Source organism: Mesoplodon densirostris, chromosome 2, assembly GCF_025265405.1.
Source record: "Mesoplodon densirostris isolate mMesDen1 chromosome 2, mMesDen1 primary haplotype, whole genome shotgun sequence".
Lineage (NCBI taxonomy): Eukaryota > Metazoa > Chordata > Mammalia > Artiodactyla > Ziphiidae > Mesoplodon > Mesoplodon densirostris.
This window is the reverse complement of record NC_082662.1, coordinates 20,501,585-20,572,882: the sequence shown is the minus strand read 5'-3', so window position 1 is coordinate 20,572,882 and position 71,298 is coordinate 20,501,585.

Genomic DNA, 71,298 nt, shown 5'->3' with positions numbered 1-71,298 from the left:
CCACATCGTGAGAACACTCAAGCAGCTCTGTGGCGAGGCCCACCTAGTGAGGACCTGACCCCTCCTGCCAACAGCTAGAGTGAGCCATCTGGAAAGTGAGCCCTTCAGGCCCGGTCAAGCCTTCAGATGACTGCAGCCTCCTCAGAGAGCCTGAGCTAGAACCAGCCACTCCTGAATTCTTGACCCAGAGGAACTGTGTGATAATAAATGTTTGTCATTTTAAGCCACCAAATCTGTGGGTAATTTGTTATGCAGCAATAAATAACAAATACAGAAGAGGAGGGGCCAACCCCATGGATACCTGGTGGGGAGTGTGATCCAAGCAGAGGGGCAGCAGGTGCAAAGGCCCTGAGCCTCCATGAGAGGAAGGCAGAGACTCCACCAGTGGCTCAGCCCTTGCCTGTTTGGTTTTACGTTTCTTCATTTGTCAAAGGCAGGAAACGGTACCAATTTTGCCTATCTCAAAGGACATTATTCAATGAGAAATTCGACTGCACACCTAGGAAGGCTCAGAGAGGGCTGGGTCTCACTCAGCCACACAGCCAGATAGGGCCAGCCTGAGATGCAGGCCGTGCCTGCTGACCATGATTTCTGACCCCTTCCTAGACCTCCTGGATGAGACTCCCCAGAGAGGATCCTGGGAGCCTTTTTTTTTTTTTTTTCAGCACGCAGGCCTCTCACTGTTGTGGCCTCTCCCGTTGCGGAGCACAGGCTCCAGAAGCGCAGGCTCAGCGGCCATGGCTCACGGGCCCAGCCACTCCACGGCATGTGGGATCTTCCCGGACCAGGGCACGAACCCGTGTCCCCTGCATCGGCAGGCGGACTCTCAACCACTGCGCCACCAGGGAAGCCCCGAGGGAGCCATATTTTTATTTATCTCCTGGGTGATTTGGATCCATACACATGTTTGCGAGCCCCTGCCCTGCAGTCCTCAGTTTCCTCAAGCTCTCTGCACTTCCTGATCTCCCTCAGTCCAACTGGCCAAGACCTTCTCATCCTCAAAACCTACCCCAGGCTTCACCTCCTCTGGGGAGCCCTCCCCTTACTCTCCTCCAACCCCTAGATTCGGACATTTCTGCCACTGGCTCACCTCTGAGCCTTGCTTTGGCTTCTCTGGCACAGACATGTTCTTGATTGCTCATGCTGTGGCTCTTGAACATTGTGTTGTAATTATTTGTTTAGATTCTGAGTCTCTGAAGTTGACGAACATGTATGATATACATCGATATAAGACCAGAAGTCAGTAAAGGTCAGTACATTCTCTTCTGCAGCCTATTGTCTAGTAAGCCCTCAGCAAAATGTTCTGGCTGATAGAAGGGTGAAAAGATGGAAAGAAAATTGGAAGAAAGGTTAGGAAGGAGGATGGGAAGAAGATGGCGGAGAGGGATGGGAAGACGACTTGGAAGAAGGATGAGAGGAAGGATGGGAGAAGGGGTGGGAGGAGGGATGAAAGGAGGAACCAGGAGGAGGGATGGGAGGAAAATGAAAGGAAGGCTTGCAGGAGGTGTGAAGAGGGATTACAGGACAGTGAGGGGACGTGTGGGAGGAGGGGTGGGGGAGGGGTGGGAGAAAGAGTGATGAGAGGAGGAGGGAGGAAGACTGGGAGGATGGATGGGAGGATGGATGAGTGGATGAATGAATGGATGAGTGGATGAATGAACGAATGAATGAATACAAGAGTGGGTGAACACAGCCTCTCCAACCACTGTACCTCCATCCACCCAGACCAGAGCTGCAGCTCATGATAACTCCAGTGGGCTCACTCAGTTAACCAGGCCCCTGTTTTACTAACGGTCTCTTCTGCAGCAGAGGCAATTAGAGTCAACGGCTGGAAGCTTCTCCCCAGGCAGCCCCACCTGCCTTGTCCTGTCCCATTAACTTCCAATTCAACAGCCATCCCCGACCTGCAATGTATAATGAAAGACATTCAAAATATATCCAAATGGCATGAGTATTGATTTATTAATGCTGGGGAATGTTGCTCTAATTGAATTGAGATCCAGGAAGTAAGTTAATGTAGCTGACGGTGCTACAGGAATTGAATTACCCCAGGGCCCAGAATTATTACCTTTTCACTCTCTTTGTTGTCAGTGGGATAAATAACAAATCAATTGACGATTCACCCTGGTGGCCAAAAGAAAAAAAAAAAAGAAAAAAAGAAAAGAAAAGAGAAGAAAGAGTCCACAGAGCCCTGAATAGAGACTGAGGAATGGGTGTGGGTGAGGGGTGGGGAGTTTCCCGGAGGAGGTGGAGTGAGAAGGTGAGCAGAGGAGGGTCTGTCTCCAAGCCCAGGGCCCTTCCTTCTCTAGTCTAGCAGCCAGAGTTCCCTAAAACACTAGCTGCACAGACAGAAAGGGCCGTCATTGCTGGCTGTGAGCTGAGGGCCAGAGATGGGGAAGGACTCAGGTCAAGTCACACAGCGAGTCTCCCCATAATTCTCACCACCTCCCTGGCCTCAGCTGTTTGCACGTCCCTGGTTGAAAGCTTTTCTCCTAAAGCCTCTTCAGATGTCTGCTCTGGTCTTTCCTGCTCCCTCCTTCTCCAGGTTTCTCTTCCCCTGAGGGTCCTCTGTGGTACCAGGTGTCCACTGGACAGAGGCCTTTGAGGACTGAATGCTGAGGGCTGAATGTTCCCTCACCTGGCCACTGAGAGATTCATGCTAGGATTCTGGAAACTTCTCAGAGGATGAAAGACTCTGGTCTGCTCCATCGTGGGGAAGAACCTCAGGAGTGAAGCCAGGAGACTCTGATTTCAACTAGCATCTCCCTCCCTTCGTCCTGTTCCTCTTTATCATCCCTATGTGTCTTCCAGCCTTTTCCTTCCTCTCCTTCAGTGGGGGACCTTTTGCAGGAATAAACTGTCTCTCTGAAATAGAGGACCATGGAAATAGACAAAGTTCTCTTACAAGCCCAGCTTGGCTTTGTGGCCCCAGGTAATCGGGTTCACATCTCTGAGCCTTAGTTTCCCCACCTGTCAAATGGGAACGAAACCCCTTGGAGCCTCGTGAGATAGTGGCTCAGAAGTGCTTCAGAAAACATGGAGCGGATGACGGCCAGGGCTGGCGAGTGTCTGCCAGGGACCACACACTCTCCCGCCAGACGCCTCTGGCCGTTGGCTGTCCAGATGGGTGTCTGCAAAGCAGCCCGGCTGGCCTTGTTCTGGTCAAGGAAGAGAAAGGCTGAGTTAATTAAATCAGCAGCTAACAGTGCAGGTTACCCACAAAAGTGAACTTTAGTGCCCCTAAAACCACTGACCAAAGGAGAGCTGGGAAAAAAATGAAACCACAGTTGGAGTAAAATGGAAAAAGAAATCATCAGCTCTGCATCACTTCAGCCGGCCACAGGTATCAGAACATTAATTGGTCTTTGACTTGATTTGGCTGTGGGAGTCAGGGCTTCAGGGAGTCCAACCCAGCACCATGGGGCTGGCCGCAGGGGATGCTGGGAGGCGGCTGGCCGCAGGGACGGGAGGAGGGGAGGAGGGGGGAGGGGGAGGGGAGGAGGGGGTGCAGGGCGGGCTGGGAGGGAGGGAGGGAGGGGCGGGTGTGCGGGAGTGTGGAAATGGGTGTAAGCGTGGGGGGCACCGGAGCGTGGTGGGTGGACCCTGTCATGCCCAGTGTCTCATGAGAAAAGCTCAAACAGCTTGGTACCTCCAATGCTCTCGACACCAATTTGTTGTTACTATTTTTCACAGTCACTCTAGCAAGAGGGGGGTGATTCCACGAAGGAGGGGGAGGCTCACAGATGTGCTCCTAGCAGGTCGCTAGGGAAGGCACCAACCACAGTGGCAGCAGTAACTGCGAAGACGATGGTGATGTTTGTTCCTATTTAGAAAGTGGCCGCTTGGACGTAGAGCGCAGTGCCAGGCACAGAGGAGGCGTGCGAAGAATTTGGGTTGAGATGAATTTTCCTAGACTCAGAATTGACTCCCTGGACAGCCAGCCACCTCTTGTGCCTGGCCCAGACCCTGCCCTCCCCCCTGCCCCACCTCACCCCCCGCCAATGGCTTCTCAGGGGCTGACTTGAAGGAGGCTGGGTTGGGGGCAACCCAGCCCCTCCATAGCTTCCCGCATGTTCAAGCCAGCTTCGGGTATTAAAGTTTACTCTGGCGAGTGGCTTTTCTTCTGCTGTAGCTGCTGCTCTGACACTGATAGCCCGTGGCAGCAGAGACCACGGCCAACTCCTCCACCTGCCACCGGCCTGCTGGACATGCTCGTGGAACCCCGGGCACGGAGAGCCATGGATCTGAGGGCGGGTCCTCCCCTGCTGGGGGAATGTTCAGTGGAGCCCACGGCCTGAGCACCTGGAAGCAGCTTTGGAGTGTCAGGAGTGAGTGAGCTCCTCGCAGCCGTGTCCTACGTCTCACCCAGTGCTCTGAGCCAAGGAAGGCCTGCTTGGCTCCCCAGGCCTCTTTATCAAGCCCGGGACACTGTGGGCAAGAAGGGCTCTTAGATCATCTGTCTGCCCCTCAGTTCATATAGGAAGCAACTGAGGCACAGAGAAGGGGAGGGATTTGCTTGAGGTCACACAGCAAGTCAAAACCCAGCTCTCCAGGGCTCCAGTTGAAGGTATTTTCCTCTGAAACTTCCAGGCTTCCAGGGGTCATGTATGTGGCATTAAAACCACAGCTCGGGCTTCCCTGGTGGCGCAGTGGTTGAGAGCCCGCCTGCCGATGCAAGGGACATGGGTTCGTGCCCCGGTCCGGGAAGATCCCACACGCCGCGGAGCGGCTGGGCCCGTGAGCCATGGCTGCTGAGCCTGCGCGTCCGGAGCCTGCGCTCCGCAACGGGAGAGGCCACAACAGTGAGAGGCCCGCGTACTGCAAAACAAACAAACAAACAAACAAACAAAAACAGCTCAAGCTGCAAAGTAGGAAGCTGACATTGGCTTCAGTGTCAGGGAAGCAGAGGGAGTGCTGGAGACTGTGACAACCTGGAGAGCCCATGCCTGGTCCCCAGAGGCAGCCGGCACTCAGCCCGTACCGTGCAGGAAGGTGCGCCTCATTTTGTCAGAACGTCTGCTTTCTCAAGTGAAGCTAAAAATTTGAGCTTTTATGTGAAGTTCTACAATTGTGAAATGTTGGCAAAACTCAAAAAATTTAACAGCATGGTGACATGCAAAGCAAAATGACACGTTTGCTGCCTGTGGGCCGCAGGTGGTGACTTTGGGGCTTTCTCGGGACTTGGTGGCTGGGATTGCAGGAAGAGGTGAAAGGCTGGGTCCTGTAAGAGGATGTGAGCTTTGAGACTCTGTCGTTGGCTTACTGCAGTCATTCATTCACTCCTTGTGGTCTGGGCATTACTGTCTATCTGCTTTGTCCCAGGGCAGAATGAACCTGTCTGAGCTTCCCAACATCCCAGCGGCAAGGATGGGGGCAAGGAAGGATTTCGGAGAACGTAGGAGCCTCCTGCTGCCTCTCCCCCCATCTTCCTGGGCAAGGGGCAAGGCTTCCTTGGTGTGGCAGAAGGTTGAACTGAGCTGCAGACCCTCCATCAGACACCCAGCCCTTAGTCCTGGTCCCACTCCTACGCTGGGGATTAAAATCCTGGATCAGACAGACCTGGGTTCAAATTCTGACTCTGCCACTGACAAGCTGTGTGACCTTGAGCAAGTGGTTACCCTCTCTGAGCCTCTGTAAAGAAGACATTGCAGATGCCTGGCTGTGTCCCCCTGGCACTCATTTCTTCACACTCAGGGCTGCTTACTGCAAACTCCACGACTCTTTCTGAGGGCCTTCCCTGGCTGTTGAGCAAGATAGGTGCTCACGGGCCAGGCTGTGAGTCCTGGAGCAAGAATGCCCGTGAAGCCCCCCTCAGGCAATGAAACACAGGGCATCCGAGGACAAATATCCAAGCTCCTTCACCCTTCGGTTGGGATAATTCTGAGGCATATTTTGCACCATCTCCCAAGTTCCCCAAGGGGATCACCTCCAGTTGCTGCAGCGGTAATTTGCTGGATGACTCACCCTTCAGGGCTTTCTGCCCTCCCCTGCCTTATCTCCCCTCTTCCTTACCAGTGTTCCCTGGTGTCACCTCCTAAATACACTACTCACGGTAAGCTCTTGTCTCGAGGTCTGCTTGTAGAGGAAACTAAACAAAGAACCTCAGTTTACTCAGCTGTCAAATGGGTGCGGTTAATATCTCTGGAAGTGCCATGAGGGCAAACAATTTCCCCCACACATAATATGCCCAGGAGCCATCAGCCTGAAAACCTTCCCTCGATAGGAGGTGGCTTTTGTTATTACTGATGATATCATTGTGATATTGGGGCTGACCCCCAGTCCCAAGGCCACGACCTTTAGGGCAGCTTGGAGGTGGAAGCCCGGCTGCCCCAGGAGGGCCTCCGGGATGGACGGAGGGCTCAGGGTGGAAGGGCAGGGAAGACTGTGGCCTCCACGGTGGGGAGGGTGGAGTCTGTGTAGCAAAGAGGGTTGGGCCCCGGGGGAGCCCATCTGCCCGCCCCCCCCCCCCGCCACCCCAGGCCTCGGAGTGGTTAGTGAAAATGGTGCTAATGGGGCCAGGCCCAGCTGTGACCATCACCATCAAGGGGGAGGGGGCGGGGTGAGGCTCAAGGGAGGGGCAGGTGTAGGGTGGGTGAGGGAGGTCCTGCAGCCTGGCCTGCCCAGCACCCACTCACCCAGTGCTCCGGAGAGGCCGGGTCTGCTTCCCTCAGCTCAGGAGGCTTCCGGGGGGGTGGCGGAGGAGGCTGGGATGCCCTAAGCTGTCTCCTTGGAAGATCAAATACAAGTCTTCAACCTGCCCAGATTCTGGTAGGTTCTTGAGCCAGGACCTTGGGCAAGACGCTTCCCAGCTCTGAACCTGTTTCCTCGTCTTTAAAAATGGAGCTAATGATAATATGACTTCCTAGGGTTGTTTTGAAGGGTCAGTAAAAGTAAAGTTGGGCCGGAGAAGGAGAAGAGTGAGCAAGCTTCCTGCCTAAGAAAGGGCATATGGCCTCCTCCCACTGCCGGGACCTCTGCTTGCCCCTCTCTCGCTGCCCCTGCTGTGGTCTGGAGCTGGGGGTGGAGCCCCAGCACCATCTCTGACTTCCCTGCCTTTCGCCTCAAACCTCACACAAAGCCCCAGGGGCTATGGTGGCTGCAGGGTCTTTATGAGCAAAGGGATGCTGCTCCCCTAAAGATAAAGGGGTTAGGGTGCTCCCCAAAGTCTTAAGGAGTGAGGTTCCAAGTGAATCTCTTTTGCCCTCACTCAGGGGCACACATCCTGTATCCCACGCACACATCCCCGGGGCATCCTCTCTGAATCACGCACCTACCTCCAGGGATAGTTTTCCTGAATTGGGGTTTCCGAGTTACCACAGCCAGAATCACACTCTCCTGCTTCACACCCAGCTTGCTCGATAATCCTAAACCCAGCACTTGAGAGTTTGCAAAGCCCTTTGTACTCTCAACTCTCTCTCACTGGCTGATCTGAGTCAGCCCCTGAGGTTCTAGGCTGCAGTTAGGACTCCCATTTTGCAGATAAGAAAACTGAGCAGGGCCAGGACTAGGGTGAGGTTGGCAAGGTGCCCCAGATGTAGGAGGCCGTCACTGTTTGGCATCAACCTGACACTTACAGAAAGTGGAGAGTCAGCATCCCTGTGGCCCTGGCTTGGCCCACCCTGGTGCCGGCCCTAAAACCAGGCTGGAGGGGCTACCGGCCCTGCCCTCATCTCTCAGCGGGGAGGGCAGAGTTTGTCACCGAGGTCAGTCTCCCGTGACCTCTGGGCCAGGGGTTTTTTCCTTTACATCGCGGCAAGAGAGCCTTTTGTTTTTTTTCTTGTGGTACGCGGGCCTCTCACTGTTGTGGCCTCTCCCGTTGCGGAGCACAGGCTCAGGACGCGCAGGCTCAGCGGCCATGGCTCACAGGCCCAGCCGCTCCACAGCATGTGGGATCCTCCCGGACCGGGGCACAAACCCACGTCCCCTGCATCGGCAGGCGGACGCTCAACCACTGCGCCACCAGGGAAGCCCCAAGAGAGCCTTTTTAAATGGAGGGCTTGTTAGTAGGAAAATGGTCCTAGAAGATGGAAGACGGGGGTCTGTGGTTAAAGGTTAAATGCAGGGCCTAGAAGTACACGGGAGTCTGCAGCTCTGCCCAGAGAATGGGGAGCTTAAACTGCAGCATGAGGCCCAGTGAAGGGGGGTGCAATTCTAATGATTAACCTTCCAGAAAGCAGGGACTGCCCTACGTGGGGGTTACTGGTGTCTGGGGGGAACTAGTATCCTTGCGGCTGTGAGAGCAGGAGGCCCCCAGGGGCAGTCCTCTTTGGCAAAACCTGGTAAAACTGCAAAATGCACAAACCCTGAGACCCAGCCATCCCACTCCTAGAAATAATAAGAATAGCCAGTGGCGTTCTCTCTGTGCCAGGCAGTTTTAAGTGCTTTATGTGTATGAACTCACTGAATTCTGACAAGGACCTCTGAGGTAGGTGCACTGTTCTTATCCCCATTTTCCAGATGAGGAAACTGAGCCTCAGAGAGACTACCCTGTCCAAGGTTACCCAGCTGCTAAGTGACAGAGCCAGCAACTGTGTCTGCGCTCATAACCACTATGACATTCTGCCTCTACCTTTGGGAACATTATCCTGAGGGTGATGAGACGTATTGGAAAATTCACAGAAGCTTTGCTTGTAAGAGCAGCACAACCAGAAGGGGTCATGTCACTGCCCATCGATGGAGCAGCCGCCACTCCAGAACAATCCAACAAGACCTCCGGCAGCTGAACAGAATGAGGTCAGACTGTATGCTGTAACTGCATGCTTCGTATTGAAATTATATAGTAACTGAAAAAAGTAATTTGCCACTGTGTGCCTGAGCCCATTTTTATAATAGAGAAAAAACCAAATTCCACTCCTCATGAAGTATTGAAAGGGCTGGAGGATTCCAGATCAAACCGCTGCCTGCAGCTAAGGTTGCTTCTCAGAGGAAGGATGGGAGGTGGGATGGAGAACCAGCTTGGCCAAGAGTAGGAAACTGTTACAACGAGCATGTGTTATTTTTGTAATTAAACAGGAAACACGTTTTTTAAAAGAAAAGATATTAAGGAACCTTCAAAAGGTGTCCTGAGGGCCTCTCCCCAGGTTTTGGCTCCCAGACTCTTATAAGGGACATCTCTGCCTTGACAGACTGGCTGACTCAGGTCTGTCCCTACCGAGAGGGCAAGGCAAAAGTGTCGCAAGGAAAAATCTCTGCTTTTGGTCCTGCTCTGAGCACCCTTCAGGCTGCTGCAGCCGAGGGGTTGGGGTCATGGTGCCCCATCTTTTGCTTCTGGCCTGTGGAGGCAAGGGGCAGTGGGTCAGGCCCCTCTTGTACAACCCTGACCACGTGTGTGAGTTTTGGGCTACTGCTTTTCTCCGGCCTCAGTTTTCTCACCAGCAAAATGGGGAAAATATCCTTCTCCAGCTTGGTCTAGGTTTGAAATAAAATGTACTTGAGAACTGTCAAGAGGGGAAAGATTTGAGGGATAGTTATTTTTCTTTACTAGTAACCTTTTGGATTGAAGAGATCTGGATTTGAATTCTAGTTCCCCCACTGACCAGCTGTGGACAAGTGGGTGAACTCCTCTGACCTCAGTTTCTTCATCTGCAAAATAGAAAGGAAAGTATACTCTTCACAGGGTTGCATAGAAATTCAAGGAGCTAATTCAGGAAAGCATTCAACCTGGTCCCTGGCCCACAGCGAGGGCACCTTAAAGGGTTGTCGTGATGAGGAAGAAGGGCCAAGGAGCTTCCTGTGGTGCTGGGCTCATAGGGTGTTTGGGGAACAAAGGCCCAGGAGGAGGGCGAACGCTCAGGAAGTTGGGCCTTCTTTCTGCCGTGACTTCCAGAAGGGGAACCAGGCTTGGGGTTTGGCATGGGGAGTGTGGCCCCTATGGTGAGTCCCACAGCCCAGCCTGGTAGCCGCTCTCCCACCGGCCGTGAATAGAGAAGTAAGAGGCGTCTCCCGGGACGGGCCAGACAGGCTCAGCCCAAGGTGGAAAATCCCTCTGGTCAGCAAGGCCCTGGGGGTGGGAAGTGAAGACCCCAGGCCTGGCCACCCGAGCCCCGACAGCCCTGGGCCTCTGGCTTTTCCGGCCCGGATCCGCGGGTCAACAGAAGCCAAGTTAACCTTCCTGAGGCCCAGCGCCACCAGCCACTCTGCCGGCCTGGCCTTTCCATGGCTCCCTCCTGTCCACAGAATGAGGCTTCATCCAGCTCCTCATCCGGACCTTCCAGGCCTGCCTCGGTCCGACCTCCACTTGCCCTCAGCCTTCACGGTGTGGCCTGATGGGCAGTGTGAGGCTGGCCTGGCCCTGAAGTTCTCCCAGGCTGGTGATGGGGCCATCCTCCCCACCCCAGCCCTGCCCCAAACTCTCACTGTCAGATTCTCCCCTGGGCTGGGTCTACACTGGCTCCTGCGACATAATCAGCACACTTCCCAGTTTACACGGCAACTCAGCCAGAGTCCCACAGCACAGCCGGGTGGGGACTGGGCCCCCGCTGCGGGGACCGTGGAGATGTATCCCCCAGCTCTCCTTCAGGAGGGCCTACAACACGGAGCACAGCGGCTGAGGACCCAGCTGCCACCTCTCTGGATCCACCGCCGTGTTGGTACTCAGGCCAGCTCCCCTGGCCCCCCTACACGATACCTGAGCACAGCGGAGGTGTCAGGCCTGTGCCCTGCTCTGGGGGCCCTTCCTGCCCACTGCTCCCTCTCCCTGTTAGGCTTCCCAGCTGTTTCCCCCAGTGAATCTCTTGCATATCTAATCCCACCCTGGCTTCTGCTTATCATAGGGCCAAGCTAACATGCTCATTTTTCAGATGAGAAAACTGAGGCTTAGAAGTGGGAAGTGACCTACCCAAAGGCACACAGAAAATTACAGCCAGAACCGGTTCCAGAACACAGACTTCTGCCTTCCATCGCTTCCTCCCTTTGCTTCACCCCCTTGATTCAACCTCGAGGTCAAACGCCAGGACAGCCTCCCTCCCAAGAAGCGATGCTGACTCTGGAGGTGTTTGACCCAGAAGAGATCCTTAAGCCACATCTGGAGAGACCTGGCCTGGGGACTGGGGCAGGCTGAGAGGCCTCCTGCCCGCCGTGGTGCAGGGATGGGGCCCTGCTGCCCTGGACAGGGTTTTCTCCAGGGATCACGAGGGCAGGATTGCCGTGCTGGCTTTTAAAGCAACACAACGTCATTAAATCTGTGACGGAGTCCAGGCCCTAATGGCTTACCAAGACTCTCTGTCGCCATTCCCCACTTCTGGGGAGGGCGGGTCAGGGGCTGGCAATGGCTGGGGTGGAAGCACTCTGGGGACCCTGATCTTGGACTTGGCGAGGAGGCCTTTTGTCAGGGGGCTCTGTCTGACCAGCTTCACGGTTCACTGTCAAGGCATAAAGCTTTGACTGGCGAGGTCCTTGTGGAGCCCCTTCCACCATCCACAGAGGGAAACCGAGGCTCAGAAGGGCAACGGGACTTTGTCAAGGCCACAAGCCGAACCAACACTAGAATCTTCCGGACTGCTTTCTCCTTTCAGTGATGCCTCCCCCACCCCTCCCCCACCCCTTCTCAGCCTCTGATTTCCTCCCATGCCTTCACCAAACCCAGACAAACTGTCTTCATTATCCCCCAAAGGAGGCAAGGTCTCTGCTTTTCCCAGGAAGAAAGCGATCTAGGAGACTCATTCCCACCAGCACGGTTCTGCCAGTCTAGATTCCGCGTTTCAACAGGGGCTTTATACTTACCACTAGAGCACACACCTTGTTACACGTCATGTAACGATATCATTTTAGCCTCTGCTCTCTGGATAAACCACAGCCTTCCAGGCCCTGCGAGGTTGGCCCTACCTACATCTCTGACCTCCCTCTCTGCAGCCACTCTGCCCTGGATCTCTGTGCTCTGTGCCCCGGGCCCGAGCTCCTCAGTCCTCCAGCTCAAAAAGCATCTTCTCAGCACAGGGCTGGCTGCCACCCTCTGCTCCCTGTGCCTTACCCACACATTTCTACATACCCCTCAGACCTCAGCTCCAGGGCTGTGCCTCTGGGAAAGCCTTCCCCAAACCCTGACGCTGTGAAGCCCCTGGCAGGTGGTCCTGCCACCTGATCCTGCTAATCTTATTATGCTTATATAATTATGTTTGGGATTCTTCATTTCATGTGTTTATCCTCCCTGGTCCAGAGCTGACTCCAAGGGCAGGGACCTAGCACACAATGAGGAAGGAAGGGAAGAAAGAAAGAAGGGAGGGAGGGAGGGAGTAGGGAGGGAGGGTGGGAGGGAGCGAGGGAGGGAGGAGGGAGGGAGGGAGGGAAAGGCAGAAACAGAGAGCTGGGAAATAGGAACATAGAAACAGAAATAGACAGTCAAACTCACAGAGAAGGGCAAGATAGTTGCTCAGGTTGAGTTCCAAATTTGACTTTGAGCTTCTCAGAAGCCAAGGCAAAAACTAAGATGTGGTCAGTTACATCAGCATTGGTGTCAGAAAGGAGGAAACCCACCAGTTCCTCAGGGGCTGTCTGGGGGAGGGGCGCTCAGTGATGGGCGGCTGGTGTCCTCAGCATCCCTGCCCGCGTGCACTAAAGGAGTTCCCAAGGCAGTTTTTCATGCCACGTGTGGGTGAAAGCCGAGAAAGGGACATTGGAAAGCAGCTGGGAGATGATGCTTCTGCAGAGAGCCTAGGGGTGGGCCGGGGCTCGCCCGGAGGAGGGGGTGGCAGGGCGTCCCCACCCGCCTATGCTGACACTGCAAAGTGCTCAGTCCATTGGATCAGTGTTCTCACCCACCCTGGGGGCCCGGTTCCTCACCTGGCTCCCGGCAAAGCTTGGCTCTCGGAATATCCTAGGCAGTACTCCACGCAGACACCTTGAGCGTGCTCTGGCCTGGGAAAGCGGCTGCAGGGTGGGATAAGGTGGTGGAGTGTGGGCTCTGGAGTCAGCCTCCCCTGCACACCTATCCCAGCTCTGCCACTTTCCACCAGTCACCTCACCTCGCTGAGCCTACAGTCCTTCCTCCTTCACCCCCGGGGATCGTCCCAGTACCACCCTCAGAAGGATGTTGGCAGGATTGAACACGGCAGTGTATGTCAAGGGATGCACACAGTAGAGTCAAGTAGCCATCAGCACTTGTCAGCATTGCTAGGTTTCAAGGTGCCCAGAGCCAAAGCCAGAGGTTTTCACCAAGGACAGAGACCCCGTGGAGGACAGCTGTGTGTGGAGTGGAAAGGCCCGGGGCGCGTTTCTCGCGGTGGAATCTGAGGTGTTTTTGTTCTTCAGCACCTGCTGTGCACCTTGCCCTCCTGCACTTGGTTTCCTGGGAAGGGAGTAAATTGAGGCACAGCCCAGCCCGGGCATACTTAGAATGTTGTGTGTGTGTGTGCACGCGCGTGTGTGCATGCGTGTGTGTGTGGGTGTGGGTGTGGGTGCACACATGGTGTATGTCAGGGAGAGACAGGAGGTACCCATCTAGGAAGAGAGAAATCCCAGGCCCTTCAGGCCAAGGGCTCAGGCTCCGATGCAAATAGTAGGTGGGGACCTCAAGTTGTTCTGTGGAGAGATGGACAGGGCGGGAGGCCAGTTAGGGGCCCCAGTGATGGGCTAAGAAGGAGGGGAGGCTTGGGGTCCCAGGAGGAGTGGAGAGTGTGTCCAGGGGACGCATGGGCACACGCACTGGTGTCATGCCCATCCAGGCCGAGTGCTGTTACGCACCTGACAGTCAATGCGTGCAGTCCGCACGGCTGTCCTGTGGAGTCAGCAACCAATCTCCACTCTACCTTTGAGGAAGCGGAGGCACAGGGAGGCTGAGAAACTTACCCAAGGTCACAAAGCGAGTGTCTTAGTCTGCTCCGGCTGCTCTAACAGATTTATTTCTCACAGCCCTGGAGGCTGGGAAGTCCAAGATCATGGGGCTGGCGAGGTGGGTTTCATTCTAAGGCCTCTTGTCTTGGCTTGCAGGCCTCTGCCATCTTGTGTGTGTTCACGCGGCCTCTTCTTTGTGGGTCTATGGGGAGGGGGTGGGGAGAGAGGAAGGGAAAGAGAGAGAAAGAAAGAGAAAAGGAGGAGAGAACGAGCCCTCTGGTGTCTTTCCTCATAAGGACACTAATCCTATAGGACAGTGAGACCTTATGACCTCAATTAACCTTCATTACTTCCTTAGCTGTCCCCTCTCCAAATACAGCCGTATTAGGGGTTAGGGCTTCAACATATGAATTTTGGCGGGCGGGGGACACAAACATTAGGTCCATAACAGCTAGGAAGTGGCCAAGATTTGAACCCAGACCACCTGTCCAGTCCACAGTCCTGGCCCTGAAACACACCTGTCAGAGCGGGAGAGGCTTGGGTTCAGGGTCTGCAGATGAGGTCTAGCAAGAGACAGGAGTGCACAGGGCAGGCAGCAGCAGTTACGGTAGAGGCAGGAGTGGAGGAGGGAACTTCCTGGGAAGGTCAGGGATGGACGCAGAGTCGGGGAAGCTGGTCTGGGCAAGGCGAGGGGCTCATTAGCAGGAGGTCCAGCTGGCCAGCTGCTCCAGACCGTGAACTTGGCAAAGGGCAGCCACCCAAGGGCAGAGGGCAGCGGGTCCACATAGAAAGGGCTCCCAAGGGGGCCCTGGCCAGATCAATGAGGGCAGCCGGGTCGATGAGAACACAGCAGGCCCTGGGGTCTTGACCTTGGCCCCCAGACAGGGTGACAACAGCACCGCCACAGTGTGAGACCGTGTGCTAAGCACTTCCCTGCCACGGGTGCTAACTGAGGAGGCACTCAGTCAAGTCCATTGCCCTATGCTGCCCTCAAAACCACCCTGGAAAGCTGCTCCTATAATCCCCATTTGACAGATAAAGAAACTGAGGCTCAGAGAAGTTGAAAGAATTTGCCCCCTGTGGGGCAGTGATTCAAGCCCAGAGAGCCTGACTCCAAATCCCAGGCTCTTGATAATGCATTTTTCCAGATTCGTCTCTCCTTGGTCATGTCCTAGATTCCTCCTTGTCCGGCTAGCTTGGTGGACAGACGGGCAGGTGGTCCTTGTCCCTCTCCTTTGTCCGTCTCTGGTTTGGTTTCCTGAGTGAACGGCAGGTGGAGGTGGGGGTGAGGAGGGGCAGGAAAGCAGAACTGAGCTCCACAGGGCAGCTGAGCACAGGTTGCTGGACTGAGACCCAGCAAGGAAGCCGGGGCGGAGGAGCTGGGGCAACTGTCACTCAGGCATGTGCATCAGCTGCCAGCTCCCCATCCCCATGACCAAGTCGATGAGGTCAGCATGGGACAGTGAGTCCTCTCTCCCAGGCTGCCCCTAAGACTTTGCCCCTTCAAGGCACTGAAACCTGGTGCCCCACATAGGAGGGGACAGGTACCAGCCCGTGTAGATTGCTGTGAACCTACCATGTGCCAGGCAGAGTGCTAGATGCAAGGGATTCAGTAGCAAGTCAAGCCAGGGCAATCCCTACTTGCATGGGATTCACAGTCAGACAGGGTAGTCCCGCATTCACCACCCAATCACACACAACAAGGTGAGATTACAGCTGGGACCAGCACTGTGGAGAGGCCACAAGACTGTACGATGGTGGTGATGTGTGTGGGGGGGAGGCTGTGAACTAACAAAGATGGTCAGGGAGGGTCTTCCTAAGGAAGTGGCCATTGAGCTTTGTTTTCAGAATGAGCAGGTTAAGAAGGAAAAGGAGGGCTTCCCTGGTGGCGCAGTGGTTGAGAGTCCGCCTGCCTATGCAGGGGACGTGGGTTCGTGCCCCGGTCCAGGAAGATCCCACATGCCGTGGAGCGGCTGGGCCCGTGAGCCATGGCCACTGAGCCTGCGCGTCCGGAGCCTGTGCTCCGCAACGGGAGAGACCACAACAGTGAGAGGCCCGCGTACCGCAAAAAAAAAAAAAAAGAAGGAAAAGGAAGAGTGTACAGCCTGTGCAAAGGCCCTCTGGTAGGAGGGAACAAGGAGGATACAAGGGCCTGAAAGAAGGTGTCTCACATGAGGGACGGAAGAACAGAGAAGGGGAGAATTTGAGGGGGAGTTTGTTGGAGATGTGGGTGGGGCCAGAGTACCTGGGGCCTTAAGGGTCACCTGGGAGAGGTCAGAACGCTTCCCTAAGAGTTGTAAAATGTCACTGAAGGGCGTGACCACCATACCACTATTTTGTGGATTCTAGAATTCACATCTCGGAAGTTGAGATGCATTTTATAATCCACAGTTTGTCTTTGTTTAACTGGCAATGCTTTTCTTCGAGGGACATAAAACCATGGTGTGTCTTACGGTCAACTGAAGATGTCATCCGCCCAGGGGAATGCATAAGAAAAGGAGAAAGACGGCACCCCTTTTGAAGAGCTAAGGAGCCTGGAGTTCCACCCGCTCAGGCCCCTCACCCCTGAAGGAACCCTGGGTCCCTCTGCCGCTCCCAAGACTCCAGAGGACACAGCTGTGTTGGAAAGTAAGGGTTTTGAGTTTGGAAACTTTTTTACAATACATGTGCTCAGGCCCCACCCCAGACATGCCCTGCCCCAGACATGACAAATCAGAGTCTCCAGGGTGACTCAGGAACCCATATTTCTCCGAGCCAGCCTGGTTGCTGCCAGTCTGTTTACTCTCCAAGGCCCTGGCCCTGACTACCCCGGATTCTGTTTCTGAAACATGAGTTTTAACATGCACAGGACATTATACACTTTAAAGAACACCCCGGGCCCTGCACATAGTAGGCTGGTTGCTGGAACTGCAGATATGGCCCAAAAGTGGCCTGAGGTCGTTTCCCGAAGACCCATGGAAACGGAGGTCCCAGAGGTTCCCACGGCTGCCCTCCTCCCACTGCTTTTTTCCTGCCAAACTTTTTTCTGCAAAGTTTTCTGGGGGCAAAGGAAAGGTCCCCTTGTCCCCCACCTGGGCCCGGTCTTCACCTTCATCTCCTTCTCTCCCCCTATTACAAACACTCTTTGTTTTTAGGGCCACTGCTATTGGCTGGGTTGTGGCTAACAGGGGTCACAGAAGTCACACAGCAATGAGAATCAATAGCGGATCCAATTTTCCTGCTTCGGTTTTAGAGCGTTTTAGCTTTGCAGCAGTTTGGCGCGATTGGACAGAAAAGCAGCTGAACAGCTACCCAGACTCCAGAGACCGTGCCTGGGAGCGCCCCCCGCCCTTGTCAGATTGGCCTCTAAGGCCTAGCCAGGGCTATTCAGAAGGGCTGTGGTCCCCCCTCCCACTCCAGGTGACCACATTGCTGGAGGAAGGATGGTGAGGGGCAGCTGGGCAAGGGGATGCCAGGGGAGGGACACAGAAGCTGCTTCTGCCGCCCCCAAACCAGGGCTGTTGTCACCGTGGGCCATGCAGGTCTGTAACATGCTTGCTAAATGCGGACCAAGGAGCTCGCCTGTTTATCTGTAGACTCCGGAGTCTTGCTGAGTCCCCACCGGCTGAGGAGGCGGGGTTGTGGGTGTGTGTGCTATGGGAAATGCGGCCTTAGGTCCTGACCATCCCCCGCCACCAAATCATCCCCAGCTGCTCAGACTTCAGACCTCAGAAGGAGGACACAGAGACAACATATATGGAAGGCTATTCATTTCAGCAATAACAAAGGCTTGGAACTAACTGAAGTGCCCATCAGAGTGGGAATAGTGGGTATGACATGGTATATCCATACAATGGAGTAATATTCAGCAGTTGAACAGGATCAAGTAACATCAAAATATATGAATCTGGAGAAACCTGAAAGACACACTGCTAAATAGAAAAGCTAATCACAGGGCAATTGGAGCAGCATGGTTCTGACATGTAAGGAAGTGCTTGTGTATGTCTGACAGGGCAGATACCTCCTATACAGCAGAGACTCCATAATCTTAGGAAAAGGATACCAAAGGCACAGCATATTTGGGGGCTTTTACTTCTTAATTTATGTACTTAAGAAAAAAGCTATGGCATATGGATGCTTTTGCTTTTCTGTTTTGTCTTGTTTTCAGCATAAAATCTGCAGCAGCTAATCATGATGGTGACCGATCTGTAGACACAAATATGCAAAGGTATCCACGTGACTTCAGAAAAAGGCAAGTCAGAGAAAACTATGTATGGTATGTGAAGAGCTAAATAATATGTACATAGGTTTTATAATTGCACAGCAAAGGGTCCGTAGAGTAGATGCCGAGCTGTTCATGGGGGTCACCTCCAAGGAGGAGAAAAAGGACTTGTAGGGAGGGTATGAAGGGGGCTGTTACTCTTAACTCCCAAGGCTTGGGGTGCCTTCACAACATAGGGACCTTGAGAGTGGGTGGTGAGTGGCAAATGAAAACAGCAAGGGCAGCAAGGAGGGGTGTGGATGCCCATGGGCCTCGGTGATGGTCATGGTCATGGGGGGAGGGGTGCTTGTGGCTGACCGTTCATATTTGAACTTCACATCTTGGGTGAAGGTCAAGATCAAGAAGGACACCTTGGGTTCTTCTGCCACCCATCCTGCTGCCTCCATGTCTCAGGGGCCAGGAAAGGAGGGGTGTGGGAGACTATGTGTAGGTGGGGGTTTCTCCAGAGGGCTGGTCCTGCCTATCCCTGGGGTTTCTGGGTAACTAGGGGACCCCCAAGGGGCTTACCTACCCCCAGTTTCTCCTCCTCCTCTCCCAGCCTTTTCTGGTGACCAGGGGCTGATGCCAGGGCAGGTAGATGTGGCTTTGGACACTGGCTCCTGCCCCAGGACTGACCACAGCAGCCGCGTGCAGCCCAAGGCCTCCACAGTGCTGACCTTTCCAGAGACCTGATGAGGCATTAATGGGAACAGAGAGGCTGGGCCTGGCCCTTGGCCAATCCATTCACTCCCGAGTCCCTAGGGCCTCCTGACTGCCCCTAAACCCACTGAATAAATGAATCATAGGAATGAGATGAGTAATAGATCTGCTGGTGGCCTGGGAATTGGGAGCAAACAGAATCCCGAGGGCACCTTGGGATGGACAGCCCAGCTCTGAATGGTAGCATGGAAGCTGGGGATGTGAGGGTGAAGAGGGGACCCAGATAGTGCTCCTCTAGGAGCGGGGAGCCCTGGTCTGAGCAGGGCAAGGGGAGGAAGGAAGGTCTTGCAGGGCTGGGTGGAGGGGTGACAGCACTCCCCCCCCCCACACACACACTCTGGCTGTGTGTGCAGCCCAGTGCTGTCGCTGCTGCTCAGGACAGGTCTCCAGGGGTAGGATGAGATGCGTCCAGGGAGAAATCAGAGGGGGGCAGCAGGGGGCGGGGGGCACTTGGCTCTGCCTGGAGGGGCCAATGTCTTGTAGTAAATGGATTCTAATCCTGGCCACTCCACTTTCTAGCTGGATGATGTTGGGTAAGTTACTTAACCTTTCTGAGCCTCAGTTTCCATCATCTGTAAAATGGGATTAATAGCAGCACCTCTCTCATAGGCTTGTTTGGGATTAAAATGAGATGATGCATTTAAAGTGCTTAGTGTAGCAGTGATATTTACTAAGGGTTGGAGCCTCTCCCACCCCAACTCCCTAACCATGTTAGTATTATGGGTTCAGTGTCTCAGATGATCACACAGAGGGCTAGGCTCGGGTGACAGTGTTTCATGCTGAGCAGGGACTGGATGGGGACTTTGAAAGTGTCCTCTAAAGAGCTGGTGCTCAGGAAATGCTGCCTTCCCAGGAAGCTGCGCTGCTGTGGGTTTGGGTCTGGGCCCCGCCAGCCTCACCCTGGACGAGGTTTGGTGGTGTGTGCAGCAGTGGGACTGCAGGAAGTAGCTGGATGGGGGTTGGGATGAGGGCCAGCCTTGCTCAGGGACCAAGGCTGTGATGTCGAACCTCCTGCTCCAGCCCTGGAGTCAGCAGGCTCTACAGTCCCTTCCCCAAAGAATGTGCTGGGGTCAAGCCTTTGCCAAGATGCGGCTGCTCTGAGGGATACCCAAACTGGGCAAGGGTCTCTATAAACACCCCCCTGATACCATGGGAGGTGGGTGGGCAGATCAGAGCAGAGCTGTGGCTGCTGCAGCAGAGGTGGGCTGAGAGTGGGAGCCAGCCTTCTCCAGGAAGCATCCTGGATTGCCCCTCTGGTGTCAGTTGTGAAAAACAGGAAGTAGAAAAAAAGTAGCCCCACATTGATTTCCAGGTAAAGAAAGGGGCTTGGGCAGGGCAAAGTCTTTGCTGAGGTTGGCCTAAGAGGAAAATAATTTCTTCCTAAAACTGGGAACTGGCCTCCTCCAGGGAGCCTGTAGGCCAGGCTGATCACTTTCCCAAGCCTTCTGAAATGAGCTTCATGGTGAAACTGACCTCCCCAAAGAGAAAGCTCTTAGGAACATCTTAGCCTCACTCTCCTCATCTGCAAACTGGGCTGTCATGAGACAGTACATGTAAAGCACGTATCACAGGGCCCAGCTCTCAGCACCAGACAGAACCCCGATCCTTTTCTCTTATAATAGTGCTTGAGGCAGAGGCGCCTGGGCTTGCCGCCACTCCCATTCCCTCCATTTTACAAAAGGAAAGGAGGCACAGAGAGAAGTGGTCTGGCAAAGATCACCCAGCAAGGCATTGGTGCAGCTGAGACTGGTCATGGGACCTGTGCCCTCTGCCTGCCCCCATCCCTGACCCGTCTCTACCCTCACCCCTGGGGGTGAGGGCTGGTGTCAGCAGAGCAAAGTCTGCTCTGGACCCACAGCAATGGCCCTGGGGTACCTGGGAACCCGGCTCACACTCTCCCCCCACTGTCACCTCCACCGGCTCCCAGCCCCAGCTGGACCTGTGGTCGAGACCCCAAAGCCACAATCAGCTGGGCATATTGATTGAGGACAGTGCCTGAGCCCCTTGGGTGGGCAGGGCTCTGAGATGGGGTGGGAGGGGCTGGGCCAGCCCTCTGGGAAAGCAGTCGGTCTCCACTGAGCCCTGCTGTCGGGTGGGCAGGGGCCTGGGGCTTTGGAAGGACAAGAGGAAGTAACGGGCCAGGTGCCCTGTGCTGGTGGTTAGCAGTGACAATGGCCAGCACCCATCAGGCCCACACACTGCTCTCAGCATTTTACCCGGGTTCACTTATTGAATCCTCACAATTCTTGGACTAGGTAATACCATTCTCCCTTCTTTACAGGTGAAGAAACTGAGGCATGGATTGAGGTCTCTGCCCAAGGACACACAGAGAAGCAACAGCAGAGCCAGGATTTGAACCCAGGCTGCCAGTCTCCAGAGCCTGAGCTATTCGTGCCTACTGTAAAGGGGAAATGAGGGCCCACTAGAGGCCTGTGTGTGGTGAGCAGAGGCAGCTTCTTGACCAGAGAGAATCAGAAGCCACCAGGAGCCACCCGAGACCGATGTGGACTAGTCCCCACTGAAGGCCTGCCTCTCTGAAGGTGGCAGCCTGAGCTGAGCTCCCAGGGACCCCACGCCAGGCAGTCCATGTGATGGTCGAAGAGCTGGGCTTTGGGGCCAAATTGTGTGGGGCTGGACTGTGGTTCTGCCCCTCTGCTGAGTGAGCTGGGCTATGTGCCCTACCCTCCATTTGCTTAGAAACAAAATGAGAAGAACACGAACGCTTACGTGTATGGAGCATGTGCTACCTGCCAGGCACTGCTGGAGTTGAGCACAGACTAAAATCCCTGTCCTCGAGGAAACCGAGACAAAGCAGGAGGGAAGAGCTTGCTAAGGGGACGCGACTGCTTCATGAGACATCCAGGACACAAATCCAGGTGCTCTGATCACTTTTCTGTTCTAGAAAGGTGAAGGCAGGATATGACTTCCCCAGCAGTTTAGGGGCCAAAACTCCAGTAGACCTGTCCAGGGGGCTCTGCTGGCCCCTCTGACTTATGGCGGTCACGCCCCACCCTAGGCCTGTTAGATCTGACTCTTCCCTCCTTCATTTCCCCATCCCTCCTTCCCCTTCCCTACCTCTCCTCCCTCCCCTCTTCCCTCTTCCCTTCTTTCCTTCCTCCCTCCCTCTCCCTTCTTTCTTTCTTTCCTTCTCTTTCTTTTTCTTCCTCCCTCCCTCCCTCTTTCCTTCTTTCTTTCTCCCTTTCTTCCTTCCTTCCTTTCTCTCTCTCTCTCTCTCTCTCTCTCTCTCTCTCTCTTTCTTTCTCTCTGCAGTTGTGAACCATCATCACAAACAAGATATGGACTATTTCTATCACCCCACAAAGTTACCTCCCACCCTTTGTTACCAATCAAATCCCTCCTCCCCTTCCCCCACCACTGGCAATCATTGATCTGCTTTTTGTCACTATAACTTTGTCCTTTCTAGAATTTCATATATGTTGAATCATACACTATGTACTCTTTTGCACCTGCTTTTTTACTTAGCAATGCTTCTTTAGGTCTATAATTCATTTTGAGGTTATTTTTACATATGGTGTGAAGTAAGGTTCGAAGTTTTTATGGTTGTCTTCTTGTTGTTTCGCATATGGAGGGCAGAACTGCAAACCATAGGTTTTTCCCAGGCCCTGACACCTAGTGGAGTTTGCCTCACTGGATTTCAAAATTGCTAGAGACTGGTGATCCTTTATTCCCTTCCATTTTCTCCCATTTTGAATGGGAACGTCTATAACCTGAATCTTATGCCTGTACCACCTTTGTATTTTGGAAGCAGAGGATTTCTTTTCTAGTTTTACAGATGGAGGGAATTTTGCCCCAGGAGGGATCCTGTCCAGGGTCTCATCCATACCTGAGACTCTGCAGATGTGATTAGGGATCTCGAGGTGGGGAGATTATTCCAGATTATCCTTACAAGAGGGACACAGGAGGAGTCAAATTAGAGGAAAAGGTGATGTGATGACAGAAGCAGAAATTGGAGTGATGCACTTTGAAGATGGAGAAAGGGGCCACAAGCCAAGGAATACAGGTGGTCATTAGAACCTGAAAAATGCAAGAGATCGGATTCTCCCTCAGAGCCTCCAAAACGGAATGCAGTCCTGTTGACACCTTGCCTTTAGCCCAGTTAAACTGATTTCAGACTTCTGACCTCCAGGACTGTAAGAGAAGAAATTTGTGTTGTTTGAGACACTACATTTGTGGTAATTTGTTACATCAGCAATAGGAAACTACTGTACCAACACAATTTTGAAGAATAAAGAAGGACTTGTTTTTTTAGATACCATGACTTAGTATAAAGCTATAGTAATTAAAGAAGGAGGATTAAACAATGGAAGAGGGAGCCTATAAATACATCCACTTACAAATGGGACTTAGCAGATTGCAGAAATCAGCCTTTATGGAGCAAGCTATTTAATAAGGAAATGGTGTTAGGTCAACTGGCTATTCACATAGAAAAGGTAAAGTGAGATCCCTACCCCATGCCAAACAGAAACATAAATTTCAAATGATTTAAAGCCCTAAATATGAAAGAACAAAATTTGAAATTTTTAGAAGAAGATGTTTATTCATGACATTGGGTAAAGGTTTTCAAAACAACATACAAAAGCTCAAATCGTAAGATAAAAGATTAATTGTTAAGAACACATCTGTGTTGAGCATATACTATGCATCGAGCACTAGCCCCTTCATAATGCCACCAGAGCCACCCATCTAACCAGATCATGTTCCTGATTCAAGCCTCTGCTGGTCCTCTGGTGCCTTCTGAGCACAGTGGCACCCAGTTCACCACCTGTCGTGCAGGTCCCCACCCTGCAGCAAAGGTTCCTACCACTCCCCTGAATGCATCGCATTGCACACAGCCCTGTTGCTTTTTGGCATTCTCTAAACGTGACATCCTCCTCCGTGCCTCTGAGCCTTTGTGCATCCTTTTCCTTCTGCGTGGAGTGCATTCTCTTTTATCACCCTCTAGAAAACTCCTATGCATCCTTCAACATCCAGCTCAAGTCTCATGCCCCCAGTGAAGCGTTCTCAGCTTGCTGAGGGACCATTACCGGTATGACCACACTGTTACCAGCACTTACCTCCATCTATACTGAGTCCTTGCTTCTCCTTCCACTATTAGGGAGGTCCCTGCGTAACACTGGAATTGAGTGTTGGCTCTGGAGACAGACAGTCCTGGGGAGGAATCCCAGATCTGCCATTTATTTGCTTAAACTTTCCAAGCCTTGGTTTCTGTAGAATGGGGCAGTGAGACTGACCTCTCCGTGTAAGTGATGTACTCGCGCCTTATGCTGGGCTGATCCAGAGTGGGCTCTAAAACTAGGACGTGAGGTGCAGGTGGTTCCCGTGAGCCATGACCCAGGGAGATATTGCAGGGGAGTCAGGAAGTGAGAGCGAGGGATTGTCACCAAGGAAGGCATCATCCAGAAAGTTACTGGTGTGGGTGACGGGACCCAGCCTGCTGGGGAGTGTGGGGACAGTGCATGACAAGCCTTAGATTCACCCCACCGGGAGGCAGGAGCTGGCTTTGCCAATCATCGATTGAGAACAACTCCCAGGGGAGTGCTAACTGCCAGGCACTCTGGCTTGCCCCACACTTGTGACCCGGGGAAAGCTGTCAGGTGGGGACTTCCAGACTATCAGGTTGGCGTGCAGAGAGTGGGGAAACGGATGAGGCACTGATGGTACCTGCCACAACTTCTACACCGTGTGCTCAGTAACTATGTGTCGCCCACCTGTTTTCTCATGTGATTCCCACAACAGTCCTGGAAAGGGCATTCTGCCCATTTTACAGATGAGGAAATGGAGGTCCAGGGAAGTTCTCTGCAGTTTTTTATTTGTTGAATAAGCCAATCAATGAACAAGCAAATAAACAGATCTCTCTGAAATCACAGACTAAGTCAATCTATAAGAAGAGAACCCGAAGAGCTAACACCTATCCTTCTCAAACTCTTCCAAAATATATCAGAGGGAGGAACACTCCCAAAATCATTCTATGAGGCCACCATCACCCTGATACCAAAACCAGACAAAGATGTCACAAAGAAAGAAAACTACAGGCCAATATCACTGATGAACATAGATGCAAAAATCCTCAACAAAATACTAGTAAAGAGAATCCAACAGCACATTAAAAGGATCATACACCATGATCAAGTAGGGTTTATTCCAGGAATACAAGGATTCTTCAATATATGCAAATCAATCAACGTGATACACGATATTAACAAATTGAAGGAGAAAAACCATATGATCATCTCCATAGATGCAGATAAAGCTTTCAGCAAAATTCAACACCCATTTATGATAAAAACCCTGCAGAAAGTAGGCATAGAGGGAACTTTCCTCAACATAATAAAGGCCAGATATGACAAACCCACAGCCAACATCGTCCTCAAGGGTGAAAAACTGAAACCATTCCTACAAAGATCAGGAACAAGACAAGGTTGCCCACTCTCACCACTATTATTCAACATAGTTTTGGAAGTTTTAGCCACAGCAATCGGAGAATAAAAAGAAATAAAAGGAATCCAAATCAGAAAAGAAGAAGTAAAGTTGTCACTGTCTGCAGATGACATGATACTATACATAGAGAATCCTAAGGATGCTACCAGAAAACTACTAGAGCTAATCAATGAATTTGGTAATGTAGCAGGATACAAAATTAATGCACAGAAATCTCTGGCATTCTTATACACTAGTGATGAAAAATCTGAAAGTGAAATTAAGAAAACACTCCCATTTACCATTGCAACAAAAAGAATAAAATATCTAGGAATAAACCTACCTAAGGAGACAAAAGACCTGTATGCAGAAAATTATAAGACATTGATGAAAGAAATTAAAGATGATACAAATAGATGGAGAGATATACCATGTTCTTGGATTTGAAGAATCAACATTGTGAAAATGACTCTACTACCCAAAGCAATCTACAGATTCAATGCAATCCCTATCAAACTACCAATGGCATTTTTCACAGAACTAGAACAAAAAATTTCACAATTTGTATGGAAACACAAAAGACCCTGAATAGCCAAAGCAATCTTGAGAAAGAAAAATGGAGCTGGAGGCATCAGGCTCCCTGACTTCAGACTATACTACAAAGCTACAGTAATCAAGACAGTATGGTACTGGCACAAAAACAGAAATATAGATCAATGGAACACAATAGAAATCCCAGAGATAAACCCACGCACATATGGTCACCTTATCTTTGATAAAGGAGGCAAGAATATACAGTGGAGAAAAGATAGCCTCTTCAATAAGTGGTGCTGGGAAAAGTGGACAGGTACATATAAAAGTATGAAATTAGAACACTCCTTAACACCATACCAAAAATAAACTCAAAATGGATTAAAGACCTAAATGTAAGGACAGACACTATCAAACTCTTAGAGGAAAACATAGGCAGAACACTCTATGACATAAATCACAGCAAGATCCTTTTCGACCCACCTCCCAGAGAAATGGAAATAAAAACAAAAATTAAAAAATGGGATCTAATGAAACTTCAAAGCTTTTGCACAGCAAAGGAAACCATAAACAAGACGAAAAGACAACCCTCAGAATGGGAGAAAATATTTGCAAATGAAGCAACTGACAAAGGATTAATCTCCACAATTTACAAGTAGCACATGCAGCTCAATAACAAAAAAACAAATAACCCAATCCAAAAATGGGCAGAAGACCTAAACAGACATTTCTCCAAAGAAGATATACAGATTGCCAACAAACACATGAAAGAATGCTCAACATCATTAATCATTAGAGAAATGCAAATCAAAACTACAATGAGATATCATCTCACACTGGTCAGAATGGCCATCATCACAAAATCTAGAAACAATAAATGTTGGAGAGGGTGTGGAGAAAAGGGAACTCTCTTGCACTGTTGGTGGGAGTGTAAATTGATACAGCCACTATGGAGAACAGTATGGAGGTTCCTTAAAAAACTACAAATAGAACTACCATACGACCCTGCAATCCCACTACTGGGCATATACCCTGAGAGAACCATAATTCAAAAAGAGTCATGTACCAAAATGTTCATTGCTGCTCTATTTACAATAGCCAGGAGATGGAAGCAACCTAAGTGTCCATCAACAGATGAATGGATAAAGAAGATGTGGCACATATATACAATAGAATATTACTCAGCCATAAAAAGAAACGAAATTGAGTTATTTGTAGTGAGGTGGATGGACCTAGAGTCTGTCATACAGAGTGAAGTAAGTCAGAAAGAGAAAAACAAATACCGTATGCTAACACATATATATGGAATCTAAGAAAAAAAAAGGTCATGAAGAACCTAGGGGTAAGACGGGAATAAGGACACAGACCTACTAGAGCATGGACTTGAGGATATGGGGAAGGGGAAGGGTAAGCTGTGACAAAGTGAGAGAGTGGCATGGACATATATACACTACCAAACGTAAAATAGATAGCTAGTGGGAAGCACCTGCATAGCACAGGGAGATCAGCTAGGTGGTTTGCGACCACCTAGAGGGGTGGGATAGGGAGGGTGGGAGGGAGGGAGATGCAAGAGGGAAGAGATATGGGAACAGATGTATATGTATAACTGATTCATTTTGTTATATAGCAGAAACTAACACACCATTGTAAAGCAATTATACTCCAATAAAGATGTTAAAGAAAAAAAAAAAGAAAAAGAAGAGAACCCAAGAGCCCCTGATTCCTAGATGTGGCTTTTGCTTTCCCCTTTTCTGCCCAGATGCCTCTCCACAGGGCCTGTGCAGTGACTCAAATCTCCCTCCCCCAAGCAGTGACTGCGCAGGTGGTGACCCTGTCTCAGGTTCAGATGAGGAAAGCCCAGGGATGTCAGGAATGTCAGGTTCTGGTCCTTGCTGTACCCTCATCCTCAGAATGACTTTGGACAGACCCTGGCTCTCTGGGCTTCATTTCTTCATCTGTTGGGTGGGGGTGGGTGGGTGTGAGATCAGTCAAGTCCCTCAAGTTGTTGGAAAAGGGGGAGGATTTGGGCTAGACTGCTCAGACTTGCTAAGGCTGACATGGGGGATGGAGGGGACTGATTTGTCCCTTCTGTCCAGCACTCTACTTGACAGGGCTGGGGTTCAGTGGTTAGAGCACCTGATGATTTGTCCCCGCCTGGCTCTGAGGTCAGACTTTGGCCCAGTGCAGCTCAGTTGGCAGCCTTTGTTCCACAGACCTACACTCCAAGCTCTGGCCATGACTGAACCCTGACCTTGGCCCATCTGGTCTTTGATCTTGGTGATGAATGGAGTCCTGATTTGAACACAGACTGACGCTGTCCCTGTCACAGTCTGATCCCTGAGCCAAACCATATACTGACTCTTGACCTGGCCACAGACTGACTTTTGATCTCAGCCACAACCTGACCCCAGCTATAGACTGACCCCTGATCCAACCACAAACCTCAGACCCAGGCTGACCTCTGATCCCAACCACAGACTGACCTCGGGTTTCTGGGCAGTGGCTGGTCAGGCTAAGATTAGTCACTGATATTCCTCAGCTACCCTCCCTGCCAAGTGGGTTTGAGGTACAACCCCATTCAAGTAGGAGAGCCTCTCCTTGGGGTGGAGAAACACTGGAAAGGGTGGCGGGGAGGCTGGGCCTGTCTGACCCTAGGTCCCAGTATGGCTGATCATGGCCACCAACTCCAGCTCTGCATCCATCAGGCTGGGATCCAGCTCCTACCCTTGGTTGATTAGCCCCTCCAGAGCCTGCATCCTGCCCTTGCTCTTTGGGGGCTGTGATCTCTGGGGGTGCTGGATGTGATGTATCCCTAGAGACCCTCTAAAGAGCCTTGGTATGGCAGGCAGAAGACAGGGTTTGGATCCCAGCTCTGACACTGACTCACTATGTGATGTTGGGCATGACCTTCCTGGCCTCAGTTGCTCCATCTGTCCTGCCTCTTCCCTACCAGACTTGGAAAGTGTTCCCTAACCATGAAACGGGAACAGTGGTGGTTTATAACTCAAGGTTGATTGAGATGAATCAACGAGACAGTTGCCTCAGAGCCTTTGCACTCTGTTCCCTCTGCCTGGACACCCTTCCCTCAGACACCCCCATGGCTCACTTCCTCCTCTCCTTCAGCTTTCTGCTCGAATGTCATCTTGGGGGATTCCACCTCCCTCCCAAAATGCTCTCTATCCTTCTTCCCTACTTAATTCTTCTCCAGAAGTTATCACCACCTGCCACACTATATATTTTAATTATATATATTATAATGATTTATAATATATCTTTCTCCCTTGTCTGGAATACAAGTTTCACAAGGGCAGGAATTTCTCTGTGCTTTGTTCACTGTTGTGATCCTGGTACCTAAAACATAGAAGCATAGAAGATGTTTGATCAATATTTAAGTGAATGAATGAATGAATAACTGATTCATGGAAAGCACTTAAACCACAGCACCCAGCACTAAATACTTAATTGATGATATTTTCTGTCATGGTGATTTTCATCATTATCGATGGGTGATGTAGCCATAAGGAATTGGGTCTGGCCTTTGGGATGGCGGACCTCGCCTCCTCACAGGAGTCTTCCAAGACCACTCCAGTCCAAGCTGACCGCACTTGCTCAGAACTGCCATGGTTATCACGTGGGGGAAGTTGAATACTCCCTAGACTTGGAAACTGCGTTTGGGCTTCACTTCCCAGCTCCTCTATTCCTGGCTGTGTGGCTTCATACACAGTTATGTCCTGTCTCTGAGCCTCAGTTTCCTAACAGTCAATGGGAGACTATGAGTAGTTACCCTATGGGATGAGTGGGCCTCAAAGGGATGGAGCATCCACGGTGCTGGGTGCACAGGTGGCCATGGCTGTGATCCCTGGGACTCAGGCACACATGCTCTCTGCTCTGTTCCATGGGCCATCCTGCCTCATTTGTTGGACTGTAAGTCCCCGAAGGGACTAGACCCTGATCCTCTTGGTCTCTTGTCTTCCCAACAGCCTGAGGCCAGGCCGAGGGCCAGTAAGGTGGAGATGCATCCTATTGGCTGATGGATTGACAAAATCGTGACTGTGCTTCTGGGTACATGACAGTTACAGCCACCAGGGGGCGGCCTGGCTATATGCACAAAGAGCTGCCCCTGGTTGGTAACTTTTAACATCTGCTATTCTCCTGACAGACAAGGGGAGGCCTGGTCCATACCCCAACCTGTCAGCTATTTCTACCATTCTAGTGGAGAAAGAGCCAGGAGACCTGGATTTCAAGGTCTGCTGCTCACATGCTGTGTGATCTTGGGCAAGAAGCTCTCCCTCTCTGGACCTCAGCTTCCTCAGCTGTCAAATTAAGAACACCAGCCGTGGCATCCTATCATGTTGTGGGACCCAGGGTTTGTCTCAACTTGTTTTTAATCAATAAGTGTGTTCCTGCCGGCCACAAAGTATTTCTTCCTTTTCCTCCTAATTCCTTCTTCCTGACACTTGGAAGAGGGTCTTGCCTTATTGTACATGCTGCCCTCTGTTTGCTGGGAAAAGAACTACAGCTTCAGGGACAGCCCTCAAGCGTGGTTCAGAGGAGGAAGAAGCAGAAGCTGGGGAAGGCTTGGGAGGCCAGTACTGTCAATTGATTCACTTAGCCAACATTTACTGAGCTCCTTCTGTATACCAGGCCTAGTGTCAGACCCTGAGAACACAGCAGTGAAAACAATATGGCCCATGCCTTCAAAGAGATCACAGTCATTTGCAGGGGTTAAACATCCGGGGTTCCCTTTGGCCTGCTCTGTACTTCTCTGATCTGATACTGTAGTGTAGTGGCTAAGAGCATGAACTCCGGTGTGTGAGGATGCTTGGGTTCAAATCTTGGCCTTGCCATTTACTAGGTGTCTGACCTTGGACTTCTTCAGTGCCTTTGTTTCCCCAGCTACAAGATAGGGATAATACTACCCACCTCATAGGGTTGCTGAAAGGGTTGAAATAATTCATACATCTAAAGTACTTAGACGGGCTTCCCTGGTAGCGCAGTGGTTAAGAATCCGCCTGTCAATGCAGGGGACACGGGTTCGATCCCCGGTCCGGGAAGATCCCACATGCCGCGGAGCAGCTAGGCTCGTGAGCTGTGGCCGCTGAGCCTGCGCGTCCGGAGCCTGTGCTCCGCAACGGGAGAGGTCACAACAGTGAGAGGCCCGCGTACCGCAAAAAAATAATAATAATACTGATGATGGTGCTGATGGCGGTGATTCTGATGATGGTGCTGATGGTGATATTGGTGGTGGTGCTACTGGTGGTGGTGCTGGCGGGAGCTCGGGGGCTTGGCACAGGGGACCTGACCTAACTTTCCTCTCTCCCAATCTCCTCAAGCCTCAGCCACCCTCAAAGTCCTGGGACAAGGGAACGGGATACAGATTCCCTCTGAACTTCCTAGGAATTATTTTTGAGTCAGGAAAAGGAGGTCATAATCAAAGCACCAAGGACCCCACCTCATCCTGCTTATAAAGGCTGTGAGACACTTCATGTCTCTGCTTCAGTTTCTTCTTCTGTGAAATGGGAAAGGGGAGAAAGCACATTGGTCCTGACCTTTAAAAGATTGCTTTGAAAATTTAATGAAATCTGGACCCCCCCCTCAGGAAATGCAAACACATACACAACCACACACACACGCAACCAAAGCTCCACACACACGTACACACAACCACACACACGCTCAACCACACACATGTCATCACACACACGCATACACACACAACCGCCCACATAACCACAAGTCTCTGTGTGATCTGGGGGTTTCCAGCTCTTCTTCAGGTCCATGGACCCCACTTCTGTCCCCTGGATAGGCTAATCTCTAACCCTTCTGCCAGCCCCGTCATCCAGGACTCCCTGGTCTGAGGCCTTCTCTCCTGAAGCCCAAGCCAGGCCTGGGTGGCCTGTGCTAGGCAGAACCAGGGGGCTGCCCGTGTCTGATCCAGCCTGCCCATTCCTCTGGCCCCCACCACAGAATCTGCTTGGGCTCAGGGTCCTAGGAGGGCCCTACAGGAAAGGAGGAGTTGGTGGGTAGAAGCCACGAGCTAAGGGGTGGGTGTTGGTGGTAACAGCACCTCTGGCTACTGATGTGGGCAAAGTGAGGTCTTCACACCTGGCCCCTCCCGGAGCACGGCCTCCAGTGACTCAGTGGAATCAGGGAAAGAGATTAGCTACCTATACCCAAGTGAGGGGAGAAAAAGGAAAGAAGTCCTCTCCCCAGGCAGCTTCCTGGGGCCCAGACCGCACTCCCTGTACATGGAGCCTCGAGCAGGGGGCAGCAAAGAGCAGGAAACATGAGATATAGGTTCCAGTCTGATTCCACCTTAGTTAAAATTCTGTTCACAGTCACAGGGCATTATATTTTGCAAAGCATCCCCTCATGCATCATTATAGGTGAGCCCCACCAGAACCCTGGGAAGTAAGGCTAGCTCCCTCACTGCAGAAAAAGGCTCAGAAAAGCTGATTGACTTGAGCAAGGTCCCACCGCAAGGAAGGGGCTGAGTGAAGCCTTGGACCTAGTCCTGGCTCCCAATCCAGTGCTCTTTCCAAAACCTCAGAAACCCCTGCTACTACCTGGCTGTGGGAACAGGATCAATCCCCTGCCCTCTCCAGCCTCAGCCTCCTCATCCGTGAAAAGATATTGGACCAGAGGAGCCCTGGGGGACTTTCCAGCCCTGACCTTTCAGGACTGTCCATGTTTATTCTCCGAGGCAGCAGGTGGGGGATTATCACCCCATTTCACAGATGGGGAACAGGTCCAGACAGGGAAGCAACTTGGCCAAGGCCTCAGCGCAAGGAAGTGGCAGAGCTGGGACGAGAAGCCATGTCTGCAGACCCCCGGCCACAGAGTCAGTGGCCCCAGGCCGAGCTGGGTTTCTAAGAATAAAGCCGGCCCCCAGAACAGACCAGAGAACAGGGACTTTTGGGCCCAGCTGTTTCCCAAGTGTGAGCTCAGGCAGGACCGGCTTGGGGTGGAGGGTGGGAAGGGGTGACCACTTCCTGTTCGGGCTGGTGCGGTCCCCGTGGGGTGGTCATCAGAGGCCGACCACTTCCCGGTCTGGGCCGCCTTCCCCTTTCTGAGCCTGGGATGGGCGGCCCAGTGAGGCACCCCTCGCGTGCTGCGGCCTGGACGGCGTCTGGCCTCTTTTCATTTCCCCTGCTCACCGCGTCCCTCTCCACAGCTACCAACGGTCGGAAGTTGCGCAGGGCTGCCTGCCCGGTCCCCTGTCCACAGCTGAGCACCTCCTGGCCCTGCTGTGTGCTGGGCCCTCGGGGGTGCTGCCCACGGAGGGTCTGCCGCGAGGCCTTCTCCCTCCCACTGAGGCTCAGAGAGGTTGTCGGTGGCCGAGGGTCACACAGCTAGTAAGTGGCAGAACGAGAATTAGAACTCAGATGTGTCTGACTCCAAATCTGCCTCCTTTGCACATTTAACATCCACAGTGGCCCCCAGAGGAAGTCTGAGCCAGAGGAGGCTTGGACATGGGAGGCATTGGAATGATCCCGCCAGACACTGAGCTCTGAGGGCAGCGATGGCGGCTGCTTCTCCTCCCTGTTATATCCCAGGACCAGCCCCGCGCCTGCCCCAGAGCAGGTCCTCGGGACGCACCAAAAGACAAGCGCACCCTAACTGCTCCCAGCCAACTGCACAGATAGGCCTGAGCCCTGGGCTTGGGGACATGGACCTGAGGGAGACATGGCGCCTTACTCCTTATCCCCTGACTCTTATACAGGCACGGTGCTCGAGATTTTTAAATACACCTCAAATCCCACGTGGGATATCACAACACCCTTTAATCCTTCTAGCGGGGAAGCCAGAGGCTCACAGGGCCTCAGAGTGTTAAAGAGGCAGCAGAATGTAGGGATGAAGGACATGGAGCCAGAGAGGCCCAAGTTCAAACGCTAGCTCTGCCAAGCCTAGGGTGGCCTCAGGGAAATGACTTCATGCACCTGTTTCCTCACCTGTAAAATGGGAACAAAACAGTTTAGACTGCCTTAACTGGCCTCCATTCAACAAATTCTCTGGATTTATAAACATTCTCCTTTCCTTTGAAAGGCAGACTAATGGGTGTCACAGTGTTCCGAATGTTCCCAGGCTGGCCGGCTACTGCCCAGTGCCATCAAGGTCCTCCTGCTGGCTCGGTGAGGCCTGTCCCCAAACCCGTAGCTGCCAGTTGTAATTGCTAAACCAGTGCGACAAGAGTGAGAGTGGGACAGAGAGTTGGTGTGTCTCTGAAAGCTAAGAAAGGGCCTTGGAAAGATCCAATAAAGGAGAGCTGTCCTAAAAAGAAAAAAATGCTCAGTTAGGTGTGGGCAAGACAACCATAAAAGACTGGAGAAAACAATAGTTAAAAATCCACTGGAAACATGTTAAAACTTGGTGGGGGGTGCTTTTAAAAATCCAGAAGGATTCTGTTTACAGATTGCTTGACAAGCATCTCTAAGTCTCCCTCCACTTGAAAGAAACCCAAATGGGGACCATCAACTCTACTGCACAGGTTTGTTTTATGCAAGAAAAATAAGGTAGGACTTTGGCCAGAGGCCCAGGTCTCAAAGAGCCTTGGCCCTTCAGCCAAAGATCATCTAATAAATATAACTTGTACACAAGTTATGCTCAATATAATGCCTATTTTATGTATCATAAGATGTCCCACTTTAAATATTTTTCTTCTAGTAACAGACCACTGGTTTTGCTCTCATCGATAAGAGATTTCTTCTATTAAAACTACTTACCTCATGGGGCGGATGTAAGAACTGAACAAGGTAACGCATGCAATGAATTTGGTGCAATGCCTGGTACACAGCAAATGTTCTGCAAATACAGCTAATTTAATTATCTTCAAATGCAGTCCTCCACTTGGCAGATGAGAAAACTGAGGCTCAGGAGACAAGTGACTTGCACACAGTCACAAAGTAAGAGGGCTACAGATCAAGGCCTACAAATGGATCCTTGAATCCAAATGTGATTTCTGAATTCCAAGGGGCCTCTCTCTGGTCCGGAATTTTATAGGGGTAACGCTTCCCAGAAGAACAGTGGAATGCTGGCGGCAGGAAGGAAGATCACAGGCTGAGGGTGGGGCCTTCAGCATCCCTCAGGATCACACCATGCCCTGGCCTTCCACCACCCACCCCACTCTGGGGGATACATGAGTCCTCCCTCTAGTTAAATTTACGTAAAACGCTAAGTTTCTCATCTCAGTGGCCCCTCTGTGTTCGCTCACAGACCCCGTGTATTTTTATCTCAAAGAGTTTCATTATGTCTTTAATTACTTGTTTCCATGAATGTCTCCTCTAGCAGCCTGGGAGTCCCCAGGGAGCGGGCACCCGGTCTGATTCATCTCTCACTCCCGAGCCCAGCCCAGTACCTGGCACCGAGTGGGCACTTCGGAGATGTTTGTTGGACAAATGAGCACCTGAACAAATGTCAAATAACAGGGCGCCCTGGATTTCTTGCTGTCTCCACGCTAGACTTGGCGGGTGGGGCTGCAGTGGACAGAGATCTGGAAGACGTGGCGCCCTCCCGTTCCTTGTCTCCTCCTCTATCCCTCCAGCCTCCTCTTCCCAGGGAGCCCGAGAGACACAGGCAGGGCAGGGCAGGGCAGATGCTGGGAAACCCAGCCCGGGGGCGAAGCTCCTCTCTTCAGGGATGGCTGGGGTGTGGTGTGGGGCTTTGCCTCCGCTGAGTCACCTCCGTGGTGCAGGGGCTCTGACTCAGAAGGAGAGCGAGAAGGAGAACTTTGTCAGTCCTCCCGGCTTCCACGGGCCTCGGGCCGGGCCGGGCTGGAGGAGGGGAGGGGCCCGTCGCAGGGAAGATGTCAGGACGCACAGAATGGATCTCAGGTCTCCTGGAGCACCAGAGCCCCACACTAGCTGCACGGGGAACTGAGGCTTGGAAGAGGCAGCTGGGTGTGGTGAGGGAGGGGAGTCCATCCTGTCTTTACCTCCTCGCCTCCCTAAACCTCAGATTCTTCACCTTTAGCAAGAGGGTTAGACCCTACTCCCCTCCAGCCAACTCCCAGCTGGGTGCCAGAGCTTTCCCCAAAAAGCTGCTCAGGCCTGGAAGAAAAGACCCACGACCAAGAGCTGCCAGTGTTTGAGTGCCTACTATGTGCCAGGGACTGGCAGACCGTCTGTTTACAGATCTCATTTAGTCCTTATGCCAGCCCTCCGGAGCCTCATTTTGCAGATGAGGAAACTGAGGCTCACAGAGGCAATGACTTGCCCCAGCTAAAGCCCTGAGCCAAAGGGAAAGCTGCACCCAGGGTCTGCCTGCCCCAACGTCCTCCTCCTTGCCCACTAGCCCCCAAAACTATTATGTGTCCCCCACCTCCCCACACCCCAAGATGCTCATGCTGGGGAGGCCGGCCGCTGGTCCTTGTCCCCTCTTGGGTGTGACGCCAAATGGCCACCTCACTGGTGAGCCTGTCTGGCCAACTGCAGCCATCACAGACCACCCCTCCCCAAAATCCCCGAGCCCCAAGTCGGTTGGACAGCTCTGGGGTAGGCATCCGATTTCCCTTTTATCGTTTTTTTTCCAACGTCTTGCAGCAAAATTGGAGAATACAGATTTACGCAGAAAAGAAAAAGGAAATTCATCCTTTATCCCCTCCAATACTAACATTCGGGTACATTTTATTCCAGTATCTATTTTATGCGCATGTACCCACAGTTTTGTTTTTACATAAACAGGATCGTTGGTCAACAGACGTTTCCTAAACCCTCACTGAGGGCAGGGGTTGTGTGGTTTTCCTGGTCCACGGGCTCCTCTTCTGGTCTTGCTACCAGGTCCTGCTCGGCCGGGCAATACTCCTGAGGCATTGCAGGTGCGGGACAAGGTGGGCTCTAGGAGCCTGGGACTCTGTGGCTTAGCAGCTCTGAGCTTGAGCTTTGGATGGGGCAGATCTGGGTCACTGGCTGTATGGCCATGGCTACGTCACTTGACATCTCTGAGGCTTGGCTTCCCCGTCTATAAAGTGATAATCACAGCACCTGTCACGGCACAGGTTTGAGAACTGAACAGGCAAACGCACGTTTGGCACAAAGTCAGTGCTTGACGAATGTTCTGTCACGTTCTCTGTTGGTGGCGGGGCCTCTGAGCCGGGGTATTTCTCTTCCTGATGTTCTCAGGTTACAAAGCTGGATCCAGGTAGTGGGAGACACTTAATGACAGTTCAGTGATTAAAATCTTGCCTGTTCAGCTTGAGGTCAGGGCCTGGAAAACCTTTCACCGCCCTGTGGTGTTTCCAAAGAACACAGAATCTGGCCCCAGTCGTCTTCCTTCCCCGTGGGTTGTGAATGTGGGTGCGATTCTCAACCGAAAAACCAAAGCTGACTTCACAGCTGAAGACCACCAGCCAGTCTCCCTGTTGGTGACAACCACGACCCCTCTGAGTTTCACCCCAGCTCCCCCCACCCCCCGGGCTCAGGTGGGGCATGCTCCCATGGGTGACAGGCTGGGATTCAGGTGGGCTCACAGGTGCCAGCAGCACATGGCAGCCAGCAGGTGCTCAGTAAATGAGCAAACCAGCCAGATGAGGGGGTGGGTACTGGGAACAATTGGGGGAAAAGAAATCTTTATCTTTTCTGCCCAAATTTCAAACCCCAGTGCTCACCCCAGAGCCTAGGGGTGCCTGAAGGACCCGGCAGGCTGGTGAGGTGCAGACCTCAGAGCGCCCTCAGTGACCCCTCCCTGGGCGCCCAGACTGCCTCAGTCCTCACAGGACACCCCCCCATTCCCTCCTTTTTTTAAAGATTTTTTTGATGTGGACCATTTTTAAAGTCTTTATTGAATCTGTTACAATATTGCTTCTGTTTTATGTTTGGTTTTTTTGGCGGGGAGGCATGTGGGATCCTAGCTCCCCGACCAGGGATCAAACCTGCACCCCCTGCATTGGAAGGCGAAGTCAGGGAAGTCCCTTCATTCCCTCTTAAGTATCCCAGCTACCCCCTTTCCTGGGAGAATTTACTAGTGCACCCCGGATATATATGCTTTGACCCCAAAGGATGGCTGGCTAGTGATGGACTTTTTGGAATCAAGGGAAGGTAGAGAATCTCTTGTAGGCAACCAGCTGCTCCACCTACAGATAAAGCCCACCTCCGGAGAGTGTCAAAGCAACAGTTCTGCTCAGCAGTCCCCAGCACCCCAGCTACCCAGCGTCTGGAGGTGGCTGACATGGAAGGTGCAGTAGGATTGGGGCTGGTGGCTCCACATGCTGAGAGCCACTGTGTGGTCCTGGGCATGTGGCTGAGTCAAATGCCTTCAGGAGGCCCTCCCAGCCCCCCACCCAGTGACGGGCACGGCCATGAGGACCCGGGGGACAGAGAGGGCAGAGGGAGTGTCCCAGATCAAGGCAGGTGGGCACCCCACAGAGAAGCAGTGGGAGGTCATTTGGACTTAGGAATGGCATTGGCATTAACCAGGGAACGTGGGGCAAGATGAAGAAAAGTAATAAGAATATGATGATGATAATTTTCACAGGTTAAGGACAACAAGTGAGGAAATTTGCTCAGATTATCTTATCTAATCTTCACAATGACCCCTCTTGTGTGGCAGGCATTAAAGACCATGGAATCTGGAGTCAAATAGTTGGAGTTCAGATCCTGGCCCACCAAGCCTCGTTCCCTCATCGCCCACAAGATTTAAAAAGAGCCCCTACCTTCTGGGTGGTTGGGCAGTGTCTGTGAGCGATCACTTGGCACCGTGGCAGAGAGGAAAAGCTCAAATCATGTGATAATTAGTACGATGGATGCAGAGATGGAGGCTCAGAGATACCAAGTCACTTGCCCAAGACCACCCAGCAAGTGAGTGACAGAGTCAGAATTTGATCTTAGATGTCTGTGACTCAAAGCCCCACTCCTCCCCAGTGCCCCCTGCCTCAGTCTCTCTTGTGCCCCTTCTGTTCCTTCAGGAGAGTAAAGTACTCAAAACCACAGGTGCCCTAAAATGACATTCATTTTAGAGGACCAGAGAGGAGTGGAATTTGCTGGAAGTCACAGCGAGTCTGTGGTCTGGCCAGAACTGGACCCTCAGTTGGCAGACTCTCATGTCAGTGCCCCACACATGTCTCTGTACAGCCTGACGGTGGGGTCACCCCCTTTCCGGACCCATGCCCGACCCCGCCCTCACCTCCCTTGGGGCACAGGAAATGATGGCCATGATCCATTCTAAACCACAGGGGAAATTTTTGTCTGGGCTGGACTAGAATCCGGCCAGAGCCCCAGGTCAGACGTTTCCAGTCATATGCAAAGGGCGGGGGGTATGTAAGCGGGGTAGGAGGGTGCGCGTTACACTCCCACAACTGTCTGGCCTTGGGATTTCCCTCGCCTGGTGCGGGTGGCTCTGAATCAGGAGAGCTTACGAGCTGCGGACAGAGGCTCCTGACCTCACCTGCACGGACCATCTTGGGGTCATGCACAAGCCGGGCCTGGTCAGCTCAGCTCCAGCCTCAGATCAGAGCCAGTGCTGCGTCGGGGACAACAGACAGACTTCCCCTGCTGGCTCAGCCCAAACTTTCTGTGCGACCCAGGACGGCTGACTTGTCCCCACCGACCTCCAGCTCCTCGCTGTCTCAAAATCTTTCCTAAACTCCTCTTCAGGGATTCACAGGGAACTCTCTTTCAAGCATTTCTGCCTTTCTTACAAGACCCAGCCTGCTGCACCCAGCACCAAGAGAAGAGCTGGGGGTAACTGTGGCTTTTCAGCTAAGCAGGTGCCTCTAGCTTCTCATCTGTTCACTCTCTGGGCTGGCATGAGGCAGTGAGCTCTCGAAGGAGCAATCCTGGCTCTGCAAACTGCAAAGGGCTGGGAAAGAACTGCAGATGGCTCATCCTTAGGTTGATCCAGAGGGCAGCTCTTGGCCCTGCCAAGGCCTAACAGAGCGCTGGCGCTCAGCTCTGGCCTGGTCTCTCCAGGGCTTTCCTAGGGGCTGCTTGGGTGGTAGCGGGCAGTGCCTGGGGCTGGCAGGGCTAAACCCTAAGGCAGGGGTGGAATTGAAGCAGGAATCAGGTCTGGCTGGAGACAGACCTGAGCAGCTCCAGGCAGACTAGAGCTGACTTCTAGGGACCTCGATAAATCCTTTTTTTTTTTTGGTGGTGGGGTGGGACACCAGGGCAGGGAACCACGAGTTAGGACACCTGGATTCTGGACCCTGCTCTGGCCTGACCTCCTCAGGCGGCAGGCACCTGGGATGAGTCCTTTGCCCTTGCTGGGCCTCAGCCTTCTTCTCTGTACAATGGGGAGATAGCTATGATCCTGAAGACAGGGCAGGGAGTTGGGAATGCACAGAGCGAGGGCCTGAGTTTTCACTGAATTTGTGTCTTTCTGCATGAGGTGGGCTGCTGGTGGCCTCAGGGAAGTCGGCTCTTCCTGTGTCTGAGCATTTCAGCAATAAGGCAGGCTGGGGGCGGGGCGGCTCAATTGCACAGTCTTCCGTCCATTTTCATGGTGCCTGGGTCCCCAGCACACACACCCCCACCCCAGTCAAGTGAAGCTCCCCTCTCCCACCTTCCTGAGTTGCTGTGTGACCTTGCCTCAGTCACTCCACATCTCTGGCCTCCATTTGGGTAATGGAGCTGCAAAGTCCTCAGCGAGTAGCAGCCTGTTCTGGCCACATGCCGCCCCTCCTGTGAGACCAACCAGCTAGGAGAGCCCTGGCGGATGGTGGAGGCCGGGTGTCTAGTTTCACAGATGCAGGAAACTGAGGCCCCAAGGGGGAGAGGCCAGCCATACCCACTCCTCATGCCCCGTTTTGCTCCCCATCCGCCCTTCCTCCCTCCCCTTCCAAGAGCATCTGAGTAATGGGGTAGATCTCACCCAAGTGGAGAGGCCTGCAGCTGGGGCTTTGGGCCCCGCGCCCCAGCTTTCAAGTTCCCAGATGTCCCTGAGCCCCCATGTTCTCATGTGTGCTCTGGGCAGAGTGAAGGTGAGGGGCGGGGAGAAGGCTGACACCAATGTCCAAGATGGCCTCACTCTCTCTGGGGCCTGACCAGTGGCCCAGGCCTCTCTCCTGCCATCCTCCAGCTTCCTGCCTGCGGTGTCCCTCCTATCAGCTCTCCTGGTGTCTCCACAGGCTCGTGCTGCCCCTCACAAGGCCCCCAAGGCAGCCGGGAAAGCCAGGGAAGGAGGCGGCAGAGATGGCAGGCAGTGGGCACCCAAGCCCCAAGCATCTGCAGAGGTATTCAGAGCATTTGGTGTCAAAGGGAATATTTGCGTCCGTGGTCAGCTGCACTGCTCTTGCTGGCGAGGCCCCTCCGGTCCTCTAAACCATTCCTACCTGGTGGGTGGTGGCGTGACCTCTTCCATGGTCATCTGTCCTTTCTTCCCCTGCTCCCTGCTGGCATGGCTACACCCCCTGATCACTGCGTTGCTCCTGTCGGTGTGCCAGCTATGGCGGTGGCTCCTTCCACGAGCAGAAAGAGGGCCCCTTTGCTGGCACAGCTACTCCTGTGGTCAGGTAAGCTGCCCCCACCCCCACTGGCATGGCCGCTGGATCTGGGCGTGAGGCCACGGCTTTCTGCATTCATGGCAGTACTCAAAACACCTGCCAGACATCAGCAGACAGGAACTGCTGCTCCTTCAACGAGGGCAGGACAGCCTTGCCTTCAGGTCCATCCCCCAGGGGGCCTCAGCTCCCCCATGCCCTGGGGACCCAAGATTGTGTGCTCCCCTCTGCCCTGGAACCTCTCTCTGTCCCCAACGCCACCCTGTGATGAGCACCGTCCGCCCTGGCCCTGGCGACCTGTGGGCCCCCAACGACAGAGCTGAATGCCCCTCTCTCTTGGGACCTCAGCCACTGCCAGAATGGCAGGGAGTGGGGGGCACAGGACATGCTCCCTCTCTCTTACTTCCCCAAAGCTCCACTGCCGTAAGCAAATAGCCAGGGATTCCCACGTCCATGGAGGGCTAGCCACCTGCTGTCCTGGGAAAGTTGTCCTCTGCACGGCCCCTCTGGGACCCTCCTGTCAACCCTAAACCCTCAGTGAGCAGCAGGTCCCAGGGCCTGCCTTTCCCAGAGGTCACCAAAGGGAAGAAAGGAAGTTCCTGGAAACCTTTCCGGGCAAATGCTGCTCTGTGCTTTTCTCAGCCTCTGGCTGCCTTGGTGGCACGTATTCAGTCCACAGCCTTGGAAACCTACTGTGTGCCAGGTACTGTGCTCGCCTGGGGATGCAGCCATGAGGGGCCAGACCCATCCCTATCCCGGGGACAGTCACAGTCTGGGCAGGGACCCAGGCAGAAAACTGCACAATTCATGATTTAAGCAGTTATGATTAGCATGCAGAGAGGGGCTGTGTGCCGTGAGGGCACATAACAGAGCCAATCCTGGAAGGTTCCAGGAGGAAGTGACCTTCCAGCTGAGGTCTCAAGCTTGAGAAGGATATGGTCAGGCAAATGGGGGAAAAGTCAGTGCTTAGGCAGAGGAAACAGCACGTGCAAAGGCTCTGAGCAGAAGGGGCGTCCTCTTCATAGCTCCTGTAGTCCAGATCTTCATCAGCCACCGTCCGCTGAGCTCCTGGGACAGGCTGGCGCAGCACTTAATGGCTCGGGCTCTGGTGCCACATCACATGGGTTTGAATCTCACTTTGCACTTACTGGCTGTGTGATAATGTGGAAGTAACTTGACTCCCTGTGCCTCAGTTTCCTTATCTGTAAAATGGGAATAATACTAGTAAGCACTTCCTGGAGTTGTTAGGAAAATTAAATGTGATCATTCATGTAAAATAAGCACCCAACAAACATTAGCAACTCTCATTAATTATAAACCCCATCCATGGAGCACCTACTGTGTGTCAGGGACTGTGCTACACATTCTGCAGTTAATTTTCCCACAGATCTGCAAGCTTGGACTCACTGACCCTTTTCAGAGATGAGAAGACTGAGGGCAGAGGACCGAGTCACTAAGGTGGAGATTGGTGGAGGTTCTGGAGGACTCAGGGGCGGCTTCTTGGAGGAGGTGGTGGCTGTGATGAGTTTTGAGGACGGCACCCTCCCAGCCAGGCAGCCCCCCACCCCCCGACCGCAGCAGAACGTTTCAGCCCTTGGGCTTCCTGGGTCTGGTGACAGGACAAAGGGGCCCCTCCAGGCACTTCCAAGGCCTTCCAGGAGTCCCAGCAAGGGAGGGCCCCATCAAACCAGGTTCTCAGACCGTAGAGCCTCGAGCGAGCACCAAACAAAAAGGCTTTTCTCACTCTGGATGACTCACCAGACCGAGTGAGCAGACGCCCGGTCTCTGTGCTGGAGAACACGAAACCACACATCTAAAGAAGTTTCCCACGGCCACCACTTGCTTTAAATAGCTGTAGAGAAGTGGGGGAGGGCGGGTTGGGAGGCAGGGTTCTCCCCTCCCAGGCCCTGGCTGGGGTCTCCACCCCACCGCCCGCACAGGACCCTGAGCTGAAGCCCCCTTGGAGGCTGGTCATTGCTGGGAACGCAGACCTCACGGGCACCAGGGGAACTCAGCAGAGGTCCAGAGCCCGTGGTGGGCCGGGGGACAGCGGACAGACAGACAGACAGCTGGAGAGACATCCCACCAGGCAGCAGGCGTGGGGTACAGGCCCGGGAAGGGGGAAGTTGACCTCACCCTGCACCCCGGTGCAGCCTCCAGGCCCACAGCCAAGCTGCCTCGCAGGTCACCTGACTCCCCCCTCGCGCTCTGGCTGCCCCGCCTGCCCGCCCGGTTCGTGACTGAGCCCTGGGCGGCGTTTCCGGAGGCAGGCCGGAGCCGGGGCTGCTGACGCACTCGCCGCCCCCCGGCAGGGCCGGGTGAGAAGAGCGAGCCCCCCATCCCCCTTTCCCGTAAATGAGCTCACCCACCCGGGCCTCGCAGGGATTCTAAGAAGTGAAAGCTTCTGCACCTGCTCGCCCACCATCTCGGCTTCCCCGTGGTGGGGGGAGGGGCCGGGGGTCCTCACGTCTCTCCACCTGAGCCCTCAGGCGCAGGGGCTCCGGGGCTGGCAAAGTTTTCTCCCCTTAGGTGTGCAAGAACGCGGATATCAGTTTAGCTCAGGGTGCCCCCACGGCTTGGGCCCATTTTTCAGAGGGTCAATGGGGGAAATCCAAAGATGCCTGGACAGTTAGTCTGGTTCCCTCCCAGGCTGGGAGTAACAGCTCCTCCCAGGGGGTGTTTGAGCAGCCCTTGGGGGCCAGTGGTGGCTCACTAAGTGTCAGCCCTTAGAGACCATCAGAGCTAAGGCCCAGAGAGGGCAGTGACTTGCTCAAGGTCACACAGCAGACCCGTGGAGCTCCAGGTGCACCCCTCCATGGGCCCACAACCCTGGGCAGCCCACCGGGATCACCATCACACATTTATTGCGCGTCCTTCAGAGGGACCCGGGATGAAATAAGATGACATCCCGCTAGAGTCCAAAACATAACAACTAGCAGTCACCAGGGCCCTAGGCCAGGGGTTCTCAGTGCTGGCTTCTCGGACAGAGCCCTACGCTTTGCAGAAATACTGATTCTAGGACGCCAGCTCTGAGACTATGATTCAGCAGATTGGGAACAGGCCCAGGAATCTGCATTTTATAAGATTCCTCAAATTGATCAGATGACTGAGAGGCTCTGGGACAGACTGTGAGTGGCTCCAGGGCAGGTGCCACTCCTCCAGGAGGGTGATTTGCAAGGGCTTCTAAAGGGAGGCTCACCCTGCGGCCTTCCCCTCCCACACCAACCTCAGCCTGCACACAAAGCCCGGCCCAAAGGGGCCCCAGAAATGATGCATCACTGAGGGAGGAGCTGAATGAATGATGCCCCCCACACCTCCCTGCTGCACGGGAAGGTGGGGGCCAGTGCCTCAGCCTCAAATGTCTGCTCACTCTTGTCCTGGTGCTCAAGGAGCTTGGTTTTCTCAGGCCTGGTAGCACTTGGTGGCGTCTCTCTAGGTAATTTGGGAAGCAACGAGAAGCTCACAGGCTGGGCTGCCTGGTGGTTAGGGGCTGGCCAGACCCCTGGAGTGGGCTGAGGTCTGCCCCTCATCCCACCGCTGTGCCCGGCACTATGTCCAGCCAGGGTCAGGGAGGACTCCTTGACTGACTGGGGGGTCTGGGGCAGCTGGAGCCCTCGGGTGAGCAGGAGTTGCTCCCCTCTCTGATCCAATGGCCTTAAGGGCCTTGGTCCTGCACGGAGTGCCCGGCTCTGCCACCTCCTAAGGCCACCTGTCCTCTCAGAGACTGTGTCCTCTTTGTTCAATGGGCAGAATCATTTCTTCCAGCAGGTGCAGACAGCATGGGAAGAGTGGCTGGTCCAGCCCCCCAGCTGCGCTAACAACAGCAGCCAGGCCCCTCTGCAGGCCCAGATGCCCCCCAGATGGGGTGTGTCCTCAGAGCCTCTCTGGTCTGTGTGTAGGTCACCGTGAGGAAGCAGAGGGCCCTGTCCCAACCTCCCCAAGGGAGACTGTTGCTCACAAGCTCCGGGACCTTAGGCAGGCCACGCCCCATCCAGTCGGGCAGATACCCCAACTCTAGAAGGTCGTTGTGAGGATTAAATGAACAAAATCACCGTTGTGAAGAGCAATCATTACTTCAACAAGCACTACTGATTTTTTTTCTCACTAAGTGTGAGTTCCAGGAGTGGGGACTATGTCTCTGTGTCCAGGGCCGGACACAGTCCCTGCTACATGGTGGATGCCCTGCCTGTGTTTGTGAAGGGAATAAAGGCTTAGAGAGAGAGCCCCCCCTCTCACAGCACATGTATGTGCATGCATGCACGCTCAGTATGCAGGTGTGAGCCAGCATGGAAGTGTGTGTCTGTGCATGGGCCTGTCTGGGTCTAAGTTTTGCATATGGGTCTAGTGTGTGTGTATTTGCATGTATGTCTTAGGCTGTGTGCCTGGACACATGGACCTATGTGTATGAGTGTGCTCACCCCACAGGTGTTCAGGCCTTATGTGGTTAATTCTTTGTGTTCAGGCCTATACGTTAATTCTTCGTGGGGCGTGGGGTGGGAGGGTGCCCCTTGCTCTCCTGACCTCGCCCTTCCCCAGAGACTCCAAGTTATAGGCCCACCTGCGAGAGCCAGACTATGCAAAACAGAGGCCAGGCTTGGGGAAGCCCCTGGAGAGCGGCCCCTGGGGACTGGCTGGCCCTCCTCCCCTACTTAGGTTCCCCCTCCCCCCACACGCTCCCCATCCCCACCACCCTCACTACCCGCAGTAGAGCAGCCTGCCCCTTCCAGAGTCCTGTGACCTTCCGCTCCAGGGCCTTCACCCCGTCAGGAGCCGGGTGCCTAGATTTCCCTGCCTCCCTGGCCCTACCCATCCTGCTCTCTGCCTCTGTTGATACTATGCCTGGCATCTCCTTCCTTCCTCTGCGAGACTCCCTTTCACTTCTGCACCTCCCTGAACTACTTTTGCGAGCTTCACCGTGCAGCAGGTACTTGGCGCTTTACCAACAGAGAGGTCTGGCAAGCGCCCCATTTTACCAATGAGGAAATGGAAGCTCAGAGAAGTTAAGAAGCTTGTCCAGGGTCACACAGCAAGTGACTGAGAGTCAGACACGAACCAGAGTCCACATCCAGATGTCTTACCCACTAGGCCACACTGCCGTCACGTTTCAACTCACCTGAATGGCCAAGCCTTGCGGGGTTGACCTTGCGAACCTACCTCCACCTCCAAAAGGGGCCTCAGGGGCCTGGGCACCATCTCATATGCCCACAGCCTAGGAGATGGAGACCCCGGACTCAGGAAAGAGCTCTTGTCCTCTCAATGGTGGAACTGTGGCCCATCCCTAGCTCTCGGTCTGAGCCACGTTTGGACCTAGAAACTTCTGAGCCCATCCCAGTCAGGCCGACATGAAGCCCCCCAAGTCTTCCCATTGCCTGGTGGTCCCCACGGAGAGATCAGAATCCCCTTCAACAGGGTCGTTATTGTTTCCCCAGAACACGCTTCCATTTGGCAAGGGGGTGTGTATCAGGGGAGCCATGTGGCTTTGATTTAAATTTCACCCTGGAAAGACAATGGTTTGGATTAAGGGAAGAAACAGTTGGTGACAAGTCATGAAAAGAAAGAAGGGGAGAAGGGGGGCCCTTGTAGTAAAAATGAGCCCCAAACTTTCAAACCGGCGTTCCAGAGGTTTCTCAAGGCCTGCCATCCAGCCATAACCACCCACCCCAGCATGCTCCTGTCCCCTTCAGTGGTTGGGCGGGCAAAGCTGTGGGAGTGGAAGGTAGGGGGGTCCCACTGGTCCCTCTCCCTCCTCTTACAGAGGAGGACACTGAGGCTCAGGGGGGTTGATGATGGATTCTGGTGGCTTCCACGGAGGGCAGATGAAAGGTGGGGTAGGGGGAACATGAGCCTCTGCTGCTCCCACTCTGTTGGCAAGGAGCTTGCCCTCTCTAGGGCTCCAATACCCCACTGAGAAAGGGAAGAAAAGGGTGTTACGGTATCTTATCACCACTGGAGCTGAGTAAAGCCCAGGAAGCCCAGGCAAGGGTGATCTGCTTGGCTCTGACCTACTGGTCCTTTTCTCATGCCAGGCTCTGCACTGAAAGCTTTCCACACATCGCCTGCGTGAGTCTTCCCAACACCTGAAATCCCCATTTCACAGACGAACAGACTGAGGCTTCAAGAGGCCAAGAAACTTGCGGAGGTTCCCCAGCTAAGATGTGGTGATTGGGTCTTGAGGCCAGCTCTGGGTGGCCCCAAGGGCTGTTTCTAACCACTGGGCTGTGAGACTGAGGCCAGGAAGGCAGAGTGGGGGGCGGGGGGAGTCAGCCTAGGGAAGTGAGAGCTGGGAAAAGTCTGGAAACATGCCCACAAGAGCATTTCGTGTCTCCTGAATCGCCAACCATCAGAGCTGGGAAAGCCCTCAAAGATTATCCATTCCTCCCTTGTAGGGAAAAGGGGAAACTGAGGCCAAGGAGGGTAGAACGTGTCCAGGGTCACACGGGGTGGGGGTGCCAGGCACAGTTACAACCATGTCTCCCGAGGACCAGCTGGGGGCTTTGTGGTGCATGTCTACATTGTCCTGGAGTCGCGTGGATGGGCTTCACCTTCGGGGATGACAACCCTGGCCCAGTAGGCCAGCCTCAGGAATTGAGTGGCCTGGGCTGGTCCAGAGCCCACATCTATGTCTCTGACATGGCTACTTGGGGTCAGGACCCTGTGGCTGTGGCTATGGGTTCATCTGAGGCCAAGGTCAGGGCATGTTGTGTGGCCAGCGCTGTGTGTCAGGAGTCAGACCTTGGTCTGTGGCTGGGGTCAAGGCTGAGGAGTCCAAGGCAATGAACTGACTGTGAAAGACCAAAGGACTTCAAGCCCCAAAGACCAGGGCTGCTAATGGTGGAGTTGCAGGGGCTGTGATGGGCTGGGACAGAGGTGGGAAGCTGGGCTCTGGAGTCTCTGGGGGCAGGAGATGGGGGCTCTCCACCCCATGCAGTTCCCCTTCACACCCACCACTGCCTGGCTCCCGGTGTGTGCAGATGGCGGGCACACCTGGCTACCCCACCCCCACCCTCCCCCAGACAATGTCACCCTTTCCTCTGGAGAGAAGCAGCTGGCAGTCAGGCCCCTTCTCTCTCCTGATTTGCCTCCTATCGGACCAGAAGAGCCACTGCCCCTTAGTTCTGTGGTCACCTGTGCTCAGAGCCCAATCTCACCCCCTGTGATGGGAGAAGAACCGTCTGGAGGCCAGAAGGGCAGTTCTGCAGGGCTGGGTGTGGGGATGCTGAGCAATGGACTGGGGAAGGCGTCGTTCCAATTCAAGACGCTTCTGATCCCTAAACCCACCCCTGCCCCTGAACTATTCCTGTTACTGGGCACTTACCACCAAGCCAAGCCATATGAGGTTGAGGCAAATACCCCCATTTTATGGGTGGGTAAGTGGAGGCTCAGACAGGTGCTTTCACTTGCTCAAGGTCACCAGCCGGCAGGGATGGGGCGGGGTTTGCCAGGCCCGCCAGCTCTGAGACTGGGCCATACCCACTCCTCACACGACCTCCCTCAGCTCCTCTGCCCATCCTGGGCCCAAGGGGAGCGCTCCCGGGCTGAACGGGACACGGTGAGGCGAGCACACCCAGCCATGGAAATGCCAGATCTGCCTTCTCAGAATTTCAGGAGAAATGGTTTTCCCTGGCGGTGGGGAGCAAACCTCGGCTGATATGATCTGCTGATCTACCTCCCTTGGGTTTCTGTGCCCGGTGTCACCCCACCAATGCAATGATAATAATAATGGCCAGCACTTCTTGAGGGCTTTGTATGTACCAGGTACTATTCAAAGTAATTTCCATGCATTCACTCATTTTATCCTTCCAACTACCCCATGAAGTAGGAACTATTATTAATCCTACTTTAAAAAATAAGCTTTAGTTTTTTAGAACAGTTTCAGATTTACAGAAAAATTGAGAAGCTAATGCAGTGTTCCCGTATACCCTATACATATATCCCGTTTCCCTGTTATTCACATCTGACATTAGTCTGGTGCCTTTGTTACAATGAACAAATTGATATTATTAACTAATGTTCATACTTGATTCAGATTTCCATCCTTTTTACCTGATGTCCTTTTTCTGTTGCAGGATCCCACCCGGGAAACCATGTCTCCTTAGGCTCCTCTTGGTTCTGACAGATTCTCAGGCTTGCCTTTTTTTTTTTTTAATGATCTTGACAGTTTCAAGAAGTGCTGGTGCTGGTCAGGTATTTCGTAGAATGTCCCTCTGCTGGAATCTCTCTGATGTTTTGTCATGATTAGACTGGAGTTATAGGATTTGGGGAGAAAGGCCATACAGGTAAAGTGCCATATCCATCACATCATATAAAGGGTACATACTATCCATATGACCTATTACTCTTGTTGTTGACCTTGAACACTGGCTGAGGTAGAATTTGTCAGGCTTCTCTACTGTAAGGTTACTCTCCCCACTCTCAAACCTCTCCCTTTCCATAGTGTTCTCCTTGGAAGTAAGTCATTAACCCATTCTACAGGTGCAAAAACTGGGGCCCAGAGAGGTTAAGTAACTTGCCCCAGGTCACACAGCAAAGCACAGAGCCAAGATTTGAACCCTGGCAGTTTGACTCCTTAGCCCATGCTTCCAATCAAATGCCATAAACTTCCAAGAGCCTAGTGAGGCATTTATAAAAGGTCACGTGCACACTATTTTAGCAAAGCAGGGCAGTGTGGGGCAAAGGGCAGAAACTCAGGGCCACATGGGCCTGAGTGTCAGGCTCCATCCTGCCATCGAGACTTTGAGCAAGTCACCTCACATCATGGGGCCTGACATGTAGTAAGTGGTCAACAAACAGGAGTCTTACGACTCTCAGCACCAGGCTCCAGGTCAGGGAGATACTGCATAGCAGGGGAAGGAGAAGCCGGCCTGAGCCTCCAACCTGTGTCCCAAGGGAAGCTGCCCCCTCCAGCCTTTCCTGCATGGGGGCAGTCAGCACCGCTGGCCTGGGCTTTGCCAAAAGGATCAGGGTAAGATTCCGGATGTTGCTCTCGACCACATCTACTCCTGACTACCACATCTCTGAAGACAGTGAGAAAACAATCCCCAAGAACTGGGTAGGAAGGGACCCTACATATCACCCTCTCCCCATTTTACAGAGCAGAAAATTGAGGCTTCAGGTTAGGAAGGGACTTGGCCAGGGTTGTACAGTGAGGTGCAAGCACATGCCTGGCCCGATAGGTCCCTCATGATAACAACGAGGCTATGCTTGCCTGCGGGCAGCCCTACCCCTCGTCCCCTGCACGTCCAGTCTCAACTAATCCTGTCAGGGCCATACGACCACCAGCCCCATCTTGTTGGGGGGTGTCCACTGGTGGGGCACAGTTTAAGGCTACACTCACTCAACCAGCAAATGAAAAAAGGTGAGATTTGAGCCTGGCTGCCAGGCACCAAGCCATGTGTCCCCTCTGTGCCGCCAGCCTCACTCCCAGCAGCCCAGGCCAGGGGATGCCCAGGGTGTGGCAGCCTCATGCCCAGCCCTCCTCGCCCCCGCATCTTTGCGGAAGTCTGGGCCCTCTGCGTTCCACAAGGAACACTGTTCTCTTTACCCTCCAGCCTGTCTCACGAGAGGTGAGAGGAAGACAAACCCACAGACACAGGCAAAGTGACCCCACACCCGCCATCATTTCCCCTGGTGGATTTTTTCTCTGCCGCTGAATTCAGAGGAACCAGCCAACCTGGAGAAGAAATCAGGCTCGGGGCGAGGCAGCTGTGGTCAGGGGTGGGCGTGGGTAGAGGGGGCTGGGCAGTACATTGACCAACCAAATGCAATTAGTTCATTTAGCATTAACCTTGAACAGCGTCAGAGTCCTGCTGGGTTGAGGGATACCAAGGCCCGGTTCTAGTGCCACTGATTTGCTGTGTGACCTTAGACAAGTGCCTTGGCCTCTCTGAGGCTTTGTCGTCCCCACCTATAAAGCAAGGGGCTTGAGTTCATCAGCTCGACTCCGGCTGCACTGGGGATCTTTTAGAACATGCACTTTGTTAAGGTTCTGGGGTGGTCACCATTTAAGCCCACCCCAGGTGATTCAACCGAACAGCCAGGGTTGAGGGCCCCTCGCCAGGTCGTGTGTGAGGGGCCCTCTGGCTCTGACATTCCACCAGAGCATAGGGTTTGGTGTCCAGCTCTGCCACGCACCACTGTGTGTGCCTGGGCCTCTTCTCTGCTCTATGCCTCAGTTTCTCCATTGGGGGCTCGTCCTAGCCTTTCCTACGCGAGGTTGTTGGAAGATTAAATAACCTGGTTGTGTAAAGTTCTGCCACGTGCAGAGGAAGGACTGGGTAAGCTGGTGTGGAAAGAGCAGGGTGACAGTTCTGAGCAGAGGGCCTCAGCTGGCACGCGTCCCTGGGGTGCAGGGGAGGATGCAGGGGGCTTTCCCGGAGCGGATGCTTTTCTACCCGTCTGCCTAAGCCCCTCCGGCCGTGTTCTTGTGTGACCCCCTGAGCCAGTGCCTCCCCTGGGTGCAGCGGGGGCCTCAGGAGGCGGCGAGCTCCCTATTGGTAGGGATGCAAGCAGGGGCTGGAGGACCCATGGTCGATGGGGAGCAAGCTGGTTCGGGCCTATTCAAAGAGGGTTGGACATAGCTGGGCATCTGACCATCTCAAGAACGTCTGCTTCTCCTGTTCCAGTATCTGGGGAGTCTAGAACCTGTCTGGCCCACCTGGGCCTCTCCCTCTTGCAGCTGCAGCCTCTGGCTCCCCACACCCTCCCCACTGCCCCCAGTGTCCCCGTGGGCCGGGTGTTCTAGCCGTGGCAGGAGGTGCCTGGTGTGAGGAGAGGATGGGGGCTCGAGGCGGGACCTGTCCCGGGGCGTGGAGGAGGTTGCTGCTCCGGGGTCAGGGCTGGTGCTGGGGCCCCCTCAGAGCCAGAAGCTCTGGGGTCCTCCTTGAGCTCGCTGAATGCCAGAAATAGGGCTCTGGACAAATCACTGCCTTTGATAAGCCTCAGTTTCCCCACCTGCAAACGGTAGCTGATAAGTCCTAACCTGTGAAGCTGTGGCGAGGAGAAAATGAGGCCACGCTTACAGCGGACATCTCGGAGGTCACAAGGCGGGCGTCGGGTCCTGCATGGGGGAGCGGCATCTCAGCTCATCCTGAGCTCCATCAGTGTGCGCACTGTCCCCGTTCACAGAAGAGAAATGAGGCCTGTTTCGTTCACTGAAGGCCTGCTCTGTACTTGCCCCGTTCCTGCATGCCTCCGCCCCGAGCCAAGGCTCAGAATGGTAAAACCACTTGCTCCAAGTTCAGCAACAAGAAGCGCCAAGCCTGGATTTGAGCTCAGGACCAGCAGGCTCCCCAGCTCTGAACCAGTCGACTGAAATGTGCAGAGAGGCCCTAGCAGGGCTCCTTGCTGGAGGTGGGTGCCACACGCTGACAGCTGTCGTATTGTTGCGTGGTACCCCTGGGCTCAGGCCTGGGCTGTCAGGAAAGTGAAGGAGGTGGGGCTTCCCTGCCTGTGCTAGACCAAGGCTTGTGGCAGGAGAGCTGGAAGTGTGCATCCTTGTGGCCAGAGAACATCTCAGGTCTGGTGTGGGTGACAGTGATGATATCAACATGGCCTGAGCACGTACTGTGTGCCAAGCCCTGCTCCAAGCACTTTCCACCCACTAACTCACAGCCATCCCGAAAGTAGAACCACCATGGGCCCCGTTTCACAAAGAAGAAACTGAGGCACAGAGAGGTTGAGTAAGGTGCCCAAGGTCACCGAGTTAGAAAGAAGCAGAGTTGAGGCTCAGGTCCAGACTCCATACGTGAACAGCTATGCCTTAAGACCTCAGTGTAGACACCTGTATAAATTCAAGAGGTCTCTGGATCAAGCACCCAGACTCTCCAGCCTGCCGCCTGGAATCAAATCCCAGCTCTGCCACTTACTGGCTGTGTGACTTAGGGCAACTTACTCAACTTCTCTGTGTGTTTCAGTTTCCCATCAATGAAATGGGGATGGAAACCAAGTACCCGCCTTTTGGGGCTACTGTGACAATTTATAAATCGGCCTGGTGCAGAGTCAGCCCCATGTACGCTGTGATCATTACGATTATTTTACCCGTGTAGATGGTATGCACTTAGCTGTTAGCAGGGGTTACTTCTGAGAGTGGGATGGCAGGATTTCCACTTCGTACTCACCACACTTCAGTAGCATTTTACTTTTTTTTCAATGAACATTTAACCTCTATTTTGATATACACACCTTTTTTAAATAAAGAAAAACCTCGGGCTCAGCTGAGGTGTGAGTAGGCGTCAAAAGGTCTCTTGTGGCTAGTACATTGCTCTCTTTAGATAAAAAAAGAGGGAGCATTTGATTGTACTTCATAGAACCTGAGTCACGGCTCGTGGGTGTGCAAGAGGCCAAGGCATTCCCATCGAGTTTAACAAGAAACAGTTTCACCCCCACTGCACACTCAGGGCTGCAGAAGGAGCACTGGACCGCGAGCCCAGTGATTTAGGGTTAGCCTGGCATTCTGCCACCACGTATGATGAGACCTTTACTTATTTGCTCAGCAAATTCTCCCTAGTGCCTCCTCAGTGCCAGGCGCAGGGCCCCATGGGCTCTGAGGGTCCACTGCTCACCAGTCCTGGCATTAGTCCTGGGGGACAAAATATAGGACAAGGCGGAGGTGGTCCCCCTCCTTCTGTAATCGGCAGTTGAGCAGCGGAGGCCGGCACTATCAGATCATCCCACAAGCAAATGTCCAATGGCCACCTGATGCACGCTGGGGGAGGGGCGGGGCACAGGTGCTCTGAGAGCCTCTGTGGGGGCAGGGAATGGTCAAGGCAAGGAGAAGATAAAGGATGTATTGCAGGGAGAGAGGACAGCATAAGCAAAGGCCAGGTAGTGTAAAGGATCATAGTGAGCCTAAGAGAGTGAAAGTGTGCCTGGAATGAAGGGGTTCAAGTGGAGCTTGGTATGAATAAGAGGGAAGTGGGGGCAGGGCCGGGCCATGCGGGGGGGTCATGGTGGGGATTTGGCCTTCACCCCTGAAAGCCACAAGGCCATGAAAGAAAACCAGGGGAGAGGGGGGAAGGTCTTACCTAGTGAGATCCCTCCAAAGCCTGGGGAGAAGAGATTAGGTAGAGGGTCAGAGTGGACCCCTGCCCATCTCCAGTTCCTCTAGCTGCATAGGTATGGGCACAGAGCAGCATCAGTAAATGGCTCTTCCCCCATATCCTTCTCCATCAACTCACAGTAGCAAAATTTAGATCTCACTCTTTTTTATTTAATAACTTCTTTTCCTGATTACAAAATATGCACTCTACAGTGCAGAACAATGGGAAATTAGCAAATATAAAGGGCTGCCATGGGAATTAGGGGCTCAGCTTACTTCCTGACGTTCTCATCAAATGGAAAACCAGGTCTATAGGATGTAGCTATAAGGATAAGGAAGAGTTCCTAAGCCTGTTCTAGGAACTATTCTAAGATTCCTGGGTTCCTTGATGGGTAGTGAGTTCCCCATTCCTGGTGGTATGTAAGCTGTCAGAGTTTAATCTTAAAAAAGAAGTATGACTCATTCAAATATAGATTGAACATACGTCAAAAATTTGTTTAAATCATGAATGAGAGAACCAGTAAGATGGTAATGTTGATTCAAAGGAGAACAAGAGGAACAGAGTTACAAGACATTAGAGAAAGAACATTGGAATAAAATGGTTCAGTTAAATACAAAACTGATTAATGTCCTAAAGGGCCAAAAATCCATAACCTTTTGGGGTTTTCTACTAGAGAGAAATCTATCAGTTAACATATAACTTCTAAAGTCAGGTCTTTTGATAACACATACCAAGTCAAATGTAAAATCCTCCAGATAATTAAATACCCTTGGTGGGCCAGTTAAACAGTGCTCCAATATGAAGTTGAAAAAACATGTTGCCGCCTCTTTGTCTATTTTCAAGTTTTGGATAATTTTTCTTACAAAGCTGTGCAAATGGCTCCAGTGAAAGGCTGCAGGAGAGTTCTGGTGGCAAGGGGTTGGCTGGTATATTATCTTTTGTGGTATAAAATATTACCCAAAACTTAGTGGCTTAAAACAATTGGCTTTTAGTATGTTGCAATTTCTATGAGCCAGGAATGGGAGAGCAGCTTAGCTGGCATTTCTGGCTCAGGATCTCTCATGAGTTTGCGATCATATGTCAGCTTGGGCTGCACTGACCTGAAGGCTTGACTGGGGCTGCAGGATCCCCTCCCAAGGTGACTCATGACTGGCCAATTGGTGCAGGCTGTTGGCAGGGCTTGTCATGTAGGCCTCTCCATGGTTGCTTGAGTGCCCTCACAATATGGCGTCCAACTTCCCTCAGTGATCCCAGAGGGTAAGGCAGAAGTAGCAATGTCTTTTATGACCTAGGTTCAGAAATCATACTCCAACATTTCTCCAGCAGGCTACTGGCTACACAAGTCAGCCCTGCCTGCTGTGGGTGGGGACTTCACAAGGGGGTAAATACCAGAAGGTGAGGATCATTGTGGCCATCTTGGAAACTGGATCCACAGCTGGACACCTTTAGGGTCCTTTCAGCCAGAGGTTGCGGTTGGTGCAAGTAGCAAGCAGAAGTTGCCTTCAGCTGTCCGACTGCCCAGGACCCTTCCTATTCAGCTCCTTAAAGCTGCTACACAGCAAAGGTCATGGGGCAGGTGGCTCTGCATCAGAGTCTGTCATTGTAGCACCTAGTTGTGTCTTGAGAGCAAAAGCTGCTCTTCCCATCCCAGAATCTCAGCCCAGGACCTCTCTGGGAGCCTCTCTGGGAGAGCTAGGCTGGTCAGTCAGACACACCTTTGTATGAATTAGTAGAAGGAGATTTGGGTTGGGAGCTGGTGGGAAGCGAGTCAAGGTTGTAGGGAAGGTAAGCCAAGGGCACTTGGAGGGGTTCTCTGGCAGGGAGCAGCCTTTCTGGGGAGGGCCAGATGGGACCATCTTGGGGGAAGCCTTAGAAGGGGGACACCTCATGCAGCACATGGGTGGGGCCCCTGAAGGGGGTCAGTGAGGGAAGAACTTGGGATGGGAGCTGGTGCCCACTGCTCAGGGTCATCTGGGGATCAACAAGTGCCCAGGTGAGGGCATCAGGAGAGGGCAGAAGGCATGCAAGGGGAAATGGCACAGCAAAGAGAAGCTTCTGGCCCAGATGGGTGGACCCTGGCTGGCGGTTAGGATGTGATTGGCTGGCTGCCTGCCAGTGTGTCTGACTGAGGGGTGGGCCACAGCCCACTATTGACCAGCAGAGGCAGACACTGCAGCTGGGCCACCCCAGGCCCCTTGGAAGGCTCCCTTGAGGACGTGGAGCAGGAAGGAGAATCTGTACCTTGCCCAATGGGCTGGCAAGGACCCGGGGTGGAAGGAGACCAACCAAGAGGCTGCATTCTCAGGAGTCCTGCCAGGCATCAGGCCCATCAGTAGAGGCCCAGCCAAAGCTTCCAGGTGAGGCAGTTGGGACAAAGAGTCCAGGGTCCAGGGTCCAGTCTGATCTCTGTCTTCCGCTGCATCGTGCTGAGACCTCCGGCAGACTCCTTCCCCTGTCTGGTGCTCAGTTCCCTTCTGTGGGAATAGCCAGGGCACCATGATGGTGGAGCCAGCTCAGGGAGCTGCCACCAAGGCTTTGCCTCTTCCTTGGCCAGGCCTGGGGCACAACAAGGCTCCCTTCTCCTTCCTCTCCTCCCAGGCCAGTCCTCACTGAAAGAGGAGGTAGGCAACCAGGACGGAGGGCAATGACCCCTGTGGGCTCCATGCCCAGCTGATGCCCAGGATCTGATCTGAGGTGGGCAACTTCTGGGGGAGGTGAGGGGCAGATCCAGCTGGGATCTGAGGTCTGTGAAACTGTCCTAGAGGCGTTTATGCAAGGAGGGAGGGGGAGGGAGTCTGCCAGTTTAGGGGGTAATTATTTTGCAAAACTTTACTTCGGAAAATCTTGTTTCCTCCTTCACTGAAACCATTGTTTTTCAAGGGAAATTGAATTAGAAGGTGGTGGCTGCTGGAGGGGGCTGGAGAGGGAAGAGTAAGCCACATGTTTTTCTAACTAACTGGGCAACTGTCCTGTGCCAGCAATTCCAGAAGCTCCTCATACTTTGCCTCTAGGACCACCAGGGCTGTGGCCGGGGCTGGGAGAGAGCTCCCAGCAGCTCTGGGGACAGTCGCAAGACTGGAGGTGCCCCTAAATCAGCCCCCTTCATCTGGGCCGGGAAGACAGTAGGATTGGGCCTCCCTGGTGGCGCAAGTGGTTGAGAGTCCGCCTGCCGATGCAGGGGATACGGGTTCGTGCCCCGGTCTGGGAGGATCCCATATGCCGCGGAGCGGCTGGGCCCGTGAGCCATGGCCGCTGACCCTGCGCGTCCGGAGCCTGCGCGTCCGGAGCCTGCGCGTCCGGAGCCTGTGCTCCGCAACGGGGGAGGCCACAACAGTGAGAGGCCCGCATACCGCAAAAAAAAAAAAAAAAAAAAAGACAGTAGGATTTAGCTGAGAAGGGGGGTCAAGCCCTTGGTGCTGGGACGGAAGCCTGGGAGAGGCTTTTGCAGAAACCTGGGTGGCCTTGTGCAAAGCCTCCCTGTCTCTCTGCAGCCAGTAAGAGTAATCAGAAAGCATGATGGGACAAAAGCTCTTCTGCACGGTGAAAAGTGCTGTGGTCTTCATTGCAGTTAGCATCACCATCATCACCTTGTTGAGAGATAGTCAACCAGTGCATCCTTTAGGCCAATTCCATGTGATCACAGAGACTGGCTGGGGCACTACGGAGCTGAAACTGAGCTCAATGGGAGAAAGTGCAGGGACTGACGATTGATGCCTGTTACGGATGCAGATAGGGAAGTAATGTTGTGTGTGCCAGGTATTTACCATCTCTAAACTAGTCCAGTTCCCTCAATCTACTGATGAAGAAGCTGAGCTCTAAAGAAGAAAAGGGGCATTTCAAAAGGTGACTCTTGGGCTTCCCTGGTGGCGCAGTGGTTGAGAGTCCGCCTGCCGATGCAGGGGACACGGGTTCGTGTCCCGGTCTGGGAGGATCCCACGTGCCGCAGAGCGGCTGGGCCCGTGAGCCATGGCCGCCGAGCCTGCGCATCCGGAGCCTGTGCTCCTCAACGGGAGAGGCCACAACAGTGAGAGGCCCGCGTACCACACACACACAAAAAAGGTGACTCTTCCTGCTTCACAGGCTTATCGCCATGTCCTCGCTCAAAACCCTTCACTGGCTCCTGCTGCTTAAAGAATAAAGTCCAAAATCTTTAGTTGGTCATTCAAGACCCACTCCAAGGACACTTTCCAAATGTCATTTCCCTCCCTAGGACAGTGTTCCAGCTGAGCAAGACCACGCACGACCTCATATTCTCCACTGCCAGGCCTTTGTCCCTGTGGTGCCTGTACCTGGGATGCTCTTCGCATGTCTTGCCTGGTCAGCTTTCTCTCCCACCCCAAGCCCTACAGCCCTCCTCTATTTTCCCTCCTGGTCCTGGTCAGACTTTATATTTTACTGATATTCCCATATGTTCTCTTCCCTGCTGAGCTGTGAGCTCCTGTAACTGAGAAGGCTGGCCACAGTTTTTTCCTCTCCCCTTTCCTAGCATGGGGCCAGGCACACAGATCCTCAGCAAACACTCAGCAGGTAAGTGAAGTGAATGTTCAAGCTCACAGTGGAAACAGTGGCCTCTTCGCGCTGGACCCTGGGCCCCTGACTCCCTGTCCAGTGCTCTTCTGGAGCCTCAGACGTCTTTCTGGGAGTCTAGCTCTCCAACATCGGTTCTCTAGTGGCTTCCCCAGGCCAGATAAGCCTCCCTTTTCTCTCTGCCTCCCGCCCACCCATCCTCCTCAGAGGTATAAGGAAGACCCCATTCAAGGCTGGCCTGATCGGGACCAATGCCTCGTGGTGTGAACCCCCAAATGAAGAAAGCCGGGTAGCCCAGCCTGAAACCCTACCGTTATCTCCCTGGCGCCTAGGCTCAGCACATGTCTCTCTCCTCCAATGACCCTTTATCCCTAGGCATGAAGGAACCCCCAGTGCAGAGAAAGAGCCCTGGGTTAGAAGGTCTAAGTCACATGCTCTGACGGTGCGACCTTGGACAAGTCCCTCCCCCTCCTTGGGCCTCACCTGCACAGGAAATCAGAGGACCCCTCCAGCTCTAACAGGTGAGGCTCATTGGTGCCTCACAGCAGAGCGGGGGGTGGGGGTGGGGACTGGGACTGCGGGGGTGGAGAAGGGACCCCACTATGCCCTGTCCTGAGCGCCTGGCCTCCTGGCCCCAGTGCTTGGGCCCTCTCCTCCAGGGCCGCGTGTCTCAGGCTGCCAGGAAGGCTGTCATTCATAAGGCCGACAGTCGCAAAGCCTTCCTGGGCCAAAGTGATCGTGAACTGGAAACCACAGACGGCTCCAGCTTCTCTATACCTTTGGCAAACTGAAATACCTCCTTTGCTGGGGGGTGGGAACGGGTGAGGGGCAACTTTGATTAAAGACACTAACATTGGTTTAAAAAAAAGTTTTACGTGTATTTTATATATATATATATATATATATAATATATATATACTTATTTACATTGAGAAAATACATTTCTGCAAAGAAAGGGAGCCTCCAGGAGAGTGAGAGAGTGAGAGAGAGAGAAATGGGAGGGGGAGGAGGGGTATGGGGAGAGGGGAACCAGACTCTGATGATTCGGGCATCTCTGCACACATGACAGCCACATGCAGGCGTCCTGACTGGGCATTCAAGCCCTGTTCCACCTCCCTCTTCTCCTCTTCGCCTTCCCCAGGCTCCAGGAAGCAGAGTCCAGCCTCCGAGCCTTTTGCTCCTGCAGTTTCCCCATCTGGAGTGTCCTCTCTACTGGCTCAGCCTTGCTGTCCCTTGGGCGGGCAGGACGGGGTGGTGGATTTGGTCTCTGGGCTCCGAAAAGCCTAGGCTCCGGCCCTTCTTCTGACACCTTCCTGCAAGTTACCTCACCTCTCTGAGCCTCAATTCCCCATCTGAAAAGAGAGGTAATAGTAACAGCATCTGGCGGCTTTGAGGCGACTTCAACACTCTCAAATACTTAGAATGGTGTCTGGTATATATTAAGTGCTTAAGTCGTTAGCTATTAAATAATGATAAGGTCCATTAATGTCCCGCTGACAGCCTGCCTTTGCTGACTACTCAGCAGGCAGCAGGTTCTCGGCGAATGTCTATCACTGGTGAGGCTGTGGGTGAAGAGGGCAGTGGAGAAGCTGTGCTGCCTCTCATCAAAGCCCCCGCCTCTGCGCAGGCCTCATCCACAGCTGATCCCAGACAGTCCTGTAGTTTTTGAGTTTGGAGCCACAAGAATGTGTCACTAATTGTTCCAGTTGCTACTGCTGCATAACAAATTACCTAAAATGCAACAGCTTAAAGCAGCAATTTTATTTTGCTCGTGATGCTGTGGTCAGGAAGGGCTGGGCCGGGCCAGGCATCTCTCGCTTGGGGTCTCTGATGCAGCTGCAGTCAGGTGCCAGCTGGGGTTGCATTCATCTGAGGGCTTGACTGGGCTGGACGTCCAAGCGGGCTGCCTCTCACAGCTGGCTGCCCGTGCTGGCTGTCGACCCGGAGCTCAGCTGTGCCGCGGCCACTGGAGCATCTACGTGGGGCCTCTCCAACACGGTGGCTGCAGGGTAGTCAGATGCCTTCCACGAAAGTTGGCTTCTCAAGCAACAGGGTCCCAAGAGAACCAGGCAGAAGCTGCAAGGCCTTTTACCACCTAACACTGCAGTCACATCCCATCACTTTCATCATATTCTATTGATGGAAGCAGACACAGGCCTACCCAGATTCACGGGGAGGGGACATAAAGCCCACTTCTTGATGATACGAATGTCAAAGAATTTCGGCTACTTTTTAATCTGCCACACTGATTTTTTAAATTGAATTAATTTAATTTTAAATTATATCTTATATCTCCACACTAAATAAAAACCAACATCAAGTAACTGCAAAAATAAATATAAGGAAAGCAAAAACATTGTATTACTTTCCTGTTGCTGTTTAATAAATATATCGGCTTAACTTAACTGCAATTTGTCATCTCACAGTTCCTGTAGGTCAGGAGTCCAGGCACAGCTTAGCTGGATCCTCTGCTCAGGGTGTTGGCAGAACTAAAATCCCACTGGGGCCCAGGCTCCGCTTCCAAACCCACTGGTTGTGGCGGAATTCAGTTCATCGTAGCTGTGGGGCTGTCTGCTTTATTTTTCTTATTTTTATTTTTTTTCTGGTACGCAAGCCTCTCACTGTTGTGGCCTCTCCCATTGCGAAGCACAGGCTCCAGACGCGCAGGCTCAGCGGCCATGGCTCACGGGCCCAGCCGCTCCGCGGCATGTGGGATCCTCCCAGACCGGGGCACAAACCCGTGTCCCCTGCATCGGCAGGCGGACTCTCAACCACTGCGCCACCAGGGAAGCCCCTGTCTGCTTTCTTGCTAGCAGACAGCCCTCAGCTCCTAGAGGCTGCCGGCAGTTCCTCACTGTGTGGCCTCCCATGTGCTGTCTCCCAGGCCAGCAGAAGTCACTTCTTGACATTTCACCTTCTTTGAACGTTTCCTCTGATTAGGTCAGGCCCACCCAACATAAACGTCCTTTGATTAAGTCACATTCACAGGTTCTGCTCTCACTCAAGGAGACTGGATTACACAGGGCATGTACAGGACTCTTGGGGGCCATCTGAGAAAGCTGCCTACCACAAACGTTCTGAAACTCCAGCTGGATACTACAGTCTGCTGAAGCCTCTGACTCTGAGACTCTCTGCCTAGATGGGAGTCTGGCAAGAACAAGATTGTTAAAGACCCTCCAGCACCTAACTGATGGGAATCAGAGGTATCAACATGAAGAGAAAAGGGCACTCCAGGCTCACTCTGGAGTCCGTGCCCATCGATAGCCACCTAAAACACCTCAGAGACCAGACAGCCCTTGGGCCTTTCCAGCAATAACATTCTATGACTTTGACCATCAATCTCAGTCCCATCCTTTTCGGTCACATGGCCTTAGGCTGCTCACAGTGAGTCTAGGACTTGAGAATGGGCTTTGCCAACTGTAAAGTGCTGTGCTAATACAGGGGGTTATTATTATTCGTCCTGCTTCCTGAACTAAGCCAGGCTGGGCTTTGTAACTGTTCCGGGTACTCACAGCGGCTGGGCAGAATGGAGTTTGGCTTCCAATCAATTCTCATGACATTGAGTAGCTTTCAGTGTTCCTGGTGCTGGGGGTGGCCCAGAAGGGGCTGGGCTGTGCCATCTCAGGGGTCTGATAAGAGATGGGCTCGGGGATCCTCCATAGGGATAAGCATCCTAATTGCTCTCCGAGGACTGTGTTATAGATGGTGCACCAACCAGTATGTGCTATTTTCGTGGTTATTTCATGTATTTTAGGGTGGAAAGTCTCTAGTCAATCAAACCTGTGATTCCACAGATAAGATTTCTCAGGATGAGGCTAAATTTAATTAAGTAAGAACAGTGAATACATTTTTTAAAACATATGGAGTAAGGAGTATTATGTGCAATATGAATTGAGAGTAAGAAATATCTTGAAGTTGTTACTGGAATGACTGAAGTTTGGAAAAAAAAGCATGTTTGGGAGGACAGTTCACCACAGAGCGGGGTGTGGCTCTGTTTCTTCCTGAGTCATCAAGCCAAAAGTCAGGGAGTTTAAGTCGGGTCCCTGCCACCAAGCCAAGTTAAGATGCTCTTCTCTAACAATGGCAGAAGCAGAGAAGCAGAGAGCATATCTTAGTGGATTGAGTTGCCTGGCTGGACCTGGCAGGACAATGGCTCTGCTACTTTCTGTAAAGCTGACTGATGTGTAGTCTGTGGCCGTCCTAACCGAGACCAAAGTGTGACCTGGGCTGAGCCAGCTGCCCGTGGGTACCAACTTCCTGCTAAGGAAGAACCTGAGGGGCCCTGGAGGCTCCTGAGTCTGGTTTCCGGTGGCCAGGGAGAGGACCTGGAAGGAGAGCTCGTGGCAAGTGTGGAGAGGGTCCAGGGTGGGGCGGCCAGCAGACATACTAGGCAGGGAAAACCCAGGCAGGAAACATGGTCAACCAGCAGGACTTCACTTCGGGGACAGAGAAACCAGCATCGGCAAAGAGTAAATAAACCCACCCTGCCCCGTCCGAGCCTGTGCAGAGAGGCTGGCCTTGTCTCCTGGTGGGCACGGCAGTCAGCGGCCATCGCGGGGTGTGGGGAGGGAGAAGCAGGGCAGATGTCCTGGATGTCCTCGGCGGCCTCTTCAAGGTGCCGGAAGACACGCCTATAGCCCCATCCTGATCCAGGGACCACGAGGGCTGAGCCGGGGCTCTGCTGGGATGCAGGAGGCTCCCTCTGTTGTTACGGAAAGCTTGGGGCGACGGGCAGGATGGAAAAGGAAAGGTTGGCACCCTGCCCTCAGAATTGTAAGAACAGAGTGGTGACACCCACTGGGCACTGACTGCATATGGGCCCTTTGCAGCGTTAGCTCATTGGAGCCTCCCGACTCCCCAGGGAGGGAGACACTCTCGTAGCCCATTTTACAGATATGGAAACTGAGGCCCAGAGAACTTTAAAAGCTTCCGTAAGTTTACACAGCAGATAAGTGGCCAGGCCCTGCCAATGTCACCTCTGCCCTCAAGAGCCAAAGCACTTTTTTTTTTTTTTTTTTGTGGTATGCGGGCCTCTCACTGTTGTGGCCTCTCCCGTTGCACAGCACAGGCTCCGGATGCGCAGTCTCAGCGGCCATGGCTCACGGCCCTAGCCGCGGAGCGGCATGTGGGATCTTCCCGGACCGGGGCACGAACCTGTGTCCCCTGCATCGGCAGGCGGACTCTCAACCACTGCGCCACCAGGGAAGCCCCACAGTGCATTTTTACATCAAGAAAACATGTCCTTCATATGAATGTAATTTACCAGGATGAGTTCACACCCACATACTGCTCTGTAATCAGCCTTTTCACTCGGTGTACTGAGAACCTCTTACCACATGATGACCTCAATCCTGACATTTCTCAAGCCTGAGAGAACCCAGGTCTGGGCCGGGCCTCTGCTGTGTCCCAGTCCCTTGCTCGGTGTCACGGGGAAAGGGGTGACAGGGAGAGAAGAGTATCCAGGACTTGCAGACGGTGGAGCCTGGCACCTGGTGGAATGTCTCCAGCAGACATTTGTCCCCTCTGTGCCAGGTCCTGAGCTGGACGTGGGGCGCAGACACATACCCGACACAGCCCTGCACGGTGGGGAGCGCTCTGTACTTGGGTTGTGAGCAGGTAATCAGTTAGTTCCAGGGCAATGAGTTGAGTTACCTGGACAGAAGAAAGACCCTTGACCCTCAGGACACCTGACAACTAACCTGATGTGCGGTGTTCTGCTGCAAGGGACAGACAGTGAGGTGGCGGGAAGCCTGAGGAGGGAGGGTTCTCTATGGAGGGACCCGTCCGAGAGGCTTCCTGAGGGAGCTGAGCCTGGGCACCTTGGGAGGACGGGCCGGGTATAGAGCGCATTAATGCTGGAGCAAAGACCCGCAGGAGGAAGGAGCCTGGTAAGCAAACCGGGACAGTTGGTCACCATAGAACGGAGCTGCTCGACGTCAGCACTAATTACATTTGGGACCAGCTGCTTCTCTTGGTGAGGGGCTGTCCTGTGCTCTAGAGAATGTCTGTAAGCGTCCCTGGCCTCTGCCTGCTAGTTGTGACCCTCCAGGTGTGACGACCAAAAATGTCTCTAGACATTTCCAAATGTTCCCCTGAGGGGCAAAATCCCCCAGGGTTGAGAACCATCACCCTAGAGGAAAGAGAGGCTGAGAGACAAAGACACTTATCCAAGGCCGCACAGCGGTAAACAGCAAGCCTAGGGCTGTTGGAATCGCAAACACGTGGACTTTCCACTGAGCCATGTGGCTGCTCCTGGCGTGGGGAATCAGGACATCTGGACGGGGGCCTTCGTTCTGCCTCTGATGTGCTGTGTGTGCCAGGCAATGCTCTCCCTGACTCTGGGCCCCAATTTCCTCATCTCTAGATTTGACAGCCTCTGCGGCCCCTTGGGTTTAGATGCTCTACCTTCGGCTCAGCTGGCATGGGTGGGAAGGTGAGGTGCGGTGCAAGAGCACGGGCAGGGAAGCTGGGGGGCAGGGGTGGTTACCGGGCAGTGAGTGCCAAGCCCTGCTGTCTGGGCTTGGCCACCATCGTGTGTCTGTCTGCCCACAGGCGTATCTCATCGGGGCACAGGAGGGCTCTGAGGTGCTCGCAGTGGGTGCCTTCAAAGGAGAACAGAGGGGGCTGAGCAGAGGGGGTAAGAGAACAGGGGTCAGCGGGGTGACCCAGCCGTTCAGGAAGCCTAAGTCTGTCTTCGTAGCCATCACCCACCCTCCTTCCTTTGACTCCTGCCTGCCAGGTCTTTGCACCTAGTGCTCAAGAAATAGTTTTTTGAATGAATGAATGTATGAATGAATGAATTCCAGCCCAACTCCCACCACGGCTGTGCAGGAACCAGTCCCAGGCACCCCTGAGATCTCCCAGGCCTGTAGTTTAACCATCACCCCACTTTGACTCCTACCTCCCTGCGGTCCTTCTTGGTCTCACCCTCCCCTGCCAGGCCTGACACACACTGTGCGGGCCCCCTGTAGGGAGGGGATGCTGCCCACCATGGGGTCAATCTCCGTCTCCCTGGCAGAGAGCAGCTGGCGTGTGAGCTGGGGGATGCCTGGCAAGGAGGGCTCGGAGCCCCCATGCTCCCCACCTCTCCCGCCCCCCACACTGCGGTTTGCTCACAGAGGAAGCAGCAGCTGGGTCTGAACACGAAGCCTAGAGGTGTGCTCGTTGGGCCGTGTGGAAAGTTACAGCCGACACCACTGAGGTCTTTGAAGACCAAACTGTTTGTGTTCCCCACAGCTATTTGTGGCCAAGGCGCCCACCCACCCCCATCCCGCGCTGGCTCAGAACTGGAGACGGCGCAGAGCTCACAGCACTGTGGCTATACCCCAGCCAGCTGGAACCCAGGCCAGCCTACAACCCAGCCCACCACGCCAACCTATCCCAAGCCAGACAAGCCAACCAACCCAATCTGTCTAAGGCAGCCCAGTCCTAGACACCCAAGTAACCTATCCCATCCCACTCGCTCTACCCAGCTAACCTTGCCCACACCAACCCAAAGCAATCACCCAACCGACTAACCCAACCCAAGTAATGAGCTCAACCCATGTAAACAAGCCTCAGTCAACCAGACCACCTCAAGTAGCCCTGCTCCACCCACATAATCCACCTTACTCAACAGGTGAGCCCAACTCAGCTGACCCATCCCCAGTCAACCCACCCAACTTGCTATGGACCGAATGTTTGTGCCCCCCCTGAATTCATAGTTTGATGCCTAAATCCCCAATGTGGTGGTATTTGGAGGTGGGGCCTTCCAGGGAAAATTAGGTCGTGAAGGTGGAGCCCTCATGATGAGATTAGTGCCCTTATTAAGGGATGAGGGGAGGAGAGCTCACTCTCTACACTGTGAGGCTATAAAGAGAAAACGGCCGTCTGTAGACCAGGAAGAGGGCCTTCACCAAGAATCTAACCATGCTGGCACCTTGATCTTGGGCTTCCAGCCTCAGACCTGTGAGAAATAAATATTTGTTGTTTAAGCCACCCAGTCTGCGGCATTCTGTTATAGCAGCGCCAACTAAGATTCAACTCAGCAGCCCAACACAGCTAGCCTAGTTGAATCCAACGAACCAGCCAAATCCAATTAAATCAACCCAAATCAACACAACTCACCCAACCCAAATGAACTAACCCAAACAAAGCCAACACCCCAGCTCTCCCAATCCAAGTAATCCAACACAATTCAACTAAACAGGCCATTTTCCCAAACCAATCCAGTCTAACAAAACCAATCCCACTCTACTAACTGGCCCAATCCAATTAACTCAGTTTAATCCAACTGAGCCAAAATAACCCAGCTTCACCCAGCCTGGGTAGCCCATCTAACTCAACTTAAATCCACCTGGTTTAGGATAAATCCTCCCAATCCAGCTCATTCTGTTTAAGCAGTCCAGGTCCAAACAGACTACCCATGCTCTCCCTCCAAAGGGCACCCCAGCCCAGTTCCATGCAACATGTTGGTATTAAGAAGCTACTTTTCTTCGGTATTAAACAAGCCCCTGAGGACGGGGCTGAGAAGACGTAGGTCCTGTCTTCAGGGTCCTCACAGTCTCCCAGAATTTGGGAGGTAGCCTCCATGGCATAGAAGGATCCCCTGTTGTGGGAGCCACCTCAAATCTGAGCCAGGCCTGCAGGGTGGTAGAGGTTGTAGCCAGGGCATGGGAGCTCTAAACACCAGGAACCACGGCTGATGTGACCTAGGTACGGGTCCTGAAGAACGGTGGGCTTTGACAGAAGGAAAAGGGAGGGAAGGGCAAGAGCAAAGCCTCGGAGGTGGGGAAGCTCTGGTCTTACTTGACAAGCAGGAGCAGTGTGCTATGGCTGGAGAGGTGGGGGCACGGTGGGGAGAGGGGGATGAGAACAGAAGGGAGGGCTGGGAGGAGAGCACAGAGCGCCCTGAGCGGACTTCTATGTCTTGGGCAACAAGGAACCAGGGAGGTTGCTGAGCAGGGTCTGATCAGACATGTGCTTTTGAAGGTTCACCTTAAAGGACAGAGTGGAACGGGGGAAAGAGGAGGCCATGAGGATGCTGCAGGTGGGGTGCAGGAGAAGCGGAGGGGCAGCAGGGAGGGGAGAAAGGGGGGAAGGGAGGAGAGTCAAGAAAATGTGGAGAGAACAGAGAGCGACAGCAGCACGTGAGATCAGACTGGAGGGGCCTCAGAGCTGCCCCAGCTCAGGGCACCCCTTTTGCAGATGTGGGTACCGAGGGCCAGAAACCAGGGGGTATCCAGGGCTTAGACCATCAGCCTAGTGTTCCTTGACAGGCAAATACTGAAGCCCAGCTCTGGAAGCCATCATAAAGACCCTGTCTGCAGGCCCAGCTCCTGAGGTTCCCTTCCTGGGGGCCAGCTCTACCCACATAGAGAAACAAAAACCCAGGGCCCACTACCTGACCGCAGGGGAAGCTACGGCCACCTTGGGAGACAGTGACAGGGGTGGGGCAGGAGGTGGGGGTGAGTATCATGAGGGCTTTTGAAGGGAACTTGCCAGGATAGGGTAGGAGTGGGTGGAGAGGGAACAGTCATTGACACTCCGTCCGGTATGGCAGGGGCCAGGGTGTGAAGGGAGCCAGTTATGCCCTTACAAGGACCATGCCCACTCCATGAGCCCTCCCTGGTCAGTGCAACATTTCCAGACAGCAAGGAATATCGTCACCACCCTCAGCGAGATCAGAGCTGGACTGTCCTTACTGATCATTCGTCTGACCTCCTCCTTTGACCCCTGGGAAACTGAGGCCCAGAGAGGGACAGAAACCTGCCCAAGGCTACACAGCAGGTCAATGTCAGAGCAGGGGCTAGAACCAGATCGATGACTCCAGACCAGAGCTGTCAAACACGCACCACCAGGTTATTCTTCAGGTTCAAAGTCTAGGGCTAAAGGGAAATGGCAATGAATTGAAGCACCAGAAAGTATCGAGGTTAACCCTGAGCCTGGAAGGAGGTACCCCATGGGTTCGGCCTTTTCCTCCCCACAGGCTGGGGCTTCCCAGCATGCTCTGCAGTCCTGCCCATGCCAGCTGACCCTCCAAGCAAAGTGTTTCCGAAACTCAAGAACTATTTCCTGGCTCCAAACCCTCTGCCCCCATCGATTTCAGATTTGGAGGAAAACAGCTGCTTTCCCTGTGCTGACAGCACAGATCAATAGAAACAGCCCTGCACTTGCCAGGCCAGACAGGCTTGTGTGGCTGGTGGGCAGTGGATCTATACCAACCCAGGACCTTTGAATCCCACCTGCCCCAGCTGTCTGTCTCCCCCTGTTAGGGGAGGGAGGCCAGGAGATATATATTTACAACCCACTGTTTCTAAGAGTGAGTTCCCAGAGGACGAACAGGGTTTGGGGATGGGAGGAATGGGCCGCATGGGACAGAGGTGGGAGGCAGAGAGGTGCTCAGAGCCCAGCCATTCCCAGAAGGTGGAAAGAGCGTGGAGCATCTTCTTTGAGATCACACCTCATTGACAGAGGAAAAGTGAGGCTCAGAGAGGAGCCAAGACCCCATTGTCACAGGTGAGTGAGGTCAGAGCTGGGAGTCCCAGATCAGGGACATAGCCCATTCTGCCTCCTTGAAACCAGAACCAAACAGGAAACTGGAGAGAGGGTCCAAGAGCCATTACCCTTGTTCCATGAAGAACTGACAACTCCCCCTGGCTCAGCACAAGTGGTACAATTAGTAGTTTAAGGGCATGGACCGTGAATCAGACTCCTGGGCTCAAACTGCAGCTCTCCCACGAATCGCCTATGTGAGCTGTTGGTGCCTCAGTTTTCCTACCTCTAAAATGGGAATAATAGCATTTCTCTCAGCTGTAAAGCATTTAGACTAGCACTGGGAGCATAACAAGGGTTCAGTAAAAGTTAGCAGTTTTATTTCCCAGCACTTGACACTTAACTGTTGAGTAAATAAATGAGAGGACCTCCCCAAAGATCACACAGCGCGTCAGGCTTTTTGACTCCTGTTTCCATCTGTAAAATGAGTAGAGAAATGCTGAGAAGGGTCAACGAAAGCACGCACAAACTTGCTTGGGACAGTGCTGGGCACGCGACAAAGGCCATCGGGATGGTTGGGATTCCTCTGCCTGGACTGAGGGTTGGGCTCTCATTGGCCCATCTTGGGTCACATGCCCAACCACAAACCAATCAGGGAAACCCTGGGTGGCCAGGTGAGTCACGTGTCAGCCCTGGAGATGGGGGCGTGGCCACCAGCACACCAGGAACTGGACCACAGGGTGGTGATGCCGCACAGAGAGGCAATGCCCTCACGTCCAGAGCACGTGGAATCCAAGCCACCAGGAAGAGAAAGAGTCATACTCACCGCCATCAGTTCCCAACACTGCCCATCCGGTGTGCACACCCGGCCTATCAGGTGGGGACGGTTATCACCTCATGTAGCATGTGAGGACGCTGGGGCAGCACAGAGACTTTAAGAGCCTCTGAATGATGCTGCCTGGGAGGAAAATTACGGAGACTGTCCCGATCAGAGGCCTCCTTAAATTTAACGGAGAAATGTCACAGTGTTCTCCTGTCAAATGGCTGTTAGGAATGTGTAAATGAACAACAATAATAACAGCTGACTCTAATTAAGCACTTACTATATGCCAGGCATTGCTTTAGGCACTTTTCATGTGTTAACTCATCTAACCCATGTAATACTCCTATGTGGTAGGTCTTATCATAAACTCCACTTTACAGATTAGGAAACTGAGGCATGAATAGGTTAAGTAACCTTCCTAGGGTGCCAGTTATTGGAAGTTTCAAGAGAATTTCAATTAACCATGGTTTTACCATATGCAGGGTAGAGATTTCAGTTAGCATCTATATAGAACACCTCCTCCCTTCCGCTTCCTCCCCACTGGACAGATAACTAATGTTACCTCAGCACCACCTACTTGCCAGACATTCTTCTGGGTGTATTACCTACATTTAGTCTCTCACTGCCAAGACCCCAAAGCTGGCCTCATCATCCCCATTTTACAGATGAGGACACTGAGGCTCTGAGAGGCACAATGACGTGCCCGGGGTCACACCCACATCAGGAAGTGCTGAAGCAGGGTCTGGACTGGCCAGGGCCCCTTCTTGCCCTGTGGTGAGGGCCTGGATGAATGGGGCGCAACGGCGGTGTGCAGTGGAATGTTCTGTGCCTGTCCCAGCGCATGTCTGGAAAATCTGTATCCGGAGAGGGTGGAAGTGGCCTGGGTACCCCCTGGGCTGCTCTGTCTGAGGCTTGATTCCAGGTAACCTTGGCATCGGCTCCTCCAGGACCACAGCCTGACCCTTGTTTTGCTCAGAAACCCCACACATCATTTCACACAGGAAATTCAACCTGGCCTTCTCACGTCCTGTTCTCAAGAACAGGGGAAAAAAACCTGTAAAGTGAGTCGCTGTGTTGTTTTTTAAGCCGACTTTGAAAAGTTTCCTGAGAGGGAGGGAGAGTCAAGAGAAGGAGAGAGAGAGAAACCTGCAGGTAGAAATGGGAGGGAAAATGTGTCAGAAGGACCAAGAATCAGAAAGGAAGAGAGATGGAGCAGAGAGGGCGTCTGGGAGGGACCCCAGTGTGGAAAAGCACCAGGAGGCACCTGCAGGTGATGGAGGAAGGGAGAGGAGAGGGAGGGAGAGTGGGCCAA